Source organism: Sarcophilus harrisii, chromosome 4 (genome assembly GCF_902635505.1).
Source record: "Sarcophilus harrisii chromosome 4, mSarHar1.11, whole genome shotgun sequence".
Classification (NCBI taxonomy): Eukaryota; Metazoa; Chordata; class Mammalia; order Dasyuromorphia; family Dasyuridae; genus Sarcophilus; species Sarcophilus harrisii.
The window spans coordinates 293,204,081-293,275,758 of record NC_045429.1 but is presented as its reverse complement, the minus strand read 5'-3'; the positions used below and the strand labels follow the sequence as shown (position 1 = coordinate 293,275,758).

Below are 71,678 nucleotides of genomic sequence, written 5' to 3'. Positions count from 1 at the left end.
TATTAATTAGAGAAATACAAATTATACAACCTTGAGATATCATTTTACACCTACCAGAATGGTTAAAATTCTAGCAGGAGAAAATATGTTGGTAGGGACTGAGAAAAATTCGGACACTAATACATTGTTGATGGAATTGTGAACTGATCCAACTGCTTTGAAATACAATAGGTGTGGGGTAGTTAGGTGGCAAACTGAATAGAGCACCAGCCCTGAAGTCAGGAGGACCTGACTTCAAATCTGGTATCAAGACACAACACTCCCTACCTCTGTGATCCTGGGCAAGTCACTTAACCCCAATTGCCTCAGCACAAAAACAAAAACAAAACAATAGATGCCTCCACATTCTCTTCTCTCATATTAATCCTTTATAATTTGCTTTCTGACTTTTATCATTCCACCAAAACCGGCTCTCTTCACAGTTACGGACATTTTAATTGCTAAATCCAATGGCCTTTTCTCAATCTTCCTTTTCCTTTACCTCTCTGCTGCCTTTCACACTCTCTTCTTGATACTTTCCTCATCAGGTTTTCAGGACACTATTCTGTTCTGTTTTTCCTTCTACTGATCTGACCACTCTGTCTCTTTTGCAGCATTTTCCTCTGTATCATGGCCTCTAACTAGAGGTGTCCCCTCAGGATTGTTTTGGGCCCTATTCTATCTTCATTTGTGATTTTATCAGTTCCCAATCTATGTTGCTGATTCTCAAATCTACCTTTTCTACCCCAGTCTCTCCACTGACCTCCAATCCCATATTTTCGACTGCCTCAAATTTCAGACATCTTAAACTAGATGTCCAATAGACATTTTAAATTGAATATGTCCAAAACAGAATTCATTATCTTTCCCCCTAACTCCATCCCTACCTTCCCAAATTACTATAGAGGGCAACACCATCCTTCCACTTCTTTAGTATTGCAACCGAGGCGTCATCCAGATTCCTCACTATTTCTCACTCCCCAATATGATGCCAAGGCTTGTTGATTTCACCTTTGCAATATCTCTTGAACATCTACCTCTTCTTGTCTCTTCTGACATTGCCATCAATTTGGTGCAGGTTCTCATCATTTCACATTTGAATTGGTGCAATAACCTGCTACTGGATCTTCCTGCCTTGTCTTTCTTCATTCTGATCTACCCCTGTTTAGCTGATCATGTGTCACAGCACCACCTCCCCTCAATAAACTCCAGTGGCTTCTGATAACAAAAACAAAATCTTCTGATGGCACTCAAAGCCCTTCATAACCTAATCCTCTTCTATCTTTCCAGCTTTTCATTTTCTATACTCTTCAATTCAATGGCAGTAGCCTTCTGGCTATTTCATCAAAAGGATATTCCATATTTAATTTCTGGGCATTTTCTTTGGCTATCTCCCATGCCTGCAACACAGTCTATCCTCCACTATACTAACCTTGGTGCTGCTTTGAAATGCCAACTAAAATCCTACCGTTGTACAAAAAGTCTCCTTTAATCCTTCTTTAATCATTTTTTATATATTTTGTGTATATATTTGTTTGCTTTGTACCCACCATTAGATTGTTAAGCTCCTTGAGGGAAGGAACTTTTTTCCTTCTTTTTGTATCCCCAGTGTTTTAGCACAGTGTCTGGTATATTATAGGATCTTAATGCAAAAGTTGACTTCCCAAAGGTCATTCCCAAAACTTGTTCTTTGTTCCTCAGGGCATCAATGCTATTCTGCCTATGAAATCTAGACTCTAGAATGAAGAAGGTTCTATTCTTTTAATCTTTTATTTGCAAAAACAAATCCTTGAATATCAGAATTCCACTCTAAATTTTTCTAACAAGATTGAAAGCTCCACTTTCCTCTACCTATTGCTGATGCTCTCCCCACTTCGCAGGGTAGAGGTATGAACTGAACTTTTTGAATGCCTTTTCATATCAGAATCAGAGACAAAACATCTATGTGTGTTTCTCTGTAAGGCAATTGTTTAGACGTCATCATGATTTTCCAAGAAGCAGCTACCTACTGTCCTTTTAGAAGTAGAAATGCAATATCACATGGGTTCTAGATATAGCCTAAAGATTCTCCTATCTCCCTAGCCATTATACTATCTTTCAGATTACTCCCCTTTCACACAATACAATCCAGCTAAAGTGGCTAACATGTTGTTACATATAAAGGTCCATCTTCCATCTCTATGCATGCTTGGTATGCTTTTTCTTTTCTTCCTATTTTGAGAATTTTTAACTTCAAGACTGCTCAGGTGCTACCTCCTATAGGAAGATTTTCTTTTCCTTTAAGATAACTCTCCAGTTACTCTGGATTTACCTTGTATGTATAGAGTTTATACATGTTATCTTTTCCATTAGAATGCTATTTTTTTTTTTTTTTTTTTTGGTGTGTATCATAGACTCCTTTGGCAGTTTGGTTCATTAGAATTATGTTTTAAAATACATAAGATTTTATAAAGGAAACCAATTATGTAGAAATAAAAATGTTTCCTCCATCAACCTGATGAGTCCCAGGTTTAAAAAACAGTTTTTACAATTGAGTAAAGGATCCATAATGCAAGAATTCTTTTTGTTTTTTGGGTTCCAAGTGCTTATCATATAGCAAATACATAGTAAATGCTTGCTAATTAAATGATTAACTTTAAAATGGATTGTCACTAAAAATAAAAAGCCATATATGCTGTTAAAAATATGGAACAATTAACAATCCACTGATTTGCAGAGGTAGTGGATAAACTGATATAAAACACAGCACAGTCTATTGGTTAGTTTTGCTAAACTGTTTATTTCCCCCTTTTTATTCTTATTATGAGGCTGGGGTAGAAGAAATGATATATTTAGAAATAAAACAAAAGACTAATTTTTAAAAGAAAGATAGTTCTTCTATAGAAATAACATTCTAAAGCAGTTCCTGTTCTAGACCAATATGATTCAACATTTTAAGCTGCCAGAGAGATAATGAAATTTTTTTTAGCACTTCAATTTTTATTCCCTTTAATATGCAGTTTTAGGTCCTTTTAGCAAGTTCTGAAGCTCCAGTTTTGTGAAATCCTTTTAATTCAGGCTTAGTTGCAATTTAGTGTGCTTTTGTTTTGATGTGCTACTGCTAGGGAACCTAGCAACAAGAATGCTAGGGAACAGAATGACAAGAGTCTGCATTAATCTTGAGACCCTTCATCATGTACCTTGCACACAATGCCCCATTTGTATAGACAACAAGTCTGTGCAAAGATAGTCTTGTGTAAACTTGACCCTTGTGGTCTTTGGCTGGTTGGATCTCAGTCAGCTCACTCTTGGGAATGAATGTTGAGGCTTTGAGTGTGAGTTCTGATTCATTGACTAAATGTCTGGGGTACACACCCTGTAGACATGGCAGGACAAGCAAGCATCGAGCATGCACCAAATCGAGATTGCCCCCACTGTGTCAGGAGTTGGGCTCCTGGATACACAAGCTAAACACATACTTATTGTTGGGGCACATTGGCAGGGGAGATGAGAGGGGTATAAGAACAGGATAGCAGAGGGAGAGAGAGGAAGCAAGTTAGCAGGAGGAGAGACAATTTGATGTAACCAAACAATAAAGCTTCTTTAACTGCATAAAGGGTGTCAGAACTGCTCTGTCATATCCGGAGACTGAGATGTCCATCTCTGAAGGTCGTAGAGGCGACGATTGTAATTGGCTGAGGTTTGAGTTGATGCACTGAGGTCCCAAGCACGTGAGGCTAAATAGTAATTGTGCTATACTCTATTAATATACATGATTGGATAAAGAATGGTCCCTGCCCACTCTCTGTGCAAGTCCTGATGTGTTGTATAGGAAATGACGATTTTGGTGGGTGAAGTCAGAGAGAGACAGGAAGAGAAGCTGGGAGAGATTGGGCCTGAGTTCGATACTCCTAGCTGCTGGTCATGTGGCTGCTGGTCTAGCTAGCTTCTTGACTCAGCTACACACATTGCTATCGCCGATTCTCTTCCACCTCCGATCCTTCTCCACTGAGAATAAAGATAGACGATTTTCCCCTAACCTGAATTCCTGACTCCTGCTGATTTAAAAATACACGGTCTTCACAGATGATAATTGTGGGTAAGTGCTCAGACACCAGCTGGTGTGAGCAGGTCTGCACTAGCTGGGGACCCCAACATGCTACCTCACTTTCTTTCAAGTTACTGAAAATTTCTTAATTATATGCTTACTGTATCCAAATCAGAGTTTATAAATTTGGTGTTGCTTGTTCTTGCTTCTCCTTTCCAACAACTTGTTTCTCTTATTAGCAGATTTCTTATTTATTGGACAGCTGATCTTTTTATATATAGGTATGCTACCTATAAAGCCCAAACTGTCCCCATATTCTACTTTTGGCCTCCAAAAAGCTTATTTTCTTTTCAAAGTTTTGCATATGTCTCATATAATTTGATTTCTCTATCCATCATATATGAAACTGCCAGATTTCTAAAAAAAAAAAAAAAAAGTTTATTTTGTCAGTCAATTTTCTTCCACTTTTTGACACTCTTTAACAGCTGTGTGGCCACACTTTAAAACAGAAGTTCTAAAAGTTTTTTTTTTTTATTTTGTGGACCCCTTTGGTAGTTTAATAAGTATCTTACAAATCCCTTCTCATGGGCTTTTAAAACATGAAATAAAGCACACATTTATTTTATAAAGAAAATTGTATTGAAATAGTTATCAAAATAGCAGAAAATGATCCCAGATTAAGACCCCTTTCTCAGAAACTGTCAATTGCAAAATGTACATAATTGAAAGACTAAATGTTTCATTGAAGACTAAGTATTCACAAATCATATAGGTAGAAATCAGTAGTTTCATGGTTCATAATGGATTATTGATTCAGAACTGAAAGCCAGTCTACAGATTGGACTTGTACAATAGTCCACACAAAAAAAAACACAAAGTAGATTTTGTGTCTTGGCCCTAGCTATGATTAAACCTTATCCACTACTCTCCCCTCCCCAAAGTTGAAAGCACTTACCATGTAATTTTGTATTATAGTTAGGGCTGTAGTGAGAAATGAAATCACATCATGGTGAGTTTAAAAGTCTATTTCTAACACATAATAGCAATGTAATTACTGCAATCACTGAATCTCTTAATGAACCAGGGAACTTTTTAAGATTTATGTAAGTTCAACAGATACAAGCTGCTGATCTGCATTTATGAAGTTTTTCTCCACATCAGAACTTCCATATATTCATGACTTTGAAAAGGCAGAATAACCCCCCCCCCAAAAAAAAAAAATAGAGGTAACATCACAGTGGAAAAACAGCATTATCTCTGAGGTTGGAGAAATCCTTTCAAATTCTTCAACCTCCCTGGGCTCTAATTTTTTCCACTCTGAGGTTACTTTCAAAGTCCAGGTTTATGATCCTATTTAGTGTATATATTATTTGTATATATATATTTCAAATCCTAAATTTTTAATTCTTATAGCACAGTCAGAGATTTTGAAATGATAACTGTTATTCTATCCTGAAATTCCCTTTTTTTTTTTTAAGATCCACTTATCCGATCAACTCCCAAACCTAAAGACTCTTCCCACAGTCAGCCTCATCTACCATTTTGTTCAAAATCCCCAGATCTGTCCAACCCCATTCATGTTTTCAGAAAACACAGAAAAACATATACCTCTAGAATGAGACTGCTTAATGGCCCCCTCCTTTTTTTTTTTTTTTTTTTTTTTATTATTATCTTTCATTTCCAATCTTGTTTCCTCAATGCCCTTTGCCTGTATCTCTGATGTTTCCATGGGTATGGGTGGTGGCTTTGAGAGTCAGTGCTCTCTGTCAGTCATGCTCTCTATCGCCCTCTTCGACTTTGCTCACCATACTCTTTCTTCGTGCCTTTCTTCTTGCTATGGCTCTGGCTCTGGCTTTGGCTCTGGGAAGTGGCATTTAGCAGATCTTTTGGTGTGGGAACCCTCTGGCCTGGTCTGACCCCATTTTTGTTAGAATAGTCATGGATATATGAGATGACAGCCCCCTTTGCTTTGGATGAAATGTTCGCCTTGTTATGGTGTAGCTTCTTCAGCACCTTGAGAGGAAGAGAAAAGACTAAGTGATAAAAGAGCTAAAGGGGAAGATTATGTTGAATGGGAAATAAAGACAGAGCAGAGCTAAGGAACAGAAAAGTAGTAGCTATTAAATAGGAATGAGCCTATGGGAAAGGAATAGGATGTAAAGTGACTGGGAGATGAAAAACTAAGATCATTAGTCAATATTAGTCAAGAGAGAGAGAGAAGAGAAGCTTAAGACTGAGGAAACAGACTCAGGGAGAAAGGTAAGGAAGTGATAAGCTAAAGTAGAAAAGGAAGTAGCCAACAAAGAATTATGTAGAAGTCACATGGAAAAGAGGGTAGGAGGAAGTTTGGGAGCAAAGAGAGTGAAACAGGAAAAGAAATGAGGTTTGGGGCTCAGAGAAGACAGAGAACTAAGAACCTGCCAGTTAACCTGGGTCACACAGCGGGATCGTGGTGTGGGTTTCCTTTTCTTTCTACCCTGGCACTTCTTGCCTCTATATCTTTTTCGTCGTCTTGTTTTCTTTACCATTTTGTATGGGGCCCCAAGCTGTCTAACCTTTGGGGTCTGGCCCTCCCTATGAATATATAATTCTGAGTCAACAATGAGAAGCCACACCCTTTGCCATCTGATTGGCCAGCTAGACTCTCCCTTCCCAGCCAATTGTATCTCTGAGAAAGCATTGATTCACAAAGCACAAAGCACCCAACCAAAATTAGGTAGGGACAAGTATTCATATGTGTACTCATAGATCTGCTTGAATTATCCTAATTCCCCTCCTCCCATCCATTGTTTAGTCTTTTACTTCATTATTACTTTTTTATTCTGTCTCATCTTAAATTATTTAGTTCATTGTTTCCTTGTTTTGGCTGATAAGATCTAAAGATCTAATAAGTCACAAAAGGAGTCATCTGGAATGAATTTACAGGCCCAGACCATTTCCAAGTCAAGGGGCAAAACTTTAATATTTAGTAAGCAGACAAAGTTATTGTAATACTTAACAAGCAAGAAAAGCTGTACTATAATACTTAGCAAACAGGAAAAGTTCCCAATTAACTCAAAATTAACAAAGAAAGATTTTTTTTTTTAATGGGAAAGGATTCAAGGCAAGGTATCCTAACTATGATAATTGGGCAGTTAGTAAATCAAGTGTGGTTATTGACTGTCTTGTTTGTACAACTTAGCCTCTAAATTGTATAAGATAATGGTGGGTGTCAATACAGAATAGCTCTGACTGTACATGATAATGTTAGTGCAATATACTTCTATATGTCAGCTTGCTCCTCACTGGGGTCCATTCAGATACTGGGTTACAGCCAGAGATATAGTATTTTTCTGGGGTTTCTTCAGCCCATCAAACCACCTTCAAACAAATAGAACCCAAAATATTTTAGGGTATGAGGTGATAGTTACATCTTTTTGATAAGGTATAGAGATGTAGAAGTGCTGAACCTTCCAAAATATGTTGGGAGTTTCAGGGCAAGATCATGAGATCTCAAAAGAATTTATAGACTTAAACCATCTTCAAATCAAGAGGCAAAGATTTTATCATTACACCATTGATTGGTGGCTTAAGTTTGAAAAAGTAGATAGTGAATAACAAGGGAAAGCCTCTGCTAAGTTTCCTAGCAGAACTCAACATTAACAAGGGGGAAGATATGATAACCAGGGGGAATACACCATCAATGCAGTCTAAATTCTTACTGAATTAGCCATTGTGACAACTGGCTAACTCTAAAAGGAGTAAACTAGTACTCGTAGAGTCTTTTATAAGAGAAAAATAACCTAACATCTTAACTTGGCTTTCCAACTGGATACAATTAGCTGTGGGATCATGTTAAGGTTGTCCATGTAAAGGTACCTTTTTGTTGGAATCCTTACAAATCCTTCATTATTAATGAATCCTTCATTAGAGTTGATAAAGATAATAATTATCTAATTTAGCATGGTTCAGTATGATTGTACAAGGAGATGTTATGGGCCAGAACTTGAAACAAGGTACTAAGTGGAACTGATAGAAACAATGCTTGTGTTCACAATTTTAGAGAGCTCATCACAAGTATGGGAGATTCACAAAGTTAACTTTGTAACTTTGTGAATTCACACCTCCCTTAATCCCTCCCTCAGAGGAGGAGTCAACCTTTAAGAGATCATATATAAGAAGCTGACAGAGGCTCACTCAGAGTTAGTTCAGAACATTGCCAGGAGTCAGAGAGGAGCACTCTAGGAGGAAGCCCACAAGCCCACTCTCGGAGGTGGAGTCAGATTCATTCCATCTTTCACCTTGGTTCTGGCTGGAGACATTCGGAGTTGAGCTAGAGGCAAAAGACTAGCAATGACAGCTCTCAGAACCAAGGAAAACTGAGGCCTCTAAGAAAGCTACCTGGGCCCAAGGAAGGAGAAAATAAACATTTGAACTTTTATCACCTGGCTGTGTTTGAGGTGATTATTATGTTTAGCTGAAACTAAGGCTGCCTCCAGAAAACCTCCCCAAGAAACTTGCTCCCAGAGAGAATGATTATATTATAAAAAAAGAAGAGAACACCACATTTTGGCGCCCAACATGGGGCTGACAGGATCCTGATTCCAGTGGAAAAGCCTGTGATCCTCATTCAGTGGAAAAGTCTCCTCAACGCAGAAATTAGGGTGAGTACAACAAAGAAATTTTGTTGAAAGAGTTAGAATAGAATTGCAGCTAAGATGGGAAAGATGTTTAGAAAACAGCTTTCTGTTTCTGTTCAAGGAAAATGTTTAGAGAGCATTGTCAAAGTTATGAAAAGCCAAGGTTTGATTATAATTTTGCAGCAGATCACTGAACTTTTAGAAACTGTAAAGCACATATGTCCTTGTTTCTCCATGGAAAAAGAATTGTATCTAGAGGAGTGGAACTTAGTAGGAGAGGATCTTTGTCAATTCTATAATAAAAATGGACCTGACTCAATTTCCAAAGACATACTTAATACATATAATTTAATACAACTGGCTTTAGGAAATTTTATAAGTGTTAGAATAAGGAAAAAGAAGAAAGAGCAAGAAGGGAAAGTGTCAACTAAATTAGGTGAAAAGAAGGCAGAATCAGATAAGAATGGAGTTAAGTACAATTCTGAGTGTGATACTTCACAGCAGGAGAAATTAGATCATTCCACATCTCATGACCCTTCCCCCTCAATTAACCCTTCATGGGTGGAGGAAGAAGGGGGAGGGAGAGAGGCAAAAACACAATCAGCATCTCCTGTGAAGCAGAATATGACAAGATTAGAAAAGGCATTAATTAAAACAAAAAATGAAGGAGAAGATATATCTGATTTTATAAATGTATATCCTGTGATTGAAAAGCTTGACTCTTCAGGTCAAAAAGAAAGAAAATGCACTCCTTTTAATTTGGAAAAAATTAAAGACTTGAAAAAGGGTTGTACTCTTTATAGGGCTACATCCTCTTATGTTAAGATGTTACTAGATAATTTGTCCTATGAAATCTTAACCCTGAACGATTGGAAATCCATAGCTAGAACATGCTTAGAACCTGGACAAAATTTGTTGTGGCTTTCAGAGTATCATGAATTATTAGGATTCAAGCCCAACGAAATAGGCAAACAGGAGTTAATGTACAAATCACTTTTGAGCTGGTGAAGGTCAGTATGGAAAGAATTCAGAACAGATTTATTATCCCATAACAGTATATGAGCAAATTTCTAAGACTGCAATAAAAGCTTGGGGTTCTCTCCCCGGACAGAAAGATGGAGGTAAAGCCTTCACAAAAATAGAGCAAGGTCCCAATGAACCTTTTGCAGATTTTGTGGGATGCTTGCAAACAGCTGTAATAAGAACCATTGGAGATAATGCAGCTACAGAAATAATGATCAGACATCTGTCTAAGGAAAATGCCAATGAGGTTTGCAAAAGAATTATATGGAAACTGGACAAAGATGCTCCTTTAGAAGAGATCATAAGGCACTGTGCCACAGTGGGCACAAATGCTTATTATACCCAAACTATGATGAACATGTAAAGACAGGGCCCTCTTGGCAAGGGACTTCTAGAGAAACTCATTGATGTTTTCAGTGTGGAAAAGTTGGACATTTGAGAGTTCATTGTAGATATGGAGATAGAATGAGAAGACAGGGTGAGAGAAAACCCAAAACCCCATGTCCAAAATACAACCGAGGTTTTCACTGGGCCTCTGAATGTGGATTGACCCAGGGAAATGAGAGGCAGGGCCCAGCTCCAAGATGTCCTACAAAAGACTAATGGGGCATGATGGTAGCTGAGGTTACACCCAGAGAGTCTTTAGAAGTTCAGGACTCTGATGTGATCAATCAGCCTAAAAATAGTCAGATAGCAGAAAGAGATTACAGTTGGGGAGAATACAGGCTTTTTAACCCAACAGGGCAGTTTACAGTGCAAACAGCTCCATCATTGCCAGATGATGAGGAGAAATCCCAAAAGTGTAAATAGAAGGGAATTAGATAAGTTAACTGCCTGGGAGAGATGGTTTGCTTATATTCCTACAGATAAAGAAGGAATCAGATGGGTGCCAATGAGCTGTATTCGCCTTGTCCATCAGAGAAAAACAGAAAAAGAGAAAAACCTCAAAACAAAGGAGATTTAAGAAACATCTGACACTGAAAGAGCATGGCTGACAATGAGACTGTTAAAAGAACTTTAAAATGTTCAGGAATTATTGGATTCCCTAACACAAGATGAGCCTGTTTCTAGGACTTGAAAACCAACAGGAATCATTGGATTCTCTGAGATGAAAGATTGTTGATGAGACTATTGCAGTACTTCAAAGCTTACAGGAATTATTGGATCCCTGGCACATGAACTAATGGACAATGGATTCCTTTTGGACTATTTCTAGGACTTATGGACATGTATTAATTCTCATGTTGATTCATGTTATTTGTTATATCACTACTAGCCTGTGTTATATCGCCATGTGCTTATGTAATTATGTAATTACCTCTGAGTAGGCAGAGAGTAATGCCTCTCATATTGATAGATTTGTGTATACCTGGTTCAAGTGAGACCCTTCAGAAATGTGCTAATCTGATTTGATTTCCCATTTTCTCTGGTGTTTCATCTCCCTTCCTGAGAAGTCAGGGAGGGTGTGACCATATTCCTTTTTATGGTGTTTTCACTTCTTTTTTGAGCAGTCAGGGAAGGCGTGATCACTTTTTTTGGGGTTCTCACCAACTTGAGAAGTCAGGGAGGTCATGACCACTTATGTTCTAAATCAAAAAGAAAGCGGGAGATGTTAGAATCCTAGTGTTCACTCAATGGAATTGATGCAATGCTTATTGGTTCACACATTAGAGCAAATCTTTACAAGGTGTTGTCACTAATATTGAGAGAAACAATGCTTAAGTTAACACCTTTGAGAGCTCACACATTAGTTCACACGTTTGGGAGATTTCAGGGTTCAGTATGAGATATCCAAATTCACACCTCCTATAATCTTACTCTCAGAGGAGGAGTCAATCTTTGAATTTACACCTCTAAAAGAGCATAAAAACAGCTGAGCTCAGTCAGGAGAGTTCAGTTGAAAAGATTCAGAGGGGAGTGTCAGTTGGAGATTGAGAAGTCATGAGTCGGAGTTGAGCTAGAGGCAGAAGCTGGAAGAGCTAAAAGATTAGCTGCAAGAGCTCTTGCAGAAATAAACGTTTGGATTTTATCAGCTGGCATATTTGGAGTGATTATTACTTTTAACCAAAACTGAGGCTGCCTTCAGAAAACCTCCCCAAGAAACCTGCTCCCAGAGAGAACTATTATATTTTAAAGAAGAGAACACCATACCTTTTGATCTTATCACCTCTAATCTCTAACAGATTGTTCCCATAACTATAACTTCTTTCTAACTCCAAAGATACTTTTATCCTAGATTTCTTCCTTGTTGCCATAAGCATATCCAAGTCTCCCTATTTTTAAAAATCACTTTTATTGTAAAAAAATCTTTATTAGAGCCTACAATCCCTTCAAATTTTCATCTTCTGAAATCTTTTCCTTTCATAGCCAGATGCCTAGGGAAAACAAAAACAAAAACAAAAACATTCCACAGTACTTCATTTCAACTGTTTTCATTTAATTTACTTCTTAACTTTTTATAATCTGATCACCAACCTCATCAGCAATTCAACTGAAATTTTTTGTTTTGTTTTGTTTTCAAGATTACCAAATCCAGTTGTCATATATGATGGATTTTTCTTGATCTTCATCTTCTTAATTTATTCTGAGGTAGACAGTTGACCACTCTTTTCATCTCTAGAGATTTTGTAACATTATTCTCCTGTTTCTCTTCCTAGCTTGGCCTAGTGATGTTGGAATCTTTACTGAAGTGTTAAGACATTACTTTACAAAATGTTAAAGACATTGGAGTTAATTTAATCTTAAGAGTTATTTTGGGCCAGAACTTAAAACAAGATACTAAGTGGAACTGATTGAACAATGCTTGTGTTCACACCTTTAGAGAGCTCAAGTATCTAAGTACTCAACAATGCTTGTGTTCACACCTTTAGAGAGCTCAAGTATCTAAGTACTCAATGGAGTTCACACGAGAATTCAGGGCTGGCTTAGTCTGAATTCACACCTCCCTTAGACCCAGAGAGCACTCTGGGAGATAACCCAGAATCCCTCTCCCTTGAGAAGGAGGAGTTAACCTTTGGGAGATCACATAAATGAAGGAAGCTCTTGGAGCGAAAAGGAATTTCTCCAGAACATCAACAGGGCTATGAGACAGAACACTCTGGAAGAAAAGACTACTCGCCACAGACTGGAGATTGAGAAGCCACGAGTCGGAGCTGGCTGGAGGCTGAAGAAAGCAGAGGCAGAAGCCAAGGACAAAGCTCCAAGATCTCTTGGAGCCAGGCAGAGAGATAGGCCTCAACTAACTGGGCAAATTTGTAAGGAGAAATAAACGTTTGCATTTTACCAGCTGGCTGAGATTTTGGATTAATTATTGATTGCAACTGATACTAAGACTGTCCTCCAAGAAAAACCTTCACATAGTTGACACCTTAGTCTCCTTTGTGTAATGATCACTTAAATCACCCCTCTTAAATATGGGTACATCCCAAAGCTCTGTCATTGGTCCTGTTACCTCTCTTACATATTTAAGTGACTTTATCATCCTCCCCTATGCAGAGTACTTACAAATGTCAATTCTACTTATAGTCTCCTCCTGAGCTCCAGAATCACAACTTCAATAACACATTTTCGTCTGGCTACTAAGAACATTTCAAGCTGGATCTCCCATAGCATTTCAAATTTAACACATCCTGACATCCCAACAAATCATGTTGTCAAGTCATGTTCATTTCTTCCTGCACAGCATTTTTCATTTATTTCCCCTTCCTTCAAAGGTCATCACTCTTCTAGTTAACTAAGATCAAGTACTACTGTTCTGGATTATTTCAATAGTCTCCTAATTGGTCTCCTTTTCTCAAATCTCTTCCCACTCCAATCCAGTCTCCACACAACTGCTAAAGATTCTCTTAAAACACAGATCTGAGATGTGTCACGCTCCTATTGTAACAAACTTCCGATTTGTCTTAAGGGTCAAATATCAACTTTCTTCCTTTACAACCTGACCTCATTTTACCTTTTCAGCATTATTTACATTCACTTTGAGGCCCAGCCAGATTTTGCCTATATGTCACCCAAAACATACCATTCATTCACCCAATCTCCCTTTGCATTGATTTGTTCCTTCTTGTCTCCATCCTCATCTCTACTTCTTAGGATCTCTAGTTTTCTCTAAGAGTAAGTACATTTCAAGCACCACTTCCACATGGAGCTTATTCTGATACTGCCTCCCCTCTCCAAAAAATTACCTTGTATTTGTAATATAAAGAGATAGATTTGTATATACATATATTCATACATGTATATGTATGTATATTGTGTGTGAATACATGTAATCTCCCCAATAGAATGTAAGGTCCAAGGTAGGGGGACTCAATGGTTTTTTTGTTTTCTTCCTATGTACCCTGCATATAGAGGACAATTAAACAAAGTGCCTGTTGATTAATAAATCAATAAGTAGCTAGATAGATTTTAGATTTTAAAATCTTCCCCCCAAAAATCTAAGAAATAAAATAAATGCTACAAAATTCATTTTACTTTGCTTATAAAGGAGAATTCTCACTTAATCTATTTTTACTATTGACAAATTTTAATAAGCATGTTTTTTATTTCTTATCCCAGAGTGATCAGAAGTGGGGGATAAGGAATATTCTTGTCAGAGGTCTCAGTAACTGTTATGATTGTCAGCAAGAGAGAAGCATGTATTCAAAAGAAGAGAAAGGAAGCATATAAAATGCAAAGAGAGAAATTACACACACATATATTATATCTATATATAGCATATATGTGATATGCATGTGTGTATAATTTTTTTAATAGCAAAAAACCCCAAGAAACAAAATAAACAAAATGTACCCATCACCTAGGGAATATCTAAAGGTGGTATAATCCAGATTTAGATTGAAGAAAACAGAATCAGGAAAACACTATATACAATGACTATACAAATTTACTATGAACAAAACCTAATGCTGTTGTGTATTTGTAAAAATATATATTGAGATAAAGATATATCATCTCCCTATTTTCTTGGAGAGATGGGGATATAGGTGCAGAATGTTACATATATTATCAAGATGTGGTTTTTGTGCCAGTTGCTTTTGATTTTTTTATTACAAGGAAAAAGCTGACTGGGTGAGATTGCAGAATATCTAGGAATGAGTAATATAAAAACAAAGTCATCAATAAAATGCTAACTAAAAAAACAATATGAAGGAAGGAGAAAGAGATAAAGTACACTCTTCCCTCCCCAAGTTACAGGAGGGAAGTCTTACAGGAGTCTTAGCTCTATGCAACTTTCAATGACAACAGCATGATCATGAGGGGAAGAACAGTACAATAATTAGTATTTATTGCATCATCAATATTACATTAAATACAGGACAATGTTTCATATATTTCAGAAATATTTTTCATAAAAGTGATCGTGGACAAAAAAGGCCTACCCCTAAGGACTGGCCCCTTCCCCAAAATATTTTGAGAATTTACCATCGTCCATCTTTGCATCAAAAACACCTTTTCCCAATGATTTATTTTCATATGCCAATAGCTTTTTTATACCTCAATTTGTAGAAAGTCTTTTTCTTTATTGTGTTCTAAGAAATGATGAGCAGGCTGATTTTAGAAAAAATTTAGAAAAAAAAAATTATAATGAAGTAAACCAGAAGAACATTGTAGATAGTGTTGTGCCACAATTCCCTTTTATTGTCCTGCCTCATTTTCCCTAATTGTTCTGACTCAGTTTCCAATGTAATGCCAGAGAAACTGAGGCAAGATAGAGATTAGAGTTTTTAATATTTTATTTGAAAGGGAGAGATTGTGCTGGGGATATGATGCCCCCACAGCTGATGTCCAAAGCATCCAGCAGCCAATGTGAGTTCTTAATGACATATTTATAGCTTTTAGCTCAGGTAGCTAAACAAAGGCAAGGGGTGGAGTCCAAACTCTGGTGAGCAGGAATCTTCAGGCAGGGACCATCAATCTGGTTCTGACAGGTTGGGGGTTATGATCATAAATTCTTGATGACTTAGGAGGAGGTAGGAGCCAGGAAGTCTGAACTCCCCCTCATCCTGAGTTTTACACATTTACAATTTATAACTTTAGAGTAACTAGCCCTGAGTTATATCAGTCTTGATGAACCAGGAGTGGAAGGGTGGGGGGTGTTGCAGTTAAGGGGATTGAGGTGGAACAATTGAGGGAAACTGAGGCAGACTAATTTAGGGAAACTGAGTCAGAACAATTAGGGAAATTGAGGCAAGACAATAAAAGGGAATTGTGGCACAACAATAGTCACAGTAATATTACAAGATAGAGAATTGTGAATGACATATTCTCAGCAATGCAATCATCCATGATGAAGTGCTATCTGCTTTCAGAGAAAGAATTGATATTGTCTGAATACAGACTGAAACATATTGTTTTTCTCTCCTTTCCTTCCTCCCTTTCTCCCTCCTCCCTTCCTTCCTTCCTTCCTTCCTTAACTTCCTTCTTTCCTTCCTCTCTTCCATTCTTTGCTCTCTTCCTTCTTCCTTTCCTCCCTTCCTCTCTTCCTTCTTCCTTCACTCCCTTCCTCTCTTCCTTCTTTCCTTCCTTTCTTCCACCCTTCCTTCCTTCCTCTCTTCCACCCTTCCTTCTCTTCCTTTTTCTCTTCCTCTCTTCCACCCTTCCCTTTCTTCCTCCCTTCCTCCCCTTCTTTCTTCTCTACCTTCCCTCCCTCCTGTTCTTCCTTCTTTTGGTGGTGATTAAGTGTGGTAATGAATGAGTGAGGTTCCTTTTGTTCAGAGTTCAAGAATTCGCTAACTCCAGAGACTATGACAAAGAGGAGGCTTTATTGTTTAAGGGCAAACGCCAAGAGGCATTCTCTTCGAAGGCATATCTTTCTCAATGTAAAGAGAGATCTGCAAAGAATCATTTTTAGAAGACCCATTTTATGTGTAAGTCTAAGGGAAGTTTGATAATCCTCAAGTGAATGTGAAATCTTGCCTGGGATTGTGACTTACTACAAAATAAATTAGGAGTTTGATTTGCTCTTGAATGGTACAGTTTATTTTCTGAGAGGATGTCAGATTATTTGGAACTATAGATCAAAAGGGCCGTGGTTTCTGTGATTTTACATAATTTTACAGAGGTCATACAGAGTCCACCCCCATCAGTGGGACATAGAAGTAAAAATGTTTTCACTACTGGAAATACAAGGTCTGAATTTTTTCTTTTTTCTTTGTCATTTGTACATAAGTGAAGTCATAAATGATTAAGATTGCTACAACAGAGACTACAGAAGAAAGGTTCAAAAAGCTAAGAACTAGGTTGTTGGGGATATAGTTAGAAGGAAAAAAAACAGGAAATAAAAGTCATTGAAGAAGAAAGGAATATTAGGAGTACAATACAGCTATTGAAGTTAAAAGGAGGAAAATTACTAAGAGGTCTTTTTCAGAAATACTTTTCTACACAAATTATGTGTATATAACATATATATTTGCATATATATATATATATATATACATGTACACATAATTCACTAAATATATACAACATGTGTTTACTTGGGATATACAAGGGGGGTTCAGGAAAGACTAGCATGCCTCTATACAAGGCTTGTTGAACTTTTTTCAGGCTACTTTATTTTTTGTGTCCACCAACTCTCACCTCTCATGGCTCCAAGAAATATTTATGTGTAGGAGCTATACCTTGATATCAGGAAATGAGCTAAATCAAGCTGAAAGTAATTGACAGGCCTCTCAAACTCACAAGTGAGTTAAGAAATGACAATATACCAAGCAGGTAAAGACTTCCCCTGGAATAATGGGCAGATGAAAATAATTTGTTCCAATATACTGCAGAACACTTAGAGCTTAGTCAGATATGAAATATGCCAATGTCATCTACTGCCCATCTATTGCCTGTTGGTCTTGAATTTTATCTTTCCACTGAATTTTGATGATAACTCTGAAAGAGTTTGGCTGATGATTTGGGGCCACTAAAATCCAAATCATGAAGAAGTCAAGCTACAAACCTGTGATGTCATTGAACTTTCCAAATGAAGTATAAATATTTCGCATACACTTGAATAAGTCATTTTTTGAGTCAGTTTTTGTTGGAATCCTTACAAAGTGTTAACTCATTAGAATTGATAGAGACAATAATTATCTAATTTAGCATGGTTCAGTATGATTGATCTGATCCTACAAGGAGATGTTATGGGCCAGAACTTAAAACAAGGTACTAAGTGGAATTGAGGAGACAATGTTTATATCTAGTTTAGAACTGATTTAATCCTACAACAAATAATGGTTTCCAAACAAATGATGTATCTTTATCTCAATATATATTTTTACAAATACACAACAGCATTAGGTTTTGTTCATAGTAAATTTGTATAGTCATTGTATATAGTGTTTTCCTGATTGTTTTCTTCAATCTAAATCTGGATTACACCACCTTTAGATATTCCCTAGGTGATGGGTACATTTCGTTTATTTTGTTTCTTGGAGTTTTTTGCTATTAAAAAAAATTATACACACATACATATCACATATGTGATATAATGATTGGTGTGTACTCAGTGTACAGCATGTAAGCAAGAAGCTCTCAGGGCCAGACACAGAAGCCCACTCTCGGAGGCGGAGACAGATTCATTCCATATTCCACCTTTGTGCTGACTGGAGACATTCGGCGGGAGCTAGGGGCTGAAGCTCAAGACTTTGAAGGACACAATAAAGGACTGAATTTTAACTCCTGGCTGCATTTAAAATGATTATTACTTTGAACTGAAACTAAGGCTGCTTCTGAAAACCTCCCCAAGAAACCTGCTCCCAGAGAGAACCATCATAGATTATAAAAAAGAAGAGAATACCACAAGTTTTCACATGAAGTAAAAAAGAGAATTGCATTAAAGTAGGAATTTTAAGGTCCTTTCTAGTTCTAAAAATAAAATGGATTCTTGTAGAGGGCCAAGTGTACTTGAAACAAGTTAACTCAATGGAATTGAGATTATGATTCTCTAGTATATATGTTTAGTACTTAGTATATTCTACAAGTTGACACCTATTCTACAAGATTGACATCTATGATGATGTACTTATAATAGAGTATATAAGAACTAAGAGATCTGGGAGGGAAGACAGATTCAAAGATAAAGACCGAGAACTGGAGGCTAGAGCTCAGACTTGAAGACAAAGACCCTTGTGATGGCTGTCCTGTCTCCTTCACTTCTCCACTAAGACCAAGGCCCATCTGATGGTCCCCCAGAAAGCTAGCCTGGCCCCAGGTGAAGGAGACAGACTGTGAAGGAGATAAAGACTTTGGACTTTATTCCTGACTATTCTTGTGATTATTCTGTTGAAACCAAGGCCCATTCGGAGGACGTCCAGAGAGCTAGCCAGAACATTACAGATTTTAATGGAATGTCTTTTTGATCTTTCAGTTACTACAAAGTCTTCAAAATATCACTACAAAAGAATAAAAGAATAAAGAACAAGAATAATAAACGTACATCTTTATGCTTTCCTTTGATTTATGGAATAGGAATGTGAATTTTGCATATTTTTTAATAGTCTTGATATATAACAAGTGGCTAGTTTTGCTATTTAAAAAAAAAAAATCTGTTAAAATTTTGAAAGATTACCAGGTTCCTCTCACTCAAGAAGAGTATAAATGCAATGTATAACATTTTTTATTTCTAAATTTTTTTTATTTCTAAAAGTCCACCCAAAACCCTTAATTAACTAGATACCGTGTAGAAGACTCTCACTAGGTCTTGATCCAACCTCTTTTTCCCTGATCTTAATAGTTCCCTGCTTCAGGTTCTCTTTAAAAAACAAAATCTTCACTCTGTATTCTAGTTCTTACTCAAGATCCAAATCCAACAGACTTTCATTTGTTCCAGTATGGACATATGCTGCTCTTTTAGAAATTAACTTTTCATTTCACAGAAATCTTGAAATGATTTTTTAAAAAATTATTTAAATTAATTTAATTTAAAAATTTAAGTTATAGCTTTTTATTTACAAAATATATGCATGGGTGATTTTTCAGTGTTGACCTTTGCAAAACCTTCTGTTCCAACTTTTCTCCTCCTTCCCTCCACTCCTTTCCCTAGATGGCAGGTTGACCAATACATATTAAATATGTTAAAGTATATGTTAAATACAATATATGTATGCATATTTATATAGTTATCTTGCTGCACAACAAAAATCAGATCTAGAAAAAAAGTAAAAAAACCTGAGAAGGAAAATATGTAAGCAAACAATAACAGAGTGGAAATGCTATGTTGTGGCCCACACTCGTTTGCCATAGTTCTCTCTCTGAGTGTAGTTGGTTCTGTTCATTACTAATCAATTGGAACTGATTTGGATGCTCTCATTATTGAAGATAGCCACTTCCATCAGAACTGATCCTCATATAGTATTGAAGTGTATAATGATCTGGTTCTGCTCATTTCACTTAGCATTTGTTCATGTAAGACACTCCAGGGCTCTCTGAAGTCATCTTGCTGGTCATTTCTTATAGAATAATAATATTCCACAACATTCATATACCACAATTTATTCATCCATTCTCCAAATGATGAATTTCAATTTCCAGTTTCTAGCCACTACAAAAAGGGCTAATATATTTTTGCACATGTGAGTCCCTTTCCCTTTAAAATCTCTTTGGGATATAAGCCCAATAGTAACACTGCTGGATCAAAAGGTATGCATAGTTTGATAATTTTTTGAGCATAGTTCCAAATTGCTCTCCAGAATGATTGGATTTGTTCACAACTCCACTAACAATGCATCAGTGTCCCAGTTTTCCCACATCCCCTCCAACATTCATCATTATTTTTTCCAGTCATCTTAGCCAATCTGGCAGGTGTGTAGTGGTAATGAGATGAGTTTTGATTTCTTATAAATTTAATTTATTTTCTTTTATTAAAAGAAAAAAAATAACGCCAAACCCAAACACTTATGGTTAAATGTTCCAAGTTAATTGGGTTCTTACAACAGGAATTTATTTTAACATGGTTGTTTGTTATTTTCTATATATGTGAAACCCTGGACTTTGTTAAATTTGTAAAAGTTATTAAGTTTATGTGTGTGAAGAGAATGATATTGTAACACTGCTCTCCCACACCTTAGATTCTTCCCAATCCCAATTTCGGCTGACAAAACCTCAAAAATTTAAAATTTATTACAATATAATCAAGGGCAAGATTGCGTGCTAACCTATATATAAAGCATATCTAAACTTTTTGACAAAATGAGAGACTTGATTAGAAATAAAATTAGTCCTAATTATTGTACAGAATATCTCTGGTTAGAATATTCTCTGAGAGCTAGTTCTTGGATTGGGTTTTTTTTCTAGGTGGGTACAGGGTTTACATATTCATACATATTCCTGATATGCTTGAAGTAAAACAAAAAAAATCAGAAAAATCTGAGTTTAGTTATTATACCATTATATTACCCTCTATATTATACCTAACTCTGGTCTCAATCCACATGGAGAGTCATTTCACTTTTCTAGGGTTCTCCAATACTCCTTAAGAAGGGGGTTTGGGATATTTTGGGAAAATCTTTGTCAGTGGTTCCAGTTATCCATAGATAAGTGTTACCCCCCTCCAATTGCAGGGGTAGCCACTGACAGTTGGGATTAGGCTTTTACAAAAATGTATTTATTTTAGAGGTACATCCAAATTATTTGTCAAAGATATTACATTAAATATACATACTCCAAGATCCATGGGAGGTATCCCTTCTATTCCCATGAGATGCTCACAATTCCTCCTACACTTTCCACCTCTCCACTCGTCCTCTCCAACTTATAACCATCATATTTCCCAGAAGTAAAATCACAAAAAGATAAAATATCACTTGTATTTTCCTTTGAAAATGTTTTAATTTTCAAGGGAATTGAGTTTAGCTCAATTCTTATAGAGCAATCCCAATCCCAAAGTCCAAAACTCACCCCTTCAGGGCTTTAGTCCCAAATTTTCCTGTCAGGGTGACTGACTTCAATTATCCTTCCTGGAATCTGGCTTCAAAGTCAGCATAGCTCAAGTTACTGCTACCAAGACTGGTGGGGAAAATGCATTGCAGGTGCATTTCTCACAGTCACTGGGTAAAAGTAGAGATGGAACAGAAAAGGTATCCAGTTGAACTCCCAAGTTTGTGGCACTGGTGCTTGGGGATGAATGTGTGGTTCAGAGTCCATACCTCTGGATGCAATGAGAGAGTTTTCAGAAAAGATAGTCAGGTAATTTTAAAGATGGAAGTTCTGTTCCATACAGAGATAGTAGAGGGCAGCTAGTTCCTGCCCCATCAATGAGGTATAATAAGGGGAAAAAATTAAAAGCAGAATCTGCCAGGTTAGACAATCTGTTCATTGACTTAAGACATAATGTGTATATATATACTATATCTACACTTTAGTCAGATATACATGGTTCATTGGGGATATTGGATAGACAGATACTGATGGATCAGAAAATACCACCACCTTTTTGCCCCCCACTCCTTTTCTCTTTCCACTTACAAGCATGAAAGGACCATAAACTAACTCTTCACTCCTCCCCTACCCAATACTCATGAATTTTAAGGTCAAAATACATTTATACAGAGATAGAGAGTAGGTGGTTTATGCATATGGAAATCTAAATGGGGATCTTCTAGGAGATAATAAAATTAAAACCCTTAGAAAGGACAGCTCAGTAGACAAAGAGTTCCTGGCCTGATGTCATTCATTAATGACATTATTGTCATTAATGTCATTAAGACATTTTTCCAGAGTTCAAATCTGGCTCCAAATACTGGGCAAAGTTATTTTGTCTCAATTCTTCATCTGTAAAAACAGCTGAAGAAGGAAATGGCAAAGCATTCTAGTATCTTTGCCAAGAAAACCCTTATAAGTCAGATGCAAATGAACAAAATCTTTAAATAACATACTCCCATAATTCCTCCCCTCATTCTTTCTACCCCTTCTCTTTCATTCTATTTCACATCCCAGAAACAAATTACAAAAAAAAAAAAAAAAAAAAAAAAGCAAAACCGCAAGGAGTGTTCTCAGTTGTTGGGTTTTCTTTTTAATTATTCTCCTCTCTTCAGTTAGGGGATGGGGTGAGGGAAGAGCTGGGTTGTCGCCACTGAAAGTCCATATTTGATCTCTCCAACTTTCATTGGATCTTTTTCTAAAATATTGGACCCCAACACTTCTCCTGACCTTCCTGTTTTCCTCAGTGGTTCTTTCCTGGGACTTTCATTAAAAAACAAACAACCCCCCCCCTAAAAAAAACAGAACACACACAAAAAACCCCAAAAAACAAACAAAAACAAAAACAAAATCCAGGGGCCTTGTTCTTGAAAAAGCCTTTTGTCTTCCCTCTGCCCAAGATCCAAATTCATGAGTTTCTCATCTCTCCTGAAGCCTAGGCTTATTTCTATTTTTAAAAAGTTCTTCGACTCTTGTTTTCCACAGCTGCAGAAATTCCACAAGAGACTGATATAGGGAGAAGAAGAAAAAGTACATTTTAAAGCACAAAGTGGGTGGCTGGGGTTGAGAGTAAGGAAGAAGGTTTGATGATGGTGGTGGTAATGTTGATGGTGATGACGGTGGTGGTTGTTGGTAGTTCTGGTGGTGGTTCTGGTGGTGGGTACTTAATGGGGGATTGAGGGGAAATGGAAGCAAAGGGAAGAAGAGGAGGACGACGAAACAATGACCCTCCTTTCTCCTCTCTCTCCAGACCTCTGGGTCCACCTCAACGCCACCTCGGATGCTCCCGGCCTAATAGCAAAGAGGGTCCGAAGCGGTTAGGCGGGGGTTGAATTCTGAGCTGGGAAGGCAGGAGGATCTGCAGGGCAGCCTTGATCTCACTTGGGCCCACAGGATCTTCTGGATCACCATCAAGGCACTCCTTCTTTAGCCGGCTGGCCTCAAGGGCAATGCGGTCGAAAAGGTCTTTGACAACCGAGTGGAGGATGGCCAATGCCCCTTTTGATAGATGGGCCCGGCCACTGGACAACTGCTGTTTCAGTACCTGGACCACATAGGAATCCTTCCAGGGCATCCTCCGGTGCCTTTTTCGGTGACCTTTTTTCGAAAGTCTGCGCTGGGACATCCGGGCTTGCACAGGGGCCCCCTTCATGAGTGTATCGGGGGAACCAGAGGAATGATCTCCACTTTCCACGGTGCTGGTAGTTTCCTCGTCCATCTACTGTCTAGGTCTGATGGATTAAGATTGTGTTAGGTGGTTGGTTGGACTTTTTTTTTCCCTTGCTCTGCCCCAGCCCTTCTAAATCCCCGGGGGTAATCTGACTTGAAATGCGCAGACCAGAACCTCTTGCCGGCCTTTTATACCGCCCTGACCCTCCCCTCTTCCCCCCCCCCCCCCCCCCCCGCCCCCCCCCCCCCCCCCCCCCCCCCCCCGCCCCCCCCCCCCCCCCCCCGCCCCAGGACTCCCCAATCACAGGTCACAATGGGTGCTCCTATGCACGATTTTGTCTGTGTGATGGTTGGTTAAAGTAGGGCACAAAGGAAAATTCTGACCCGGACGTTGATGGTTTAATCACACATTCAGTTGTTAGAGCAAAGGGCATGTTTAATTTCTATGAGTTAGTTGATGAGTGTGCAACTGTATTCTAGTTCATCTTCATCTTTTTTTTCTAAGTAAGGCTTCCTTCTGGTACCTATCTAGAATCTTCATCTCTTCCCCCGTCTCCCTTTCTCCTTCTTCTCTCCTCACCCCCAGTCTTCTGTTCATCTCAGATCACTTTCTATGCAGATGAAAACAAAGTTTATCATCCAGCACCCTTTTTACATGGGCAGGTAGAGTGGGGCAGAAGGGGCATAGAGTGAAGAAATATTCATTATAAGAGCACAGAATTTTAGAGCTGGAAGAGATCTTAGAAAGTCAATCAACTTTAAATGCCTACTATGTGTCAGTTACTAAAGACCAAAAAAAAAAAAAAAGTTCCTTCTCTGAAGAAATTGAGTAATGAAGAAAATGACATAAATAAACCCAACTCTAAATCTTTTCCCAATTCTTCATAACTGTCGTGTCTTTTCCTGTATGTGGATTGTTTGTACATAGTTTGTTGGGTTTATTTAATATTTTTTTCACTTTTTATCCTCTTCTCTCATTTATTTTTTTAATCAAGGCTTTTTATTTACAAAACATATGCGTGGGTAATTTTTCAACATTGACCCTTGCAAAACCACCTGTTCCAACTTATCCCCTCCTTCTCCCCCACTCCCTCCCCTATACGGCGGTTAGTCCAATACATGTTAAAATATATATTGAATCCAATATATATATATATATATATATATACATATATATATATATATATATACATACATAGTTACACAGTTATTTTGCTGCACAAGAAAAATCCAATCAAGAAGGAAAAAAAACTGGGAAAGGAAATGCAAGCAAATAACAAAAAGAATGAGAATGCTATGTTGTGATCCACACTCAGCTCTCACAGTTCTCTCTTTGGGTGTAGATGGCTCTCTTCATCACTGAACAACTGGAACTGGTTTGAGTCATCTCATTGTTGAAGAGAGCCACATCCATCAGAATTGATCATCATAAAGTCTTTTTGCAGTGTAATGATCTCCTGGTTCTGCTCATTTCACTTAACATCAGTTCATGTAAGTTTCTCCAGGCCTCTCTGAAATCATCCTGCTAGTCTTTAAGAAAGGATTTTTAATTTGATCCCAGAAGTGATATGGAGCCACTGGGTTTTATTAAGTAAGGCAGGTGACATGGTCAGAGTTTAACTCTAAGCAAACTACTGAGCTGCTGAATAAAGAATGGATTAGAGTGGTGAGCCTTGGAACAGGGAAACCAACCAGCAGGCTACTGCAAAAGTCTAATTATGAGGTGACAGAGAGCCTATGTCAGGTGATAGCTGTGTCAGAAGAGAAGAGATCATATGGGAGAAGTGTTTTGAATGTAAAAGGGGTCTTGGCAACAGATTAGATGGGTTTAGGGTGGGGTTTGAGAGTGAAGAGTCCCAGGTTGCAAAAACTGGGAGCATGATAGTACTTGACAGTAATAGAGAAGAAGGGTGGGAAGCAGAGCCTGGGAACAGCAAAAGAAATTCTTAGCTATCTCATGGGAACCTTTGCATGTGACTTAGAGCCAACCTTGGCACTATGCTTTCTTATTTTATTGCTATATAGTAGCTGACCTAATCTAATTTTATTGCTATATTAGTAGCTGAACTAACCGAAGGGTGGTGCCAAGATCCACTGTTTTGCCCTCCTGCTGCTGATGACTGGGTCTTCTGAGTAAACTTCTCATAATTAATCTAATAAAGCCTATTCTTTCTTATCTTGATATTCTCTAGCATGGTATATCTCTTTACAATTGGCATAATCAAAACAGACTTTCCTTTGAATAGATCTTCTAACAATTAGTGTAGTTGACAGGATAGCCTGTCCCCTTACAAATCTTGTGTCTTTACAGGGAGATTTTTGTGGGGAAAATACTGAGTTCAGTATTGGATTTGTTGAGTTTGACCACAAAGCATGTAGTTCATTCAAAAGGCAGTTATTAGAGATGTGAGACTGGGTATCAGTGGAAAGGTTAGGATTGGGTAAATAGATTTGAGAATCATAGAGCATAGATACATGATAACAATCTATAAAATATTGATGATAGCACCTACTTCTCAGGTAGTTGTGAGAGTAAACAGATATTTGTAAAGCTTTTAGTCAGTCTGGCACATGATGACTTGGTTTAAAAAAAAAAATCCAGCAAATGAAACTCAAGAAAGTGTAGTAGTTAAAAGAACCAGGAGAGAATATATTGTATGATGAAAATTTAGAGGAGAAAAGAGGAAGAGCAATGAATAGGACTGATGAGATGAAGTATTTCTCAGTATTGAGTCACATAATCTCTGGAGGGATGAATTTTGAACCCTGGGATACAGGAAGTTGCAGAAAGTGATATGACCTGTGGGAGGCAGCCAATATTGATGACTATTGGTCAAGGATGGTTATATCCTTTTAGTCTATCCAATTAGAAGGCTCTGGTCTTTTGCTTTTAAATCCTGGGCAAGCCGGAAGCTGGCCAGATTCCAGGAGTATATGGTGGAGTTGAGATAGCTTTCAGGTGTGTCTGGGCCTTTCCCTGCAGGGATTAAATAAATGCTTTTTCTTTGTACCTGATGTTTCTGATTGATTGGGGAAAAGGGTCTTGCACTTATCCCACACATATAGCAATGATGATAAAACCTGCAGAAGGATGTAGATTGAGAAAAGACATCTGGCAATTATTCTTCCCCCTTATCTTCAGAGACCATCTGACTTGGGTCCTTCATTTTACTTTTTTAAAAACTTTTTTTAAAATTCCATGTAATTCCAAATTTTATACAAAATTTGAAGTTCAAATTCTCTCCTCTTACCTCCACTCTCATTGAGGTGATTATATAATTATGTAATCATGTAAAACATATTTCTATTAGTCATGCTGTGAAAGAAACATACTCACACCCAAACACATACACACTAACAACCTCCAAAAAATGAAGAACGAAAAAAGCATGCTTTGATCTATATTCAGATCTGATCAGTTTTTTCTCCGGAAGTGGATAGCATTTTTCATCATGAATCCTTTGGAATTAACTTAGATCATTGTATGGGTGAGAATAGCCAAGTTATTGTTGATTATCATACAATATTGCTTCATGTAGGTCTTTCCTGTTTTTTTTTTTTTTTTAAACATCCTGATTGACATTTATTACAGCATAGTATTCCGTCACAAACACACTACAATTCAGGCATTCCCATTAATGGGTACCCTCTCCATTTTTAATTATTTGCCACCAAAAAGAGCTGCTATAAATATTTTTCTACATACAGATCCTTTTCCTTTTCTTAAAAAAATTCTTTTAAAAAAATCTCTTTGGGATATGAATCTAGTAATTTTATTACTAAGGGTCAAAGGGTATGTATAGTTGTGTGGCCTTTTGGGCATAGTTCAAATTGCCTTCCATGATGTTAGATTAGTTTATAACTCTGCCATTAGTGTCATGATTTTCTTACATCTTCCCTGAAACATGCGTCATTTTCCTTTTCTGCCATATTAGCCAATCTGATAGGTATGAAGTAATACCTCAGAATTGTTTTAATTTGCATTTTGCATCATTTGCATTAATTTGCATCAATAGTGAGTTAGAGCATTTTTTTCATTTGACTATAGATATCTTTGATTTTCTTCATCTGAAAACTGCCTGTTCATATTTTTTGATTATTTATCAATTGGGTAATGATTTGTATTCTTACAATTTTGATTTGATTCTCTATATACTTGAGAAATAAGGCTTTTATCAGAAAAATTTGCTGTAAAAATTTCCCCCAAGTTTTTTTTTTCCTTCAAATCTTGACTACATTGGTTTTGTTTGTTCATACTGTTAAATTCAATATAATCAGAATTATTCATTTTACATCCCATAATGTTCTTTTGTTTGGTCATGAATTCTTCCTTTATCCATAGATTTTACAGGTAAACTATTCTTTGTTCTCCTAATTTGCTAATGGCATTCTCTTTATTTCTAAATCATGTACCTATTTTGGTATAATAGTGTGAGATATTGATTTATAACTAGTTTTAGCTTTCCAGTTTTCTCAGTAGTTTTGGTCAATTAATGAATTCTTGTCCAAAAGCTTAGATCTTTGGGTTTATCAAATCAATAGATTACTATTGCCATTTTACTACTTGTGTACTAAATCTATTCCACTATTCCACTAATCTACCACTCTATTTCTAATACAGTACCAGATTGTTTTGATGAGTACTACTTTGTAATACAAATACTGCTAAGCAACCGTCTTTCACATTTTTTATTATTCCCCTCGATATTTTTGACTTTTTGTCCTTTCCAATGAATTTATGACTATTTTTTCCTTAGCTCAATAAAATATTTTTTGATAGATTCATTGATTGAAATTTCAATTGCATTGAAAAAATAAATTGATTTAGGTAAAATTGTCATTTTTATTATATTGGCTCAGCCTACCCATGAGTAACTAATATTTTTCCTTTGTTTAGATCTGGTTTCACTTGTGTGAAAAGTGTTTTGTTAGATAAAAAGATTCACCTAAGTTCCTGGGGTTTGTCTTGGCAGGTAGACTCCCAAATGTTTTATATTGTCTACATTTATTTTAAATAGAATTTTTCCTTCTATCTCTTCCTGCTGAATATCTGGCAATTATTAAGAGATCATTACTAATTTTGGAGAGAGGAATTTCAGTTGAATGATAACACATAAAGCTTGAATATTGAAAGTTAAAATGAGAGAGGAAGGAAAGTGGAGGTGAAGCAGGTTATGGTCCCTTTAAGAAACTATTTCCTATTGATCTGTGATTCCTTTCAGATTCTCAGCCCCTCCTGGCTGAGGCATATTCTCCCTAGATAAGTTATCTTTCCAGGATGCCAGAGCCTTTGATTCAATTACAAATCCTGGTAAAAAGCATCCCTTTGAAGTGTCCTTAATTTCAAGCCCCCACCGGGTCTGACCTGCTCTGTTCCGGCTGTCCCAGACCCCACTAAGAACTCAGTATAATAGTTTCCAGCAACTAAAATGTTTTGTAGATGGACCTTGGCAGCTCCCTTTGCTGCCATGACTTTCTGTCCACTGAAAACTGCATTCTCAATGCAAAACTACATTTTCCAATAGATCTGCCACTATAGAAGTCAGTCTCTTGGTAAACTGATTTCTATCTAGCATTAAACTTTCATTTTGCAACTAATATTTCTGGAACGAGTGAATTCTTTCACTCCCAAAACCTGTGGCCGATTTAAAGGGGATTCTTAACTCTCTTATAGCCACTAAGCTCCTCCAAGGGTCCTCAAACTTTTTAAATAGGGGGCCAGTTCATTGTTCCTCAGACTGTTGAAGGGCCAGACTACAGTAAAAACAAAAATTTTGTTTTGTGGGCCTTTAAATAAACTTCATAGCCCTGGGTGAGGGGATAAACGTCCTCAGCTGCTGCATCTGGCCCACGGGCTGTAGTTTGAGGGCCCCTGAGTCTAGACCACCAGGAATCTAGACCACTCAAACAGCATCAGAGAAACATATTGCATATGGCTTCCTCAAGTTTAGCTACATAGCTGGAATGGGTGAAGGTCTTTTGAGGATAGGGGAAACACAGTCATGTTTATAGGCAAAGCAACAACAGACAGGGAGAAACTAATAAATGAGAGACTGGGAATGATAGAGGGTACAATCTACTAGTGATATGATAGAATGGGACTATTAAGTTGGCAAAGAGGAGAGCCACCTCTTTATGTGAGACAGGGATAAAGAAAGAGATAGAGGCAGAGAGCAGCTGTGAGATTGAAGAGGAGAAGAGAAGACGTTCTTAGTGAATAGCATCCCTTTTTCAGTGAAATATGAGGTAAAATTCTTAGCTCATAGAGTAAGGGGGGAATTATGGAAGGATTGAGAAGAGAATGAAAAGGTTTGGAAGAGCTGCTGTGGAGATTGGGAAGGTAAGTCAATTAGAGAGGTTCAAAAGGATTAACTTGCTGCAGTGAGGTTGAAGTTTCAATTATTTATCATAAATTTGTAATGACCCAGTCAGCATAGCTTCTTGATTTTTCCTTCACTCAACAGAATATGAATAAGAAGCAGAGGCAGCGGATGGTGAAAATAATCCAAGGCCAAGACTTGATCAGCTATAGGGTAAGAGAGCAAATGATTTACAGAAGAGGACTAATGGAGAGTTGAACTGATTCTCTGAGGTTGACAACTGGAAAGTGCATCCAGTGCAGGTGTGATACCCTGGGAGAGAATTAAAGGGGTAGAGGGATTGGAGATGATGGTAAGATGATGGTTATATAAACCATAACATGGTTTAAGGTTGCAAGACATGGGGAGAATTGAAAGGATAACAAATTATGATAAAAATAAGGGAAGTTCAGAATTCATAACCATAGTATGACTGAGATTCTTTGTATATGGCTGTAATGGAAAAAAGAAGTGTATTTGGTCATGGGGAAATGAACAAGTTGAGGAATTGGGAGATGTAGATGTTTGAAGAAATATATCAATATGTATGTTGACATTCCTTGGAATGAAGTCAGGAATTAAGGAGAAAAGAAAGACTGAGTTAGGGAAGAAAAATTGTAAAGAAAGGAGAGTGTCAACAGCTATAAGAATTTTGATTGAGTGATAGATATGATAGATATGAATTGAATAAACCTCAAAGGTAGTTTACTGAGTAAAGAAAGAGTAAAGAAAACTTCTATACCTCAACCAGAGAGTCAAACAGTGAAAGTGCTTGTTCAAAAGGGTTGGCTAGGAAGACCATGAAGGGATCCTGGGTCTCAGTGAGAGCCAGAAGATTAAAAAGGAGTAGGAAAGGGAAAGGTTTAAGATGAAATCTTTGTTACCTATGGAGCAGTTATTCCAGAAAGCATAGTATATGGGATGGATAATTTAGAGTATAATAATAGGGCTGCTATTAGGTTTAAGGGGCTAGAAAAAAGAGAAAAGGCAGTGTGGGAGTATTTGTTTAATGATGTAATCTGAGCCCCCAAAGCTCATTACTCTGAGACTCATTTCCTCAATGATAGAAATCAATACCTTACATATAGGGAGGGATCAGTTGTCAAAGGCAAGAGAGTAGAGATATGGACCTCTCCATCTCTTGGAGAAGAAAGTTCTGGCTTCTAGATGGAAGGATTCAAACATAAAATAAGAAAGACTGAGAAGAAATCAACATGTAGAATTTTGATCATGTCTTCATTTCCATTATGCTATGTTAGAGAATTTGAGGAATTTTCCACTTGGATGAAATTTAGGACTTAGTCTCTTGATAAATTACCCCATTCCCAAGGGACAGCTACTTCAATCTTTATTGTCTGTATGTATGTGTATATATGTATTTTCTCTGATTTCTGTTTTGCTCTCCACCTAAATAAATGAATTTCTTTTCCATTTATTATATATATTCGTTATAGAACTGGTATTTGGAAAGGAGTTAAGCCTTGGATGTAAAACTTGGGGTCTTCCTTTCTTCATTAAGAAATGGGCAGGATATGAGCAGGAGCATATTTGCTGATCTTTGCTGAACCAGTCCAGGAGGATTATTAACTTCACTAGAGGATTTGGTTTCAAATTGGGGTCCTCTCAGGATAGCTGTTCAGGGGAATAGTGCGAGGGAATTGATGGAATATATAATCTTTTGCTGCAGATGGTTAGGAGATAGGTAGAAGGAGCAGGAAGGAATTGTGTTTCCAGGCAGGAAAGGTTTCCATAGGCTGAGTTTCTTATAAATGGGAAGAAGTTAATCCAAAAAATCCAAGATGGAATGGCATTTCTGATTCTCCTGAAAGCAGGAAAGGACTATGTCAGGAAACTATACTCAGTGGAAGGGTGTTTCTCTGAGCCCCCGAAAGCAGGAAGGGGCCTTTAATTCATGGAAGCAATATGGATTTGTAGTTTGAGGGATTATATTCAAATGCTAACTGTACTTGTCTTATGGCAAATGTAAGATCTCTTATAACTCTAAACCTATGATTCTCTCTAACAGTAGAATAGGCACGTTTATTTTCTGAGCTACAAAAAAGAAGGGTAAAATTTAAGCTTCCTCAAGGACTTTTCTAAACAATAAGAGGCACTGTACTTAGCAATGAGTATACAAGGAAAGGCAAAAAAATATAGGCTTCTAACAGCTATAAACATACAAATATATACCATATAAATACACACATATACAAAACACACACACACAAATATACATGTTAGATGCTTTGCAGAGAACAAGAATGATCAGAAAAATTAAAAATACATATTTTAGCATCCTTTATGAAATTAAAAAAAATTTACCTCTTCATTTTCTCTTGCAATCCAGTCTTCTCTTTATTCACACTACAAACACCTTAGTCAAGTCCTCTAAACCTCTTGCCATAATTATACAATAGCCTCCTAATTTGGTTCTCTGTTGCTAGTCTTCTTTCTTCAATTTATGCTCCACACAGATGCCTAATTGAAATTCCCAACGTACAGATCTTGCAATGTCACTTCCCTGCTCACCAAGTTCTATTTGACTCCCTACTGTTTTGGCATTCAAATCCTTCACTTGGCTCTATTTATTTTTTTTAGGGCCCTACTTCTACATTCCGACCAAACTATCTAGATTACTTGATGTTTTCCATGAGGGACAATGCATCTATTTTTGTGTCTGTTATGAACTCCATTTCTGAGATGCTCTCTCTTTACCTCAAAAATGCTTCAGGGCTCAGGTTAAATGCCATTGACTTCCTCTTTTAATTCCTCTCTTCCCTACCCCCAATCCCATTACTTTTAGTATTTCTTGGTGGAGTTATTTTGGTTTCTGTATATCTTATCTATTTGTTTCTTTGAATAGTCATCTCTCAGTAGAAAGTAAACCCCTGTGCATTTGTGGTGGAGCAGTAGTTAGAGGATGGGGGTCTTGAGTCAGAAATTCAATTATGACTTTTGACAAATTACTAGCTGTGTGACCTTGGGCAAGTCACTTAACCCAGTTTCCCTCAGTTTTCTTCTCTGTAAAATGAGTTGGAGAAGGAAATGACAAATCACTCCAGTAACTTTGCTAAGAAAACACAAAGCAGGTTATAAAGGGTCATACTATGACTGAACGACAAATCCCTAGCCCATAATCGGTATTTAGTAAATGTTAGTTGATTGATTTCATTGGAGTTGTTCATAAAAATTATTGTGCAAAATTATTTTTGTACGATTGCGTTTCTTTTTGTGAAGCTTTTTAGGGTAAAAAGTTAGGAAATTTTTTTAAAAAGGAAAGCACAGGGTCTTTTCATTCTAATTTCTATATTTCCCGGTTCCCGTTCACACACCCTTAGGACTCGTTTAGAGGACTCTGGCCTAGTCAAAGTACGACAACTCCCATGATCCCTTGCTTAAAACAAAACAAAACAAAACAAAACCTTTTGCGGATAAGGGGTGGGGATTTAATTCGTTGGTCTGTTTACAAAATGAACGGCGGACTACAATTCCCAGCAGCCACTACTTAAGGTTATTTGCTTAGGCCCACGTCCTCCTGCCTCTTGCCCCCAGTAGCTGTTCCGGGCTCCAGACTCCTGCAGTAACGAAGGCGATTTTTACTTAAAAGAGAAACGGCGGTGGGCATCTTAACAAGTACTTCTCCGTCCCCCTTTCCCCGCCACGGTAGCCTGAACGAGTGACTACAAGGGGCGCAGACTCATACGGGATCGGGGTGGGCGGGGAACACAGGTAAGAGGGGCAGGCGGCGAATAAGTAAGAGAAATAGAGGTTAGCGGGGTTCAGGGTTTCTGTTGGGGTAAAGTGCTTTTCTGACTTACTATTTTTCACTCCAGACCAAACTTTTAACAGGAATGCTTTATGGCTGCCATTTGCTGGCATTTATAACCTCATTTCACTCATCAATTGAGACAGCCACCCAGCCCCTATTGTGACGTCAAAACTATCCATTGCTCTCTGCTTCTTTTGATGTAAACTTGTATCTACTTTTTGGAAGCCTAAGTGTAGCATGCTTAAAGGTGGTGGGTAATTGGAAAACTGAGTTTAGTTAATTTCCTGTAATCTCTAAGGTTCCTTCTAGCTCTGAAATTTTTCCTATTCTGTCATTCTTTCAGCCTTGTCTAAAAGTTCCATTCCCATCAGGGTAAAAACAACTCCCCCACACACAGGTTTTTAAGCCAATAAATTAATCAACGGGTCAAATGGTCTCTCTGTTGAGAAACCTTGTGCCATTTTGCAAGCGGCAATGTGATATTGTCTAGGGTCCTGGATAGAGAATGAATACTGGGTTCAGATCTTAGTTTAGCTAACCCTAACCCCCTTTTTTTTTTTTTTTTTTTTTAAACTTCTCATTTGTGCATCATTCTATACACCTCTCTCACTAGCCTTGACCTTACAAATAACCTTCAAAATCAGGAATAGAAAAGGCTTCACACTTAAAATTTGTGTCATTGGAAAGGACTGGGAAAGGAAAAATATCAGAGCTAAAAGGATTCTTAGAAAACATGATTTGTTCAGGTTCACAGTGCTAGAAATACTCAACCTAAGGAGTGGGTTAACTACATTAGATTCTGACTTTGGATAGTCATCTCTAGGCCTCATTGTTCTTCTGTATAATGAGAGCTATAGGATGTAAATAATATTTTTATCTTCTCCCCTTCCCTCAGAAGGGGGAATTATCTCCCCACCTTCCATTCCTAGGGATCCCCATGGCTGCTTCCTTGGGTTCCCAGAGGCAGAAACGAAGGGAACTGGATGCCCGCCGAAGTAAATGCAGAATCAGGCTAGGTGGCCACATGGAACAATGGTGTCTTCTCAAGAAGCAGCTTGGTTTCTCTCTGCACTCTCAGCTTGCCAAGTTCCTGCTTGATAGGTCAGAAGGATCACTGTTGGATTATATAGAGTACCATGGGAAGTATTTGTAGTAGAAGTGTAAAATGGGAGGAAGGGGGAAGGTGCGGAGGAATTTGAATAAGGCTGAAAGGGAAGAGTTTGGTGCTATTAGTACTTTTTAATAAAGGTTTATTTTATGGAACTGTATTATAATATTTATATTTATACTATTTATACATAGCATGATACCCTGTTTCCCTTGTGTTAGGCTTGTCTTCTCAACTAGACTGTAAGCTCCTTGAGAACAGGGAACATGTCTTCTTTATCCTTGTCTACCATTCCATGGTGCTGGTGGTAGATGCTCAATAAATGCTTGATTGATTTGAAATGTGGTGCTCACCTGATTCCACCTGCTTTCCTTTGACAGGTACAATTCTCCAGGCTGTGTGCTCTGTGCAGGTAGGTAGAATAGAGTGAACTTAATTAGAGAAAGAAAAATAAAGTGTTTACTGTTTGGGTTAGCAGCCACAAGAAACAACCAGCAAAATATTTGACAGCCAGAATTAATTAAAAGTTCTGGTTAATTAAAAATGTTAAGTTGTAAGCAAGTTTAAAAGGGGACTTGTCTGAAAGGGATTCAGAGATCTCTGAACCATGTGATAAAATAGAAAAACTACTGCTAGCTAGATTAGGAATCAGGATTAGGGTTTGAATTTTGACAATGAGTAAATTATTTTAACCTTTCTGAGTTTGTTAATACTTATCTGAAAGATAAGAGGTTTGAACTTGAGCCTAATGGCCCTTTCCTATTATATTGAGGAGAGGAAAAGTGGCCTAGGGATTTATTTAACTTAATTATTTATTTATTTTAAATTTATGCTAATTGTACCAAAAATGATAATTTATGGTGAAGGAGATAGGAGACTCCAGATATGTTTTATATCTGTAGTAGAGAAGAGCATTCAGTGTAAAAATACAGGGTTCAGAGATAGGAAAGGGAGACAGGGGAAGACTCCATGGTTAATATTCATTTCTCCTTTGCAGGCCCTGAGCCATCTCCCCCAGAGGGTCTCCAATATCTGGTATTTTTGTCCCATGCCCATAGCCGTGAATGCAGCCTGGTACCAGGGCTTCGGGGACCAGGAAGCACAGATGGGGGGCTTATATGGGAGTGTTCAGCTGGCCATACCTTTTCCTGGGATCCCTCCTCTGGCCCTGCACCCCCAGGATCCAGTCCTGACATCCAAAGCTCGGCCCTAAGGAACTTGTGGACCAAATCAGGGAGCTGGCAAGAGCATGAAGGTGAACTGAGAAGAGGGAAAGGGAGTGAACAGAGAGACTTCTCTTTTCCTTAGCATTAGACCATTCTTAGTTCCTCTCCTAATACTTCTGGCTCTTCATCCTAGTTCTCTTATCTCCCCTTCCCTCCTCCATTTTATTTTCTACTTTGATTCTTCCCATTCCCTTTGGCTCAATCTTTTCCCTCTTGACCTCAGTGATTCTCCCTCTTTGACCTTCCCTCTGACCACTTTTTCTTTTTCCTTTCAAATCTGACTTGTCTCCCTGTTCTATCCCACCTACTTCCCCAGCCCAGGTAACTGAGCACTATGATGGGACCCAAGAATCTGGGATGCCCAGGTGAGTCCATGAAAAGTTGGGGACAGAATAGGAATGGAGGGGTGGGGGAAAGGGTATGAGAAATGGTTAAGACTAGATTAGGAAAAAATGAAGTATATTGGGGGAATGAGCCCAGCCTTGACACCCCTTGGGTATACAGGGGGGTGGTACCCCTTCCTGAGACTTCTCTGCCCCATGGAGAAGATGAAGATGAAGCAGAGGAAGAAGTGAATGATGAAGATGATAACCTCAGTGATGTCAGCCCTTGGACCTACAGCCCCTCTCCAGATTGGTAAATGCTAGATGAAATAATAGGGATGAAATTTAGTAACTTGGGCAGACCTGGAGAAACCAGGAATAAGAGCTGACTAAAGAGTGAGGATATTTAAGATTTGTGTTCAAGGAAGACAATGAAGAGAGAAGTTCTGTATAGGGAAGACTAGGAGAAAAGGGTTAAGGTGGTTGTCTTTAAGTACAGAGAGCTTTGAATGATGAAGAAAGTTAAGAGAAGAAAAAGCTTATCAAGGAATTCTTGTAGGAATTCAATCAGTCTGGCTGTGGAGACTGATGGAAAGGGTGAGAAAAGGTACTGGAAGAGCTTTGAAGTTGGGGGTGGGGGATGATGACCAGATCAAAGGGGGAAAAGCCTGAGGTAAGAGTGGGGGTTCTGGTGGTGTAAGTTTAGGACTCTTGACACAAAGTGTGTAAAATACAAAGGGAGCTGATAGGGTCTGGATACTGGAGAGAAGTCATGATGTGTCTGTCAGCTAGTATTTACTAAATATCTATTGTGTGTCAGGTACAGTGCTGAGCAATTGTCCCTTTCCTAGTAATGAACTAGGTACCTCTAGTCCTCTTCCACCTTACCTTCCTCCACTCAAAGAAGAAGAAGAAACAACACCTCCACTCTCAAGCTCTCCCGCTGCCGATTCATCAGAAACTGGAACACCCCATCCTGAAGAAGACAGAGTACAGTCTGAGCTAGACAAAATACCCCAGAGGGGCCAAGGGAGCAAGACCCGATCCAGGTAAAATAGGTAGTAAAAAAGGGAGGACATTCCGGCAAGTCTCTCTTCCTATGGAATTCCAGTGAAGGGCTGGAATAGATATTTCTACCTTTAGAAATTCTTTGCTTCCCATCCCCTTTCCTTCATCATTCTCAAAGCAGAAGGCAACGACAAAGACCTTCTCCCGTGCCTCTGGATGAGGACATAGCACAGATCGGTCCCAAGAGGATCAGGTAAGATTGATGAGGCTTGGGTATAGAAGGAGAAAAGGGGAATGGGGATAGTATAGAGAATTTAGGGTAAACTCATTTTCCTGCCCTGTTTTCCTTCAGAAAGACTGCTAAAAGAGAGCTCCTTCCTTGTGATTTTCCTGGCTGTGGGAAGATCTTCTCCAACCGGCAATACCTGAATGTGAGGCATAGAAAATGGGGTGCTGGGTGGGAGATGGTATGAAATAGTTTGGGGGAAATGGGGCTAACAGAATAACATTTGGAATTGAGGGTAGGACACTGGGAAAGTCGAGGACTAAGGAGAAATACTAAGATTTTAAAAACTTGCTTAAAATACATGGCAGTGGCAGAATAGTTGACTATAAATTGTATTATTAGAATAATACCACTATATTATAATATTGCACTCAAAGGTTTACAGAATGTTCTACATGTGATATTACTCAATTACAAAAACTCTTTGAGGTAGGTGATAGGGTGATAGTATGTTTTATAGATGGGGAAATATTTAGGGAGATTAAGTGATTTGTCCATAGCTATATAGTTGGCATCAAAGGCAGGATTTCAACCCAAGTCTGATTTCTACTAGCATTCTATCCACCATGCCACACTGCCTTTGGAAAGCACTAGCTTGGGAGTCAGATCTCAGTTTATATCAGGAATGTTCCATTTATTGTGTGACTTCAGGCAAGTTAACACATCTCTGTGTTTAATTCATCTATGTGAAAAAGGAATTAAATGAGATATCTCTAAGACCCTGTCCGTATTTGAATTCTGTGATTCTCTACCAACAAATAGATTTTATGGAAAGTGGCAGAAAATGCAAACCAAAAATATAAAATGCAATATCATCTCTCAAAGCTATAAGTAAGTGAAATACCTTAGGACTTGGTGGGAAAGTATAAGTATGTGAAAAACAATAATAGGGTTAATATCTAAATCAGAGGTTCTTAACATAGAATTTGTGAATGTAACAATAATAAGATTAATATCTGAATCAGGATGATCTTAACCTGCAATTTGTGAACTTGTTTTTTTAAATATAGCTAACATTTATTTACTGTAAGCTTTTCAAAGAACTATACGTACCATCACATTTTGTAATCTTTAGATTATTATTTCAGTGTAATTGGTTTCTTTACAAAGTTCTTTGTAAACCTATGCTTTTTTATTCATTTAAAAAATTCAGTGAGAAGGGCCCCATAGGCTTCATCAAATTATAAAAGAGGTCCATGACACAAGAAAGGTTAAGAATTCCTGATCTAAGTAGATAAAAGAAATACGGTAGAATCTCTGGTTGTAGAAATTCTATATATAAATACATTGAAGCAGAGGCCATGTTTTATATGAAGGTCGTCGATGACTAAGATGAATTGAAGCATCTCTTCAGAGACATGAAAAATGTTTTGTTGACTTCATATTGCAAAAATAAGTATTTAGACAGTAATTAAAGTATGTAGTAAGGTACAGATTATGATAAATACTAAAAACAAACAAAAAACCTTCCTGTTATTTGATTAATGTTCTCCCACTTTTCCCCTATAGTTTCTGTAATTCCCTTATCACTTACAACATTATTAAGTACCTGTTATGGATTTAATATATACTCATTCACTAAGCTATCATAGTGTAGCAGAAAAAGCACTAGTCTGAAAGACAAAATACCTCCTGACATTAACTGGATATGAGGTCCTTGGACAAGTAAGTCACTTATCTCTGGGTTTCTGATTTTTCATTTGACAAATGTGATAGTTGGACTAAATAATAATATCCCGCATTTATAGTACTTTACAATTGCATAACTACAAAATTTGAGAAGAGACCTCAGGCCATCTGGTACAATCTTAAAGGAAAAGGAATCCTTATTATAAAATCTTCAATTTAACTTTTGCTTGGAGACCTCCAAGGAGGAGCCACCACCTTTCAAGGCATTCCACTTTTGCATAGTTCTAATGTTAGGAAGTTTTGCTAACTTCAAGTCTAAGTTGGCCTTCTTACAACTGCTCCCCCTTCACTACTCTGTGGTTCTGCTCTTTGGGGCCAAACTCACACTGGACAGCCTTTTAAGTGCTTAGAGAGCTTTTTCTTCCTCTTTTCTAAGCTAAATTTGTTAACTCTGTTCCTTTTGCTGAAATCCTAAAGCGTTAAGGAGTGTCAGAATGGCCTTGGGTTATTTTCTCAAGGGTGTAATCAAAGGCATTAAATAGAAGTGCTAGGCTTTCTCCCAAAGGATTCTAAAGGTGAAATGCTAACTTGAATTCCATAAGGTAGAAGGAAAAAGCAGTTCTTAACAAAGGAGAAAGGCATTATTTACTAATATAGACATGTATACAAACATATATGCATGTACATATTCAGGGAGGAAGGGGAACATGCAGTAGTAAAATATCCAAGAAGCAATATGTAATATATATATATATGTATGTGTGTGTGTGTATATATATAGTTTTGTTGGCCCAATCATAAAATATTATAGCTAAAAGGGACCTTGGAGAAAGTTCATTTGTGTGATTGTTATGTAAAGAAACTAAAGCCCAGAGAAGTTATGTGATTTGCTCTTGATTATACTGTTTTGGTAGCAGTTTTTGTTGAAGATTGAAGACAGTCTTTGTTGAAGACAACCACTGAAGTTAATATCAAAAAGATAACTGTGTCCCAAACATCTTTGTTGATAATAGACACAAAATATTGGATTAGATAGATCATTGCTTTTGCTTAGTATGTTTACTTAGTAATTTTAATATTTTTTTAGGGACTAGGAAGAGGGGTAGGGCATGCAGATTGTGAAAGATATGGAGAATTGCAGGAATTGAGATAGTGGGTATTTGGGAAAAAGTGCTGGGATTCAAAGATATTGAGGAGCAGGAACTAGGATGAGATGAGTAATCTCTAATAGATGGAGATAGATGGGTGAGAGTTTGATTAAAGGAAGGACAGGTAGTAAAATTTGGCGTAGAGAATTATGTATGATCTGGAAAAAATTAATAGACACTAGGATGAAGACTGGGTGTGGTGGAATAGGTAGAAAAAGGAAAGATAGGACCTTGGATAAAAGAATTTGGGGACAAAGTAGGAACATTTTCTTTTATATTTTAGAGCAGGATTTGGGGGTAGGGTTAGAGGGTGACACTGTTTAATAGGAGAAAGTGTGCATATGTTAGTGCTGGGGGAAGGGTGGTCTGCCTCAGGAAATTGGTGGAGAAAGCTATTACTTCTGTTTTACTCCACCACTACTCTTCATTCTTCCTTTCCCCAGCACCATAAAAAATACCAGCATATCCACCAGAAATCCTTCTCCTGCCCAGAACCAAACTGTGGAAAGTCCTTCAATTTTAAGAAGCATCTGAAGGAACATGTGAAACTGCATAGTGGTAAGGACCACTCAATTCAATTTGACAATGCTTATCATTAAGCTCCTGCCTGAATACCAGGCACAGTGATAAATACTGGATATATAAAGTTAAAAATAGTCCTTGCCTTCAGAGAGCTTATTGGAGAAAATGGGGGAAGTTTTACTGGGGAAAAAATCAACATGAATGCAGATAAAATATATGTAATTAAATACAAAGTAATTTGGGAGATACTAAAAACTTGAGAGATCAGGAAAAGCTTTGTGTTGGGGGTGAGACTGAGTCTTCAAGAAGCCTATAGCTTCCAAGCAGCATAGGTCAGCAAAGGCCTGGAGACAGCAGATGGAATGACTTATTTGGGGAGTTGCAAATAAACTGATAGAGTAAAATAGGGATATGAAATCAATCTGGTAAAACAGGTTGAATTAGATTTGGAAAGGTCTAAAATACTAGATAGATAAATTTGTACTTTGTCGTCCTACAGGAAATAGGGAGACACTAAACTTCTCAGGCAAGGAAGTAATGTGGTCAAATCTATACTCTGGAAATAGCAATATCATTATAAGGAGGCAATTGATGAAACTCCTAAGAGAGTTATCCAAAAGTAGAATGAGATTCCTAAGGTTACCCTTATCAGAAGTCTTCAAGGGACTATTTGTGGTTTTTCTCCCATTCGCAATGATCTTTCAGAGGTCACAGACAGAAAAGCTCAGAAGCCACATCTGCCAATTCTTTCAGTATCTGTGGATGTAATTCTTTTTGTACCAGAGCATCTGTGCCCTTTTACTTATCCAAAGATGATTTTTCTTGGCAGAGGAAACAGAAAGAAAATAATGTTGAAAAGCTCTTTCATCACTTATCACCCCAATTTATTTTATCCCTTTTTTAAATTGTCTTTGCTTTTCATTAATTTCGCCCAATGTAGCTAAAAACAAAAACAAAAAACCTTTTTTGTTGCCTTTCCTAAACTTCCATTCACAATGAAAACTATGCCATTTCCAACTATACCTTTATATATTTCCAATTATGGTTCCTGTTACCCACTTCATGCATCTGCATCTAGCTTTTTCAGTTCCCAGTTTTTCCTTTGTCTCTTACTAAGCCCCATCTCACCCATTTCATCTACTTCAGTTTCCTTTCTAGTATCCTAACATCCATATAAATCCTGGCTTTCTCCTTCCTACTACTCTTTTGTTAGAAGTCTAGTTTTTCTTCTACCTACTGGGCTTCACAGGAAAAAAAAAATCCAGATGGTTATTTTTCAGGGCAGAATAGGCAAGAAGACACTTAGGAGTTCCTTCTTTGTTCTTGGAATTGAGGGGACAAGAAGGTGGTGTGGGAATGTTAATAATGACCTAGAAATTTATTTATGTTAAGTACTTTATATCTTCTCAAGGACTTTCATACCTCTTTAGACTCTCAGAACAATCATTTTTGGTTGGAAGAGTCCCTTTTTTACAGTTAAGGAAACTGATTTTCAGAGCAGTTAAATGACTTGTCTGTGGCCACAAAGTTAGGAACCAAGACTAACTCCAGTTTCCTTGGCCAATAATTTTTTCCTCTGAGATTTTTCTATAGGAGAATGAGAGGTATGGTTATAGTATAATACACAGCAATGGAGACAGATTCTGGGATGTCCCTTTTTGTACTTTCAGATACTAGAGACTACATTTGTGAATTCTGTGCCCGTTCCTTTAGAACTAGTAGCAACCTCATCATTCACCGCCGTATCCATACCGGGGAAAAACCATTACAGTGAGTAGAAAGGGTTGGGGTTAAGTGTGTGAGGTACCTGAGTCCTCAGAGATACTGGAGTCAAGACACCAGAAATCTGGGAGAAGAGAATTAGAGCTGGGGATAAATGCAGAGGACCAGGGTCTGGAAGATAGGGGAAAGAAATTGGAATAGTCATCCACAAGAAAGGATAAAGAAGAGAGGCATTTGAAGCTTGGGATCCAACTAATCTAGCAATTATTAAACACACTGTATGCTGGTAATACAAAGACAAAATGAAAAATAAGGAGAAAGAATACTGGGGAAGATAGCAGAAGTATATATTAAGCATTTGCTACAAGTTAGCCATAGTGCTGGGTATGCAAATACAAGCAAGCAAAGAAGTCCCTGCTCCTCAGAAGAGATCTGGTCAAGGCCAAATAAGGCAAAAGCTTAGCTGTCAGAACCAAGGGTCATTTCAGGGACAAGATCAGATAAATGGTATCTTACAGTGATGCCAGGACTTTGAATGGGAACAAATATGTGGGTCAAATGTGAGACCTGCAGCCCTATGGTAAAAAGGACTTGGGAAATGTTAAAGGCTAAAGGAATGTGTAATTAGCAGAAAATATCTGGTTTTTGAGAAGGGGAAGCACAAGGACCCAGGGAAAGGCCTAGGACATCTTGATTTCAATGCAAATATTTTGAAGGGTTGGTGGAATTGGGGGATGTGCAATTACTGGAATCTAAATTCCTTGATCCCTTTCTCCCTGACTCTAGGTGTGAGATTTGTGGCTTTACCTGCCGCCAGAAAGCCTCTCTGAATTGGCATCGACGCAAGCATGAGGAGGCAGCAGCAGCTTTCCAATATCCCTGTGAGTTCTGTGGCAAAAAATTTGAGAAGCCTGACAATGTCATTGCCCACTGCAGCAAGAGCCATCCTACCCCTCGCCCTGGCTCAAGCCCCACCCAGTCAGAGCCCCATTTTTTACTCACTACATCTAGTTCTACTTCTCCTGTTTTGGAATCTAGACTTTCATGTGAGTCTCAGAAATCACCTACCTTGGATTCTAGCTCTTCCTCACAGATCCAGAGGAATCAGACAAGGTGTTGAGGCAAAGCAGAAAATAGCATGGGGAAAGATAGGAAGTCTTACAGTGACAGTATATTCAGGTGTCAATCCCACCTTTAAAAGGAGCCAGAGAACTGGATTGCCTTGCTTCCTACTGCTGAGAATGCAATAAAGTGATTATTTTACATATATACTCACTTGAGATTGAGTTTTTTAATTTAGTTAGGAAATTAAGCTGTCAGTTTTGAGTTTTTCAGGAAGGTATTTACTGGAATCTCTTGAAGTGTAAAGAGTCTCTTCTAAATTGCCTAAGTCTCACCAACATTTTTAACCTGCCACTCACTCCTGATAGGAACCCAATTTTCCTTTTGGGACCTACATGTTTAGTTTCCAGTTCTTTCCCATATGTCTTTTCAGAATTCCTTCTTTTCTGGAGGAGGTAAAGGTCCAGAAAAAGGGGGAAAATTAGAGAAAATGGGTTTGGGAAGTAGTAGGATGTATGATTTCAGGAGGTACATTATTTAGGAGGCTACAAAACAGGACATGGGAGGATTACTATAGAAATGTAGTTTCTTGGGGCGGCTAGGTAGCACAGTGATTAGAGCACCAGCTCTAAGTCAGTAAGACCTCAGGTCAAATCTGGTCTCAGACACTTAACACTTCCTAGCTATGTGACTCTGGGCAAGTCACTTAGCCCCAACTGCCTGAGGAAAAAAAAAAGAAAAAGAAAGAAGAAATGTAGTTTCTTTCTCCCAAGGAGATCTGATGGTGTGAGAGAATATTAGTCTAGGCTTTGGAAAATGGCTGATGTAAAGATGGGATTAGAATAGGAAGGTCCTTTAAACACTGAAGTGTGAGCATAAGTTATACTTTAAATTCCTATAAGTTTAATAAACAAGGCTTGAGGCATCAGGCACAAAAAACACCTTTATTCTAAAGAGCAGTTACAGGGAAAAAGGGATATCCTAGGAGTTTCTTCTGATTTTCTTTATTCTTGTTCCTCCATACTCTTCAGTGTCATTAAGGATGAAGACTGTGGCTATCAGGGTGCCACAGAATAGCCTTGTAAATTACAAACACTTTCATGTTCCAATGGAGAGTGAAATAAAGGAAATATAGGGTAAGCTCTTGGCTTATCTCCCTTCCCCTCAATATGTGTGGAATCCCGGCTATCTCGATCTAGAAGCACAGAACTTTAATTTGCCAATCTATATATTTTGACCGAACCAGGATTTGTGATGGGGATGGCTTAGGATTGTTTGCAAGGACTCTCATGTTTACCCTTTATTCCTTCCCTTGAATTTCACTGACATAAGGCTATTTCTGACATGTACTGATATGTATTTTAGCATTGGTATATTATTTTGGCATGTGGCAATATTTTGGGGGTCTTTTTCCAGATCTTTTATATTTTCACACCTACCCTTCTCATCCCTTGTATTTCACTCACAACTCTTTTTCTCAATTTTCTCTTTCCGTTAACCCCACAGAAATGGAGGGGCCAACATATATGGAAATAGAGAAAAAAGAGAGCAAAGACAAGAGAATTATAGAAGAGGGTTAAGAAAGGACAGAAAGCAAAAAACAAAAACAAAAAAACCCAGGCCATCAAGGACAAATGGAGACACAATAATACTGAGAGGGTGGGAAAAGATAATGAAATAAACATAAAAGATGCAGACAGAGGAAAGAGAGGCATAGACAAAGATGGAACAAATAAGCAAAGATTAAAAACATTGTGGGTTTTTTTTTTTTTTTTTAATGTGTTTGGGATCTCTCTCCCATGCAGGCTGAGAAGGGTTAATTCAATTTGACTTCTACTACATCCACTGCTACCTATACTACAGAAAGATGATAGATGGGATATGAGGAAGTGTAAAGAGACTAGAAGAGGCACAATGCGCACCCAGAAAAAGGTGACAACTAAGATATACAGCAAATGAGAAAAGAGACTGAGAATGCAGTGAAGGAAGATATACATGGGAAGGACAGAAGAAGGCAGAGCAAGCTCAGCCCCAATACTATCTTTTCCCATTATTTAGTCAAAACTTTCCTCCAGACTTCCTTTCAGGAGGTTAGAGGGAAAGTGAGTAAGTGCTTTTTACCTAGGAGCTTCAGTACCTCTCTCCTACTTCTGTTACCCTTAGGCCCGACTTTTCTTGGCCAGGATCTACTGAAAAGATCAAGGTGGGTGCAATCCCAACCAAACCACCTGCAGTGGCTCCTGCAGCTGCCCTGGCACGGGCATGGGCCCTCAGGTGCTGTGACAGTGATCGGCTATGGCTAAAGCACTTTCCACACTCAGCACACTCTGAAGGGCGTTCACCCTGGTGGGTCTTCCGGTGAAGCGCCAGTTTGGAGCCAACACTGAAACACTTGCCACATTCAGGGCATTTGTGGGGCTTGTCACCAGCATGGTTCCTCTTGTGAACATTTAGGTTGGAAACACATGTGAAGAACTTGCCACATTCCTCACAACGGTACGGCTTTTCACCTGTGTGCGTGCGCTTGTGCTTTGTGAGGTCTGAGCGATCACTGAACCGTCGGCCACACTCTGGGCAAGGAAAGGGCTTTTCCCCAGTATGAATCCTTTGGTGAACAATCAGATCTGATCGTTGCCCAAAACTCTTGCCGCAGGTGGTACACTGGTGTGGCTTCTCTCCCTTATGGCTTCTACGGTGCCTCATTAGTGTGGAACTTTCACTAAATTTCCGCCCACAGTCTGGGCAGGCGTAAGGCTTCTCCCCTGTATGAATTCGGTGGTGTCGTACCAGTGTGGCACTCTCTGTGAAGCACTTCCCACACTCGGGGCACTTGAACGGCTTTTCTCCAGAATGTGTCTGCAGGTGTCGTGTCAGGGTTGAGCTTTTACTAAAGCTCTTTCCACATACACTGCACCGATGGACTCGGGTCATTCCATGTGTCGCCTGGTGGACCCGGAGTTCTGATGCCTGCTTAAAGACTTCCTTACACACAAGGCACTTGTGGGCTCCTTCCACCTTGGCTCCACTCCTATGTCTATGACTGTGGCTTTGCTTCTGATGTGCAGAGAGCTGTTCCCCATTGTCAAACCTCCTTCCGCGCTGATTGCACTTAGAGGGCTTTCCTGCTTCATGGACACGACGATGTTTCAGCAGCCCTGAGCTACTTCGGAAACTGCGATGGCACTCACCGCACTGATAGGATTTTTCTTCAGGGTGCAATGGGGCAGGCAGGATAGGGCCTGTGTGAACAATAAATCTATCTTCACTGGCCTCTGGCCCTGAAGGGAGCCCATCTGCAGTGAGAGCACTAGAACCACCATGGGCCCTCTCATAGTGAAAGATATAGGCACTCTGACGGAAGCTTTTTCCACAGATGGGGCATCGATAAGGCTTTTCACGAGGGTGATGTCTCTGGTGACAATAGAGGGCAGAATGATAGGGAAAGCGTTTCCCACAGGAATGGCATTTGCAGGGCTTGCCTCTAGTATGGGTACTCTGGTGTAGATCTAGATAGACACTCTGATGGAAGCTCTTGCCACACTCATTGCAGATATAGAGGGTCTCACCAGCATGTGTACGCTGGTGGGCCCTAAGCTCTGCGTTCTGTGCAAAACCCTCACCACACTCTAGGCATCGGTAGCAACAGTCTCCAGCATGTGTGCGCTGGTGGAGATGCAGCACTGAACTGTATCGGAAGCTCTTGTTGCACTCATTGCATTTGTAGGGCTTTCCTGTTCCATACATAGCTGGAAAGGGGTGGGTGAAATAACAGGAAACAAATGATTTCTGCAATCCTAGATTCAAGAGGAAAGAGGGTGAGCCAGTTAGAAGAGGTATGTGGGGAATATTTTCCTCTGCACTCCGAGGAGGTGGATATTGGTAGTTTTCTTTCCTCCAGCACCAGACTTTCTGGTTGTTGAATAAGCTTTTTCCTTACACGGTGGTTGCCTAAAAGCAGAGGTGGTGACTAAGCAGGGATAGAAGTAATCTTTTCTTGCTTTCTGGAAGGACTGTATACAAAAATATTATTTTCTTGATAAACTTAAATTTTCTTCTTAGTTAAAACGTAATTGTCCACTTGGTCTGGGGAAATTCCTGATTTGGTAAACACTTCTGCTTGGAAGCTTTATTCTATCACTGTCAGCTGCCTCAGTTGTTCTTTCATGGATTTTCTTCCCTATAAGGCTTCAGGGGGTGCATTGTTGTACCCTGGGGAAGAATGAGAGAATCTAGCTCAACACTGCAAACTATAGATAGATACTGAGGGACATGGATTAAAAGTGAAATTAAGCTTCTTTGAGATGTGTTTTGATGACTGTTGCTCCAAATTGGACCTAGGATGGTGAATATATTCCTATTGAATACAGGCAATATAAGGACAACATGGCAGATTTGGATACACTAAGAATGTAGCCAAATCTCTCTCTGACCCGGTCTTTTTTTTTTTTTTTTTAATTAAATGTGAATAATGTCCTTTGCAGCTCAAGTGAGATAACATTTTGTATCAGTATTAAAGCACCATATAAATGGCAGTTATTATGGACTGGAGGCAGATTAAAAATCTGGTTATATTTTAGAAGCTTCATCACTCCATAGCCAACTTGTTGATGAGTCTCTAATTTAGTTAGGTTAGGGTAAGGCTAGGCTTGAAGGCTTTCCATATTGGCACCTGTCTTGCTTTCCCTTTTCTATCATTCCTTTGAGAGTCCAGAGTCCACATTATACTATAATAAGGTATATGAATACGGTTTTTATGAAGTTGCATTGCTATAAATCAAAATTATATTTATTTTAAACTCATAATCAGATTACTGATTTAAGCTTAATTTCAGGTCACATAATAAATTTACCTTAAAGAAAATAGATCTTCAAAACCACGGATTTTATGGACAATTTCACGTACTACATTATTTATATTCACCTCTTAAGTTACCTATGGATGAATCAATGAAAAAAATTTTAAATGGCTAGGCTGATTCTTCATAATCCTCCATTTGGGTCTCACCTGTAAACTACATTCTTAATTCAAAAAAATCATTGAATTTTTTAGCTGAAATGGATCATCTGGTGTACCACATTACTTCTATTCCCTCCAATCCCTATCAATTTAAATAAGCAAAAAGAGACCAGAGATACTACAGCATGCCTAATCAGCTAATTTCACTCCCAAAGATCCCATGAGGAAAGAATGCCCACACTATCAATATGTAGCAGTTTGGATTAGTCTTGGTTCAGCTCCTTCATCTGTTCTAAGTTGCAGTACTTTTATCTTCCTGCTTTGAGTTCAGAGAACTACTCATAGGTACTTAATACTTATTAACCTTATTATTTAGTTGAAATGTTTTTCCATGTTAATTATTTCATAAAATCCCTGAATGAATGGTCTAAATCTGTCCCTCTCTTACATAAATAAAAGAACCCAGAAATACAGTAGATCTGGGACATTTCAAACAAGGTTGTTAAAAAATGATGGAATTAGGAATAAAGTCTAATTCTCAGCATAATCTTGGGAAACTTTTCATAACGGAGGAGAGATTGTGGTCAATATTACTCAAAAGAAGTGATTTTTTTTTTTTCAAGGTACCTCATCCTGACATCCCCAGGGAAAAGAAAAATGAAAAGGGGAAGGAAGGAGAATACAGTGCCTTAATTACCAGTTTGATCTCTAAGTCCTAGATTCTCTACATCCTTTGCTCCACCCTTTTCTTTGCAAGCAGAGTTGATTCCTATTCAGTGTGAAGGGACAAGCCCCAGTAATTAACCTGGAAGATTTATATATATATATATATATTTTTTTTTTTTTTGATAAGGGAAAAAGAATCTTAAATGCCGGAAATAATGGAGATTTTGGTTTTTTTTTTTTACCACACTTAAAAAGTAAATAACAGTTGAAGTTCATCTTTACCCTCCTCTCAAGTCTCCCTCAATTCACTTCAGCATTTGAAGCATAGTCAACTATAAGGCACTTTTTCTCACTTTTGATATACTACATGAAGGGTTAAAAAAAAAATCTCAAAAAGATTCAGTTGGAATCCATAATATCCAGACCATAATAAGAACTCCTTATTATGAATTAAGCAAAAAGAAAAAAAGGATGCAATGAGAAATATACCCCTAGTTTCATTTTTATGTGCTTAGTTGTATTTGAGCTTTTTCTTATCTCCTTATGGACTTGAAGGCAGTCCTCAAGCTGTATTATAAATTTATAAATTCCCCTCTCCCCACTCTCTTCTTTCTTCAGACCAAAGGGGCCTCTTAGGAATGTGAGGTTCCCGAACTGTTCCGCAACTCTTGTAGTTCCCTGGCCTTCCCCAATCTCTAATCCCTTCCTTTCCCTTCTTCCCCCACCCCCACTTCCTCCAGGAAAAACAAAAAGAAAAACTACTCACCGAAGATATTAGTAAAACCCAACAAGTATTACCTGGGGGCCGGAAAAGGAACTAGAGAATCAATGCTTAATCCCTCTTTGACTCCTAGTCTCGATGTCCTCAGTGTCCAGAACAGGAAGTCTAACAGGAATTCCTTCCTGTCGGACAGTCTGAGACCGCTCTAGGATTTGGGACTTTATAGTATCTCAGACACTTTAACTCTTTGCAGCCCTGGACTAGAGAGTAATAAAGAAGCCTCGGTGGAATGAGAATTTGAGGATAAATTCAAAGGGACAGATCAATATCATACATAGTTATGAGGGACATAAGGGGTATAAATCTGGATTGTGGATGCTAATGGAATTTTAAAAAAATCTTAGGTGTCACTATTCCACTCAAGCCAAATGGTTTGAGATAAAAGAGATTTAGGAAAAAGGAATATTCCTTTAATATTCCCATTTTACCCTCCTCCTCCAACCTAAACTATAATTAAGGAAAAGCTAAAGGTTCAAACTGTGATTGTTCTAATTTTTAAGTTCAAATCCAACAAAGATGAGAAGCCAGTCCTTCTGAAGAGGGAGGTAAAACTGTTCCCTTTACTGAAGCTGCGTTCCCTTTTAAGATTATCACTCTGAGAATGTGCCCTTTTTTGATCTGAGAGATCAGGATCTCCTAGGCTCCAAGGAGTCTAGAGAGGGCCCATCCTCCCAGGATGAGAGAAGCAAATACTATGCAAGGGTAAATCAACTCCCATTTATCTTTTTGAAATTCTAAATTCTCATTCAATTGAGAAATCCTGGTCTGATCGGCTCTGGCTGTTCCAGCCCTCACCAAGATGCCCATTTAACAGCTTTCTTCAGCTAAGCTCCAGGCAGAAGGTCCGATCAATTTGCTAGGACCCTTCTCAGCGCCAAATTCCATTTCCCTAATAGGTTTTTTTGCCACTATAGAAGTCAGTCTCTTAGCAAACTGATTTCTATCCAACAATAAACTTTCATTTTGCAATTAATAATTAGGGAATAAGTGAATTCTTTCACTTTTAAGTCTGCAGCAGATTAAAAGGGTTTTTTTTTTTTTTTTAAACAACTCTTTTATTGCCACTAATATCATCACCATCGGGAATTAAGGGGATTCAAACCCCATCACTTCCACCAATGGCTAGAAAGCTGGATTTCAAATACTTAATGCTTAATAAAAACCAACAGATTCTGTTTGTCTATTCCCAATTATCCCCAAACTGAAAGTTAAATGCTCATCTTGGGGTAGGATCATTTGGGGAATTTAGAGGACTTGAATATCTCATTTTTAAATTTTCCAATAAAGCCAGGGTCTTACAGATTCTTCCAAATATCTCTTGCTTTCTTTGGTTCCAGAACCAGTCTGGAATGTTTAAAGAAGGGGATTGGAAATTGTCTTCTGAATCCCCAATTTGCCTCCTTCAAAGCCTTTTAGGAATTTGATAATATAAATAACTCTGATCCTAATTTTCCTCCTGGGAGTTTACCTTAACTCCTCCCAATGGATTTAATAACAGCTAATGTTTATATAGCATATTATATAGATTATCTTCTCAAAATAACCTTCTGAGATAGATGCTATTATTATCCTTTTGCAGATGAAAACAGTCTCTGAAAGGTTAATCAACTTGCTTCGGGTCATACAGCACAAAAAAGTCTAAGGTAGCATTTGAATTTAAGTGACTTGCTTGAGTATCACAAAGCTAATAAGTATCAGTGGTGGTTTTCAGATACCTTGACACTTCAACTGAATCTAGTTCAAAGCCCTCATTTTATCTCTCAGATTCTGTAGCTCAGAAAACTCATTTATTCAAGATCAGGATGGTAGCAAGTGGTTACAAAAAAATTCAAAACCACACTTTCTGGGTCCAAAAGATCGATTTTTGAATTACACCAGCTGACTTCTCCCTCCATTACACTTGTCCCAAATTTTGGGGAACTCTGAAGAAACTTTATCTGCATAATACTCCTACAATATTCACCAGCAATTCTACTTTTAATAAGTGACTTTTGATAGCCCAAGTCTACCAACCTTAAAAAAAAAATTTAGATGTCCTATTTCCCCCTGCTATGGCAGCAGCAAGAGCCTATTATTTAGTAATCATCACTATGTTATACACACAAGATACTAAAAAACAACTTAAGTGCTTTATTAAAACTCGAAGTTGGAGTGGTATTTAACTGGGAGAAACAGAATTTCAGATATTTATTGATTGCTTGCTATTGTGGGTGGGGTGAGAAGAAAAGTAACTAAGCAAATGCTCTATAAGTCACTAATACATTTGCATGGATTTTTATAACACATCCACATACAATTATACCTTTAATATTTCTACTAGCTCTTTCAGGTGGGTAGGATAAACAATTCATTTCACAGAAAGACTAAATTAGACTTAGACCAAAGTCACATAGCAAATTAGCGGCAAAACTTGGATTAGAAACAAGGCTTCGTTCATTACACTGTCCTTTTCCCTCCAGCCTATTACTGCATCCAAATTCAGTTCCTTAGGAAAGTAATGTAAGGGAAAGGAATTCAGTTCTCTTTATTCACATATCAGAAAGTTGTTAATGCCTTGGGTTACACAGACTCCTGTTCCATCCTATGTGCATATATATTTATGGCATCGGAGTCAATCTTGGGTAGCAGAATAATTATGACAAAGGTGGATACCTAAGAGACACTTGAGATTGGCATAGTGCTTTCCATAAACAGGTGCTTAAGTCTCAAACTCCTCTCTAGGAAGATATAAAGCTTCTTCCCATTCCTCTCCTGTTCTCCAATTTAATGCAAACTTCCTGTAACTTTCCAAGGCCAAGAAACATGTATTGTTCCTAAAGCTTATGCCTACAAATGTAGAAACTGCCTCCCCCTTTCCGGCTCCAGATAAGATAAATCCCGGCTCTGATGGGTCCATACAAGTCTCCAATCACTGGGAAGAGTCTCTGGGGAATGAAACACCGCCCCCTCTTCGTTACCCTGGAGACCAAGGCGCTTCATAAAGAACAAAAGAGTAAAAAGGCGGGGGAGGTGGCTAGGGAGACAGATAGAGATGGATCTGACTCCTCCCTTCCATTTCTACACCCTCCCTCAGCTCTGATGCCTGTAACTGGAGACTAGGTGCTGTGTCGCAGATAATCCTTTTGCACTTGCGGAACAGTGAATCTTTGGTTCCAGGAACCAAGGAAAAAAAGGATCGTACTAAGTGCTGGAAACAAGCTTAGAAAAAGAGGAAAGGGAGGGAGAAGAGAAGAAAAAAGGCGAGAGGGAAGGAAGAAGAGAAGGGCGAAAAAATTAAAGGGGAAGGAATGGGGGAGAAAGGGGAGAAGGAAGAGGAGGATGAAAAGTCGACAGGTAAAGGAGGTCCAAGACAGGAGTTGAAGGGTGAAATGGAAAGACTGGAGGCAAAAAAAAAAATGACGTATGCCAGGAAAGATACTCGGGTGAGAAGTGATAGAGAAAAGTTAATAAGCAAGCATATAGGAAAGCTTTTGCTTTTGGTTAATTTCCATCTTCCTCACTCTACCTCCCCTCACGCGCGCGTCCCGACGAGCGCGCGCTAATCTCACTCTCCCGTGTCACTCAGTTGCCAGTGCAGACTTTTCAGGAAGAGTAAGGTTTACTTCAGTAGAAGATGGTGGTGTGGAGGAGCTCACGTGAACCTCAGGATTAGAAGCCTTTCAAGCCCCGTCATTCCCTCCCTTGCCCCAATTATCCTTTCCTCACCCGTCTAGCCTAGGTTCCTTCAGCAGCGGTCCGGCTGACGACTCCAATGCTCGAGCTGGTCCAGCCTAGTCGGCTCAACGATCCCCAACCGCCACAGCTGGCAGAGAGGAGATAACTGGCAGGGTAGGGCGGAGAGGAGAACAAGCAAATCAGGAGAGGGGGATAAAATGGGAGGGAGGGAGGTGCTAAAGAATACAGCGCCTCTGGGTAGGGATTTATTCCCCAGGCCACCTCCTCCTCCTCCTGCTGGGTCTCGGTCTTCTCCCCGTTATAGCCTGGCCAGACTGCGCGTCATGGGTAACTGGGCAGACTTCGTCTGACACACCCCCTCCCGGAGGCTCTAAGAGCGCCACCTAAAGTTCGAAGACCGGAGTTGAAGAAGCTTCCTAGGAGGAGAGGGAAGCGAGAAATGGAAAGGGCCAGATTGATAATTTTCGTGGGTGTGTTTGGGGCAATTGCACCTACCCAAACTGACTACTCAGGAGTCACTCCAAATGTACAGAAAGAATTTATTAGAATCTCGAGAAGCGGACCGTCCTGGCCTGTGGGCCCGAAAGGACAGCAAGGATACCCACAGGAGGAGAGTCATTCAACTTGAAGATGCTTACAACTTTTATACATTTCAGACAAAGAACCCCCAAAATCCCACCCTCTATAGGTTGTGATTGGTTACATAAACCTTTATCCTCCTATTTGGTCAGTGGAATGCAGTAAAAAAGGTGATATACAGCTTTGGCCACTTAATTCCTTCTTTGGACTATGCAATGCAGTCCAGGTCTCATCTAAAATCACGTGACTGAGGCCTATAGGCCTGAGCTACTTTAGTGAACAGTCTCTGATCAATATGTGATTAATCTGTAAGTTCTTCACCTTTCCACACAATCCCCCCTGTTATTCATAAATATATATGTATATATATATATTTCCTCACAAAGAACTAAGATTGTGGTCAAATTCAATTAACATTTCTACACATTGCTTATTAATCTCTTCATCAGGATCATCCCCTGCTTTTGTAAAATCATCATTTTAATGGCATCCTCTGTCTGTAAGATTCTTGACAGTGACCTCCAAACTATTTTTGTTCCAACGTAATCATACAGGGCAAACATAGTGGCAACAGGATGGTTCCACATATAGCTATTAACTCATATCCCAACAGTTGTTTCCACCAGCTTCCACCAAACCATGACCACCAGCCAGTACCAAAGGGAGATTTCCAAACCTGCACGGGTACATGTGCAATCTTATGCATGTTCTTTGTGATTTCCTTAACAATTTGCCCATTATCATCAATCTGCATACAGCAGGTGGCAAATTCAGTTTCCCACAGACCCCTCCTTCCTCTGCTGCAAATTGTCTAAGACTAACAGATGTTGTAACACTGCTTCCCTTGTCTGAGTTGCCTGATCAGCCAGTAAGTCTAAGGCTTGAGTGGTTTGGTTGGTTATCTCTAGAACTGCCTGTAGCCTAATCAACTGATTTAACATATATATCAGCATTCGGTACCCCCAACTACTGTCCTGGCCTCTGTTGCCGGTCCGTACTCTTTTATAATTCTCTCTAGAGGCCAGGCATCTCCCCACCCATTGGCATCATTTGTCTGGGTCAAAGAAGTATCATTGCGGGTTAGGGAGCAATCCGTACTTTGTGTTTCCCTTTCCAAATCTTCATATAACCGTATCCCCAATTGCCTGCCAATGCTTGATGAAAGAAAAATTTAGATCTAATTATATAACAAACCCCAGTCCAATTTTTGGGTAAATGGGTATAAGCCCTCTCACCATAGATCCAATAATGCCCCTTCAGGGCAGGATTATCATCATACCAAAATATAACGGGTCCACTTGAAGATGGAAAATACCTGACATCCCAGGGACTGTCATCTCTAAAGATGACTTTCAACTAACCATTGGCAGGTGCAACCATTTTCCCCTGTTAGATCCTGATGGCTCCAGAAATTATTAAACATTTTCCTAACAGTGCCTTCTCTATTCTTCCACTTATGGAATGGATTGTGTAATGTGTGAATGGAAGTATAAGTTGAATCTGGTGCTGTGCTATTCAGTGTTATACATGTCCATATTTGGGGTCCCTCTGGGTCAGGGATTAAACAGGCAGGTGGCATTTTCCTTGCACACCTCTCACTACTATTAGAATGTTGGATACAGCGAACTACTGATCCATCATAACTGGTTTGATTCCATCTATTCACATACCTACTGCAGTCTATGGCAGTTCCCTTCTCTGGCAGGCGAGTAAATGTCCACGTACATTCACTTTCTCCCATCCATGGCCCTGTACCAGACTGATTCAGGCAATAACTCCCTAACATTGTACTGGTCAGAGTCCAGTAGTGCTTTTCTTCTGCTGACCAGAAACCTGTTCCATTGTGTATTATTGACCTGTTTGTTGCTCAAGATCCAGGCTGGAGACAAGGGAACAGGAACCCAGGGCCACTGTGTAAGCTGATCAAGTCCCCCACATATCCAACAGTCAGTCAATCTAAAGCTAGTGGCTATTGTTTGGATCAGGGTTTGAAAGATATTCTCATACCCCACTGCTCTCAAGGTACCAGTACAAAAGGTGTACCCATATAGAATTATACATACATATAAGGTGCAGTCCCCAACCCTTTGGGTTTGGTTCACACCCCATTCTTCCTGATAGTATATAATACCCCTAATCCTAACAATACAGTTCAACAAAATGTAATATCTAATACAAACAAGAAAAGTCCCAAGAGAGTTCCCCAAATGAGACAAGTCAAAAAGATTTTACATGCACAATTCATCAGTCTTTGCTAGGCTTCTTGTAATTTCAGCCACACTTTCAATGTTCCTGGATCAGTCTCTACTGCCCACTTCTTTGGTGCATCCACGAGACCTTTGACTTGAGTGTGATGTGTTCAACCTCTCTCTTTGGTGCGTATCACCGTATCTGAAGTCAACAGGATCTGGAATGGTCCTTCCCAGCTCAGGGTCAGCTTGCCCTCCTTTCACATCACTATGAATCCTAATTGTCTGAGCAATAAGCCCTTTCAGTTGTAAAGTTTTCTGATGTTACAGTAAAGACAAAACATATTCCTTTAAAAACAAATCCTTGTTCTCAAATATTGGATCCAAGGAAGAATTTTGAATCCCCTTTTTGGATAAGGGTGACCATACAATAATTCATAAAGTGATAACCCCACATCCCTTCAGGGTTTTGTTCTATTTTTAATAAGGCAAGTGGAAGGCACTTGGTCCAGGGCAATTGTGTCTCTAACCCCAATTTAGTCAGTTGATGTTTAATTTCCTTATCCATCCTTTCCACTTTACCTGATGAGGGTGGCTGCCTTGGGGTATGTAAGTCCTATGATATTTCTAGAGCTTGGGCCACAGATAGGAGGATCTTAGCTGTGAAACAGGTGTCTTGGTCCGAATCTACCTGCTCCACCAATCCATACCCTGGCATGATATGCTCAAGGAGGGCTTTTACGACTGCTGAGGCAGTTGCCTGGGTAAGGGGGAAGGCCTCCACCCATGAGGTCAGATGGTCCACTACGACCAACAGGTATTTGAGACACCCCACTGATGGCAGCTTGGTAAAGTCCACCTGAATGCTTTGGAAAGGCCTAATACCAGGGGCTTTCCTCCTTTTTGGGCTTGTCATTGGGCCACCCTATTCATCCTCTGACAAACAGGACACCCGCTGACCTATTGCCTGCTATTGTGTACAAGCCAGTGCCACCAACTTAGTCAGTACCACATCACACAGGTCTTAGACACCCCAATGACTGCCCTGATGTAAATGTTGGAGCACATGTCTCATACCTGCTGTGGTCAGTACTTCTCTGCCGTCAGGGAGGAACCAGTGCCCCTTTTTATCCTCCTGAGCGCCAAGGCTTTGGATTTCCTGCTTCTCTTCTGGGATAAGGGAAGGTGGAGGCATCGGAGGCAGAAATGCCAGAATTAATACCATCATTTCCTCCATACTTACAGATTCCTCTTCTCTAGCCCATTTTGCCTCCTCATCCCCAAAGCAGTTTCCCCTTGTTTCAAATGAATCTCCTCTTTGGTGCCCCTGCATATGAATCACTGCAATGTTCTTAGGTAACATAAGATTAGTCAAAATTTTAGTGACCAATGCCCTATGTGCCAATCCCTTATCTTTATTGTTTCCATTCTTTCCCTCAAATAATTTACAGGATCTAATTTCTTTTTTTCCTTCACTTATACAATGAACTAAATTTTTACCTCACGTTTCACAAATTGCAATTGGTCTTGAGAAATTCTCAGTCCCTGTGCTCCTAAATAATTTAACAAACTGATAGTGACTTGGACAAGGTCACTCTTTTTCCTTCCTGCCACAAGAGGATCATCTACATATTGTAAGACTTTTAACAGTAAGAAATTTATCCCAGAATGTTCACACAATTTTTACATACTCAAGTAGATGTTTCATAAATTGAATATTATACCAATCATTTTGCTTTTAAAATACCCAATACACAGAAAAATCCCAAACTGCATATTGTCCAGAACAAAAACCTTTTCAAAAGGACAAAGGCAAAAACTATTATCCTTGGAGTCCCTTTAAATAATTGGCATCAATACAGTTAATTAAAACTTCCTATTTTCACATAAAAGAATCTGAAAAGTTTTTAAAAACATAAATTAAACTTTTTGAAATAACCCTTTCAAACTATATATCGCATTTATGATCATTTCCTTAAACAAGAAAACCATTATGTTTCAAAGAAACAAATATTCAGTCAATTAACCAAGCCACTACAGAAAATAACTGAATGCACTTGGTAGGCAGGGGGGAGGGAGGAGAGGAATTTATGTGGCCACCCTTCCCCCACTCCTGCACTCCTGGACAAAGGATTCCCTCCTGTTTCTCCACTCAATTTCCTACTAGGGAATCCTTCTCAAGATTTAGGTAATCAGTTTAGTTCCTTTCATTTTCCAACTGATTCCTTCTTGATATCATTCAGGCTCTCAATTTGCTCCTACAAATCAATCCTTCAGTCTCCTGCATTCTTCTTTCCAGTTCCCTTTAGAACTTTTAAGATTCACAATACAGTGAATAGCTAGAAAAACTCCATAAAGTATAACTTACAATGTTAACAAATTACCCAATATATTTCCTTGTTTTCCACATGTCCAACATTCTAAATTTGAATTCCTCAATGCACCCTTTTCCTTTATTATTTTTTACAGACTCCCAGCCCCTCCTGGGTCCCTTATATTCCTTTTTAGCAGCATCCGAGTTATGGATCTACTGAATCATGATCCTTTTTCTCTCTCTTTCTCTCTTATCCCTGGGCTTTTCCCATTCCTTTCTCTGCCTCTCTTTTTCCTTAGCTCAGTCCTCATCTCTCCTTACATAAACCTTTGTAGCTTCCTCCAATAAAGTTTCCAAAGAAGACCGCATCCACCCTTCAATCTTCTGTAACTTCCTATTTATATCTGCCCAGGAATTAGATACAAACTGCACCTTTAACATCTGTTCATTCTCTGGGCTATCAGGATCTGTTCCTGAATACTTTCTTACTTCTTCCCTAATTCTTTCTAAATACTGCGCTGGTGACTCATCCTTTTCATGGGTGATAGCTAAGGCCTTGTTTATATTTTGCCTCTTTGGGAAGGCATCCCTCACTCCCACAATTATTAACTCCCTCAGATCTTGCATATTCTGTCTATGTGCCTGATTATTACCATCACACCCTGGGTCATTCACTTCTGTTCAGCTGGGACCACCCTGTCATTCAGGAGTAGGTGCCTCCTTTCCCATTCACCCATGGCTAAATGCCCTGACCTCACTTCTTGATAGGGGTGCATTTACATATCCAATGCCCCCTGGAACCCCACCTAATGGGACTTCCCTGAGGGGGAACATATCGGCATCCCCAGCCAGGAGGGGGACCTCTCTACATATATCCCCCACTGAAGTGTCTTTCTTGAGAGTGATCCTGCCTCCTCCCTAAAGGGGAGGCTCTGAATATCTGCAATTGGTGCAATTCCCTGGAAATAGGAGCATAAGATCCTTCTATTATCTGCTCTCTGGGAGCTTCAGCCATGAACTGGGCCTCAACTATCTGAGGGGGCAGAGCTTTTAAAGGGTCCCAATCCTGCTTCTCTTCCTTTACTACTTTCTCTTTAGCCCCTGGCTCTTTTTCTGTTTTCTTTACTCTGGTTTCTGGGGCTGGTTCAAAAAGACTTTAGCAGACCCATCAAGCCAGAGATTAGCATAAACAGATTCCTCTGGGTTAAAAGGTCTTTACCATTCACATACAAATTCAATTGTTGACATACTCAATCCTAGGAGGAACCAAAACTCAGCCAAATCAGTTCTCCTACTAGTATTTTGGCTATTCCAAACAAAGCAGCAATATTTAATGATCTTTCTTTTGTCCTTTCCTTTGTATCTGGGAAGTTCATCCCAGTCCTTAAGTCGACTTCCTAATGGGCTGTCGACTGGAATTCCCTGACTAAGGTCCTGACACTCACTTTTGGACTGTGATTTCCCCATCTCACTTAGTTCCCCAAACTAAGTTCAGCAGTTTTTCGGCAGCCTCCCTTGGCAGTTCTTTACCACTGGGGCCTGTCACAGTCCAGCACTCAACAAAATTTAGTGAGGGCTGTTCCCTTGGGTTTCCTAAAACCCAGCCAATCAGACCCCCAAACTATTCCAAGAGCTTACCGAGCCACATGGTGCAGATTCTAAACTGCGCCGGCCAGTCAGGACATTCATTTCTTCCAAAGTATTAGTTTCTGTACATCACTGAGTCCCCCTGCTTCGGTCTGTTGTCTGATGGGGAGGGAGGATGCACACACTTGAGTCAGAGACCACTGGAAAAATTCCTCCCTGGGTGCCTGCCTCTGCTCAAAGTGCACATCCATCTCCCCAAAAGACACTAGTCCTGGAGAGCCCCCAAAACTGTTTGGGGCAATTGCACCTACCCAAACTGACTACTCAGGAGTCGCTCCAAATGATGTACAGAAAGAATTTATTAGAATCTCGAGAAGTGGACCGTCCTGGCCTGTGGGCCCGAAAGGACAGCAAAGATACCCACAGGAGGAGAGTCATTCACTTGAAGATGCTTACAACTTTTATACATTTCAGACAAAGAACCCCCAAAATCCCACCCTCTATAAGTTGTGATTGGTTACATAAACCTTGATCTCCCTATTTGGTCAGTGGAATGCAGTGAAAAAGGTGATATACAGCTTTGGCCACTTAATTCCTTCTTTGGACAATGGAATGCAGTCCAGGTCTCATCTAAAATCACATGACTGGGGCCTATAGGCCTGATGTACTTTAGTTAACAGTCTCTGATCAATATGTGCTTAATCTGTAAATTCTTCACCTTTCCACACAGATGGAAGATGAAGGAAAAGGCTTGGACAGAGAACTCATGTGACTTTGTGTAACTTAATTTATTTGGATGGATCCCAGTTCCTACTGGACCTAAACAAATGGATCTCCTCCGAACAGAGCCTATTGATGCTCTTGATCATGTTCCCTAATTCTCACTCTCCTCTTCGTTTAGCCAATCTGGTATTTACCCAAAATCTCCTCCCCCTCCCAAAACCATATAAGTCCTAATGATTAAGTCTAGGTGGTTTTTAAAAAGCCTTTAAGCTTTACTTCTGACAACCAACGTCTGTTTTGTATCATCAGTTGCCACGTGACATTAATTGCAGACAGGCTGGCAATCGGCAAGCTAGTTTCTCGCCTGTAGCCTAGTTTTCTTTCAAGAAGAATGCGTACTTTAGGTCTGGGTTATACTCAGGCCTTCGGATATCATGTGCTCCCTCAGTGATAAGGCTCAGAGATTTGGGAGTCCGGGTCATAGCACCTGAGGAGAGTGTGTGCGGGGTAGTAAGGAAAACCAGTTTTTGAAAGTGCTTACAAACTCTCTTCTGCTACTCTACTACTGCCCTTCTCCCCACTTAATTCATAACTAATCCAGCAGCAGCCTCACTGCCTTTTTTTTTTTTTTTTTTTTTTGACATATACAGATCCTGATGACTATTATTTGCTGATACAATGCAGTATATAGTTCAGTCTTCTCCACTCCAAACCTGAATTTTATACTTGGTGGCTTCAGTATAGATATAGATAATGTAGATACCCTTGCTTCCCATCTTATCGACCTTGAGGTAGATCTGTCTACCTATATTAAACATAGAAGTAGTGATACCCAAGACTTTTTAATCATCTCAAGTTCTACAGTCACAATCCATAACTTCTATTCAGTCATAATTGAATGTGCTTGCAGTTCTTATGACCTACTCCTAAAGTTATTCTCTCATCCTTCAGGCACCCTAAACATTAATGTTATTTCCAGTTTCAGTATTTGTTCAGGCTTAATGTGCTTCTTTTAAAAATTTCAGCCCTTTAGTTATCCATTTGTTTTTTAATTCAAATTCTTTGTCATATCATTCTACCTCTGTTGTTCCCTTCTAAATTTCAAACCTGGGCTATTTCCATCCTCTGCTTTTCTGCTACTTGTTGGGGGTCTTGGCCCTAACTCCCGAGTGAAACAGGCCTTATGTGACCAGCACTGCCTGTCCACTTGAATAGGGAAAATTGTGAGTAATGAAAGGCGAGAGCCAGGGTGGGGCGAGTCTCTGATTTATTACAAAGACTGCAAGTCCTTTTATCTCCTAGGTGCCTGCTTCTAGTTCCTATATTGTAATGTTCTCTCTAAAATGTAATGTTCTCTGTTGAAGTTTCCTTGGAGTCTCTGGGAGCAGCCCCACAGGAGTAGCTAGGGGTTAAAGTCCAAATCCTTTATTGTCTCTTTCAAAATCTTGTCTCTTCACTTGGGGCTCAGCTAGTTTTTCTGGAGGCCTATCTCTCTTCGTTGGTTCCGAGAGCTTGAGCTCCCGCCTGCCTTGTCTGGTTTCTGAGTCTCCCCACTGAGGCTTCTAGTTTATATGCTACACACTGCGTACAAAGCAATCATTATATCACTAGGAAACCATTATTTGTTGTAGGATAAAATCAATGCTAAACTAGATTTAACCATTGTCTTCTCAATTCCACTTAGTACCTTGTTTCAAGTTCTGGCCCATAACATCTCCTTGTAGGATTAAATCAATCATACTGAACCATGCTAAATTAGATAACTATTGTCTCTATCAATTCCACTGACTTAATACCTTGTAAGAATCCTTTGTTTCAATTTCAGAGTTCTGGCCCATAACACTATATCATACATAAGCACATCCTAACCTATAGTAAATACATGATTTTCTACAGGAAGCTACTTGTAACTATAATGTGAGCATTCCTTTCCTAATAGGGTCAAGGTACACCCCATCCTGAAACTCAGGATGCAACCCAGGGCGACTTAACTTGCAAATTCTAGCTTAACCATCCATGAAAAATTTTATAAAGAGAAGTTTGAAATATTTTTAGAAAACCAAAATAATTACTTGCTTCTCAAATACCCCCAAGCAAATGTAGGAGGAGTGAATATATCTAATAGCCAAGGACTACAACATCAGCAGCACTGAGTAACAGCTAAGTGACCAATAAAAAATCTTCTTCCTTCCTTCCTTCCTTCCTTCCTTCCTTCCTTCCTTCCTTCCTTCCTTCCTTCCTTCCTTCTTTCCTTCCTTCCGCTTTTTTCTGAATGTATTATGTAAGGAGACAAAAATGAGGACAAAAGTCTGATGGAACTAACTGTGAAGAGACAAGCATGGAAAATTAAGGAGTTAGTGAGGACAATGTGATGATCTGGGGTTAAATTGAGCTTAGATGACCCCTGTGGTTCAAAAAAGAGAAGGATCTGCAAAGAGAGTGGGTGAGGAGGGAAGAATTGAAAAGGAGAAAGAAAAGAAAAAAAATAAAGAAAAGGATTTCACTGATGAATACTTAAATGGGTGAAGAGAGAGTTTGTGAAGGGAAATGGGACCCTGTATTGGGTGCAACCTGAGGGATTTGGTGCTTCAAAAGATTCCTCAGCCTACTTTGAGGGGAAGGCAGATTGAACTTTTATGAGCAACTGGTTTCTAGGGAGTAGGAAAAAATGGACCAAGGGGAGAGAATGTAAAACAAATGTGGAAAGAAGGTTAATTAGGGGAAGATGGGGAAGGGCCCTTGCATGGGACAGTGTCATTTCCAATATCTGTAACTGGCATTGTTCTGCAATGGGGAATTCATAGAAAAGGAGAATCCATGGGGCAAGCTCTACAAGGAAATGGAAGAAACCACTTAAGATACCTTGGAATGGTTACCTTGGAAACTTTGATTACATTAGGAATACAGAGAAAAGAGAGAGACCAGATAATTATGTGTTAAGAATCAGAGAATGATAATCTAAAGAGAGAGAGAGAGAAAGGACATAAAAATGTTGAAATCTGAACAATAAGCATTCTCCATTCATCTGATCTTTCCTGTGTGGATAAAGAGATTCAAGTTCTTTGAGTAGTTCTAGGAGGCTCTGCAATGTCATGAAGTTTGATGGAATTAACATGCTGTCATCTGCAAACAAGTATCTGAAAGACTTTTTGACCAATAAGGAATGACTCCTCGACTTGGACTCTGTTAGATTCCTTTCATTACAGTGTAAAATAATCTTAGCAATGTACATTTTTCCTTAAAATAGTCTTGCTTCCCACATTTAACCTCTTCCATGAGAATGGAGGGAAGGGGGACAGATACAAAATATTTCTTGTATATAGATTAAGAGTTTTATGCCTTACTTTTTATTTATTATCAGAAGATTGTTGAACAGGATTATTTCTTTTTTCTTTTTCTTTTTTTTTGCTGAGGCAATTGGGGTTAAGTGACTTGCTCAGGGTCACAAGATTATTTCATTTTTTAAGGAATCCTGAATGATCTTGAGATAGGCAAACACATATATATGTATACATAAATGTATAAGTGTATATGTGTGTATATATGGGATAACTAATAAAAGAATCTTAAGGTAGCATTTTATCCTATTCCTTTTTCAAATTAACAAATAGTAAGCACAGTGGGATTTTGTAATTTTTATATCTTTCAATTAATTGTGGAATGGCAAAGATATGATCTATTATTGCATATTGTTTGTAAAAAAAGTTGTAAAAAAGTTTTTCATATACTGGTAGGCACAGCTTTATCCATATCTGCAAATATGCATGCTTATATTTTCACGAGTCAACTATAATTAGATAACTTCAGGCATTATCTAAAATCAATGTTTTAAAAGCATCTTTTTCAACAACTGGGCTAAACTAATTTGAAAACCAGTTTTTGAAAATAACTGTATTCATTCATGCTTTACTTGATCACCTCCATCCTCCTTTGTTACTTCCAGGGAAGTGTGGCTACTAGACCAAAGAAACTAAAGATACTACAGGGTAATTTACCATATGAATTCTGGCACTGGGACAGGCTGCATGCTAATGAGTTAGTTAAAGATGACCTAGACTAATGAGTAACAGTGATTTTGCAGGATCATTACAATTCTGATATTCTGGGTGCTGCTACTTTTCTTAGTCAGCTCTTTATGGGGTTATATTGTGAATTACAAAGATTTGGTAAATCTTACCATTTAGACCAGATCTTTACATTTAGTTATTTCACAAAGTGAAAAAGCAGAATTATGTCTGTTATTTATAATTGTTTACTTTTCAAATACCATTACATGTGGTAATTCCAAAACCTGTTGTCATTAATTTCTCACCAAAGTCTCTTCATCCTGGAAAATCATTTCAGCCCTGAAATTCGCCACCTGGAAAGTACCTTCTGACCCTACAGCCCCTCTCTCTGAGTAGATGGCTTCTCAGAATTTCCATTTAAATAGAGTGCCCAGGCCAGCAATTTCCTTCATTTTTCATCAAGCTGAAATAGAAATTTCTCCATTATGCTTCTAGCTAGGTACCTCCCCCTACATACCTTTTTCTTTTCAGCTTCTTTTTATATGTTCTGCTCTTAGATTAAAATGTAAACTCTTTGACAGCAGGGATTTTTCCCCCCCTTCTATTTGTATTCTTGATATATCTAGCACAGAGTAAGCACTTATTAAATGCTTGATGACAGGTCTTATTTTATTCAATAACAGAATGTGGAATTTTCATTTTTACCTTCAATTAAGAAGTATAATTTACATTTATATATTATTTCATGGCTATATATTTCTGTACTTATGATTTCATTCATTCCTCAGAAAGTCTTTTGCATGTGTCCAAGAATGAAAACCAGACTTGATTAGGAGATTTAAGTTCATCCTGGATTTAACACTGTTACAGGAGCAATGGGCTACTGGCTGCTGGGGATCTAATTCTGACCAGCAGAATAGATCCCTTCATGTGAAAGAATGATAACAATACAAGGAGACTGAGAGGCAGTTGCATTCTCTGACCTCTCTCCTTTTCCCTCTAAGCCTCCCATTTATTTCATTCCAAATTAACAAGCAACATCTGCATCAGTAAAGGCTGATTTGCAACTCCTTCAAGTTTATGTTATGATTCACAGCTGTGGGGGCTTTTGGAGAGTCGACCTGCCCCTTCACACTTAGGTGTGGACATTAATTCTGCAATCTGGACAAGTCATTTTAAGTTCTCCTGAGCCTTAGTTTTCTCATTTGTAAAATGAGGATAACATAACTTGTATAACGAAATCCATAAAAATTATTAAGAGGTGCCATGGAAAGAGCACTAGATTTGGTGGCAAAAGAAGTTATATTCTGATCTGTTCTCTGCCTTATTGACTATCACTAGCTAAATCACTTTGCCTTTTGGAAAATAAAGAGATTTTAAAAAGATGATTTCTTTTTTTTTTTTTTTTAATAAGAGGAATATTATTTTTTTCTTTTTTTATTATAGCTTTTTATTTACAAGATATATGCATGGGTAATTTTTCAGCATTGACAACTGCAAAACCTTTTGTTCCAAATTTTCCCCTCCTTCCCCCCATCTCTTCACCCAGATGGCAGAAAAAGATGATTTCTAACCTCACTTCTAGCTCTGAATTTAAAATTTTATACTCCACCCCTTCCTGAACCTTCCATATCCTTCTTCCTCAAATGATCTCAAATTTATTTTGTATATAGTATATATATAAATATATTACAATAGAAATGACAAGGGGAGCCCTGAAACACTCTCTCTGACTTGGGGGGGGGGGGAGAGGGGAATGAGGTAGAAACTCCTTGAAGGAGAGACTCTTCTTGAACCCTTTGCAAAAGACCTGCCTGAGGGAATCAAGACAAGTAGTTTCATTCTGTTATCCTGAAGGAGACCAGTATACCCACACTGATGATAACACTCACTACTGATTCTGATACTGAAAAGATATTCTCTTTTCAGCATTAACTCCTCTCTCTCATCTATTTCCCTAACAGGACCTTATCCCTCTTTACCTTTCTGTCAGGATTACTCTGCTATGACCTTTATCTCTCTGCTGGGACTTTGTCACTTGGAAATCAGTCTTCCTAGCAAAGGTTAACTTCCTAATGCCAACAATAAACTTCTTTTTGCCAGTCTAACTTTCAGGTTTGTAAATTCCTTCATGAAGGACCTGCACTGACCAGAAGGGGTTCCCACAACTCCCTGCCCTGTGCCGAACCTCATCATTTCTGGTTTCCTGATGACGGGGAACCCTGAAATCTGGACAAAGTAAAAGGCTTTCTTGTTATCTATTCTCTAGCTAGACACTCAAACGTGAAGGTTTGAGTCATTGAGAGCCCCAGACTCAAGCAGAATTCCTTTATGGGAATTCCTGTGATCTGACAAAAGTGCCTTTTAGCATTTTGCCATCTCTCCGTCTGTAGACATGTCTATTCTATAGCTATGACACTCAAACACCCGGATCGGTTTGGATTGTCAGAGCCCCAGAGTCGAGCAGCATTCTTTCATGTACACCTGATACAAGAATGCCTACATTCTCTGACAATTCTTCCTTGCTCAAGGAGCATTTTGTTGCTCTCCATTTCTAGAGTCTTTCTAGAGGACAAGGAGCTATAGAATTGGGAGATGCTAAAGATTTTTCCTAACAAAAATGAGACAAAACACCCCTCCTCCTAAAAATCCTTCCTTGAGCAGAAACCAATTCAACTTGAAAAGCCTCAAAACTGGAAAGCTTAAGATGCTGTTAGATTTGCTGGAGGAGTGTAAGGGTCCAAAGAGGAAATTCCCACAGTACAATCAGGAGGTATAAAGGCTCTGAAGCCTGAGATCCCCAGATGTGGTTTTCAGTGAACAAAGTGGACAGCCTCACAAGTAGAAGTTCTGCTCCTATTGAGATTGCATCATCACTGGGAGGAGTCTCCTTCTCTAATTGGCTGTGAGTATGACCCCATAGACCCGATATAAGCAGTGGGGATGAGGAAGTAAGGCAAGGTCAGGACATGAACACATGGAATAAAGATCTTGAGCTTGCATGCAGCTGTCCTCAGGTGCTCTGTTGAACATGACAATCACCGCTCAGAGAGGTGGTGGCCAGAGAGCTCTGAAGACTTCTGATTGAGGGAAGATTGGTAAAGATCCACTGCACAAGACAGTGGCCAGAGATTTTCTGAAGTCCTGGGAATTAGGCATGACTGGTAACCGTAACCTCAACCTCTGAGTGGGAGGCTACAAGTGGTGCCCAATGTGGAGCAGCACTGTAAGGTTATCAGGCCCTGTAATCGGGAAGGTTCAGCAGCCCCATCTAGAAGAGAAGGCAAAGAGGCATTATGGGTCTGGATATAAGTCTACCCATGACCAAGCCTGAGAGTACAGTTGCACATGCAGCTCAAGCATACAAGTTAGACAATCAGATGGGTGATCTTTTAACAAAAGACATGCCCAGTGAAGAGCAGAGGGTTTGCTCCCCAATGCCAAGGTGCTTATACCCTTTATTAGCCCCTCAGATATATTAGTATAAGCCCCTCAGATGACCAAAATAGCAAAGATTTTCATCTTTTATTTTTCAGAATACATTAAGAATTGAACAACAGGAAATTTCCCACACCCATTAAGTACAACTCAGCAAGAAGGGAGAAGTGAGGGGATTAAGCAGTTAGAGCAAAAGATGCAGGAACTTTACCTGAAGGTAGAGTTAAAGAACAAACCAAAGACTACCTTAGGACAATTAGAACAGGAAGTGCAACAGCTCTGCCTAAAGATTGAGACAGAGAACAGACAAAAGATTATTTTACAGCAGAGAGAACAAGAAATGCAAGTGCTCTGCCTAGAGACTGAGCCAGAGAAGAGACAAAAAAATTATAATACAAAGACCTGTTGATTTTATAATAGAACATAGAAAGAGCCACCCCTGTATGGCTTTACAGGAAGCTTTGATAAGGGCAGATGCTGAGGGGGAGGATGTAATTCCATGGGGTTTCAATTGGGGCCTCCAGTAGAGGATGACAGGCTGGAGGTGGGATGTCCCGATCCCATTTAAAATGTTGAAGGAAGATGTTAATTATGGCCCAAATGCTCCCTATGCCATACAAATATTACAGCTGTTATCAATGATTGGAAATACATGGCATCTGCCTGTCTTACTTCTGGCTAATCAGTTGTATGGTTATCAGAATTTGCTAAAACAGCTTGGAAGTATGCTGTGGCCAATGGTCATCAGGACCCAGAAAAGTCTGTGCTTGTAATTACTGGCACTGGCCACTATTCCACAACTTGGCTCAGATTTTATACGATGTGACTTCATTTCCACCTATTGCACAGTGCGCTATACAGGCTTGGGAAAGAATAGACAAGGAGGGGTTAGTACAGCAACATCTTACTTCAATAAAACAGTGCCCCCAAGAACCTGTTCAAGATTATGTGTCTCGATTTAAAATAGCAGTTGACAGAGTTATAGGGAAAGGTGGAGCTTCGAACCTTCTCTTCAGGCAACTGTTAAAAGAGGGAATGAATAAAGTATGTAGCTATATAATGGCTGGATTTTCTAAAAAAAGCTCCTATCGCTGAGATTATAGACAAATGTTATGAAGCAGACTATGAGGCTGTCATTGCAGATGCAATGGCCTCAGCTATAGTCCAGGGAATTACACAGGGGATGAACAGGAAGGATGAGGGAAAGAAATATAGCTGTGGCAGAAAAGGGCGTTTTGAAGCCCAGTGCCATAAACAGCCACTAGGGGGCAGAAAATCCTTTTGCTTTGCTTATGGCAAGATAGGGCATGTTGCAAAATTTTGTAGGACCAGGATGAGAAATAATTCTGCAGTCCTGGAAAATGAGTGCAGAGGCCCCAGGGGCCTCAAATGCATACCTGACAGATCAGGAATCTACCCAGAGAGGAGCTACAGGGTTCAAAGAGACTTATCAAGCCCTGATAAGGAATATGGACAACACTTGGCGATTGTAGTTGAGGGTTTTGATATTGACCCATAGACCACTGTACATGTTGAAATACAACCCAAGGCTGGAGATAGATTAGTGATTGGACTTTCACACTATACACATGTGATTGCACATATTAAAAAATATGGAACCATTCATCTTGGTCACCAATCCTCACTTATATTCTGTAGCAAGCCAGAACTTTGGAGAAGTATACATGAAAGAAGGTGTTAACTCAGTGGAATGATAAGACAATGGTTATCTAGTGTAGCATGTGAGTTCTCTAGTTCAGTAAGATTGATTTAATTCTAAAACAAGGTGTTAACTCAGTAGAATTAAGATAATGATTCTCTAGTACTTAGTTCAGTTCTACAAGTTGACACCTATTTGACAAGATTGACACCTAGGATGATGATGTACTTAGAATATATAAGAGCTAAGAGATCTGGGCAGAAAGACAGACTTCAAGATAGAGACCCTTGTGGTGGCTTTCCTGCATTCCTCCACTGAAATCAAGACTTGAAGGTCTTTTTTTTTTTTTTTTTTTTTTTTTTTTTTTTTTTTTTTTCTGGAGGGCCTCCAGAAAGATAGCAAAGGACCCAGGCAAAGGAGACAGACAGACTGTGAAGGAAATAATAAAGACTTTGGACTTTATTCCTGACTATTCTTGTGGTGATTACTCTGCAAAAACTAAGCCTGGTCCTGAGACCTCCAGAAAACTAACCAGAACATTACAATATCCTGTGAACTTGAAGGGAGATCATCCAATTGCCAAAGCACTCCCATTACATCCCTTTGGTGAGGTGAATTTTACTCAGATGATTGTATGAGAAAAACCCATGTATACTATTTGTATTGAAAATAAGGCCATTTCAAGACATGATTGATACAGGGGCTGATATATCTGTTATAATAAAAATTGATTGGCCTCCTGAATGGTCACTACAAACCCAAACAGTAACAGTTAATGGGGCGAGCAGCATGAAGAATGCTTCCTAGTCTAGTAAGAATCTTCATTGGGAATTTGAGAATCAGAAGGGTATCTTTAGGCCTCTTGTCATCATTGGGCTCAGTACCTCCTTATGGGGAAGAGATTTACTGAAAACCCTTCAAACAACATTACAAATTGAAGAAAACTAATGGAGGTCATTGAAAAGACCCTGGCAGTGCCACCCTTAAGATGGTGGATGAGTGGCCCCTATCTGGTAAAAAACTCATTGCCTTGAAATCCATTATTATTGAACAAGAGAAACTGGATCATACTGAGCCCTCCTTTAGTGCTTATAAGTCACCTGTTTTTGTAATTAGGAAAAAGAACAAAGCATGGCACATGCTAACTGATTTGAGAGCTGTGAATGCCACCATGCAAACCATGGATGCCCTACAACCAGGCCTCTCATTTCCTAAT

General features: G+C 38.9%; 3 protein-coding genes across 13 annotated transcripts; 1 reads left to right on the top strand and 2 right to left on the bottom strand.

The window, feature by feature from the left end:
* Positions 1-22,620: 22,620 nt before the first annotated feature.
* On the bottom strand, positions 22,621-37,485 carry LOC105750414 (histone H2B-like). 6 transcript variants are annotated; one of them, XR_004234168.1, is made up of 4 exons: positions 37,398-37,485; positions 35,314-35,364; positions 34,769-34,966; positions 33,528-33,658 (listed from the first exon to the last, which is right to left on the bottom strand). XR_004234168.1 is itself a non-coding variant. In XM_031968478.1 (2 exons), the coding sequence occupies exon 2, from the start codon at positions 23,771-23,773 to the stop codon at positions 23,321-23,323; it is 453 nt and encodes a 150-aa protein (XP_031824338.1). In that variant the 5' UTR covers positions 23,774-23,786; positions 34,769-34,856; the 3' UTR covers positions 22,621-23,320. The 6 variants fall into 6 exon arrangements, 3 of the variants coding, with proteins under 3 accessions (XP_031824338.1, XP_031824339.1, XP_031824340.1); XR_004234167.1 differs by having other exon boundaries at positions 35,314-35,391; positions 37,398-37,484; XR_004234166.1 differs by having other exon boundaries at positions 34,769-34,945; positions 35,314-35,391; positions 37,398-37,484.
* On the top strand, positions 33,658-44,095 carry ZNF692 (zinc finger protein 692). Of its 4 annotated transcripts, none has more exons than XM_012548662.3 (12): positions 33,658-33,812; positions 34,782-34,953; positions 35,341-35,372; positions 35,958-36,215; positions 36,503-36,551; positions 36,691-36,822; positions 37,361-37,558; positions 37,696-37,770; positions 37,870-37,948; positions 41,024-41,138; positions 42,773-42,872; positions 43,611-44,095. In XM_012548662.3, the coding sequence occupies exons 2-12, from the start codon at positions 34,790-34,792 to the stop codon at positions 43,942-43,944; spliced, it is 1,536 nt and encodes a 511-aa protein (XP_012404116.1). In that variant the 5' UTR covers positions 33,658-33,812; positions 34,782-34,789; the 3' UTR covers positions 43,945-44,095. The 4 variants fall into 4 exon arrangements, with proteins under 4 accessions (XP_012404116.1, XP_023358471.1, XP_012404114.1 ...); XM_023502703.2 differs by having other exon boundaries at positions 34,748-34,953; positions 37,699-37,770; XM_012548660.3 differs by having other exon boundaries at positions 34,748-34,953.
* A 716-nt stretch (positions 44,096-44,811) lies between these two features.
* On the bottom strand, positions 44,812-54,317 carry ZNF672 (zinc finger protein 672). Of its 3 annotated transcripts, none has more exons than XM_031968436.1 (2): positions 53,996-54,317; positions 44,812-48,095 (listed from the first exon to the last, which is right to left on the bottom strand). In XM_031968436.1, the coding sequence occupies exon 2, from the start codon at positions 47,628-47,630 to the stop codon at positions 46,017-46,019; it is 1,614 nt and encodes a 537-aa protein (XP_031824296.1). In that variant the 5' UTR covers positions 47,631-48,095; positions 53,996-54,317; the 3' UTR covers positions 44,812-46,016. The 3 variants fall into 3 exon arrangements, with proteins under 3 accessions (XP_031824296.1, XP_031824297.1, XP_031824298.1); XM_031968437.1 differs by lacking the exon at positions 53,996-54,317 and adding an exon at positions 50,276-50,904; XM_031968438.1 differs by lacking the exon at positions 53,996-54,317 and adding an exon at positions 50,308-50,904.
* Positions 54,318-71,678: the final 17,361 nt, after the last annotated feature.

What these genes read in the sequence shown, in the direction of transcription:
- LOC105750414 (XM_031968478.1), bottom strand. Translation starts at nt 23,773, where the DNA reads ATGGACGAGGAAACTACCAGCACCGTGGAAAGTGGAGATCATTCCTCT.
- ZNF692 (XM_012548662.3), top strand. Translation starts at nt 34,790, where the DNA reads ATGGCTGCTTCCTTGGGTTCCCAGAGGCAGAAACGAAGGGAACTGGAT. An exon ending in GGGAGCAAGACCCGATCCAG is followed by an intron (nt 37,559 to 37,695) that starts GTAAAATAGGTA and finishes TCATTCTCAAAG; the next exon opens with CAGAAGGCAACGACAAAGAC. An exon ending in ACCGGGGAAAAACCATTACA is followed by an intron (nt 42,873 to 43,610) that starts GTGAGTAGAAAG and finishes CCCTGACTCTAG; the next exon opens with GTGTGAGATTTGTGGCTTTA.
- ZNF672 (XM_031968436.1), bottom strand. Translation starts at nt 47,630, where the DNA reads ATGTATGGAACAGGAAAGCCCTACAAATGCAATGAGTGCAACAAGAGC.